The 72,089-nt window shown below is 39.2% G+C and overlaps 1 pseudogene; it reads left to right on the top strand.

Moving 5' to 3' along the window:
* Nucleotides 1-52,116: 52,116 nt before the first annotated feature.
* Nucleotides 52,117-61,385, top strand: LOC145014208 (lysine-specific demethylase JMJ26-like; annotated as a pseudogene).
* Nucleotides 61,386-72,089: the final 10,704 nt, after the last annotated feature.

Here is a 72,089-nt window from a genome sequence, read left to right as displayed (position 1 = left end):
AGTTTCTGAGGTTGTTCATACAACTCAGATCTTTCTTGATTCTCTCAAGGCTCATGCTGACTCTAATGCTTCCAAATTTCAAGCGTCAGTAGACTCGTTTTCAGCCACCCTTCAGGGAGAAACCAGGAAATTTGAGGCTCTGCGTGCTGACCTCAAAACTGAATCCACTTCTCTCCTCAAATCTTTGGATTCACGTTTTGCCTCTCTGGCAGCCGAGAGCACCCTGAAGGAAGAACTTATCAAACACCAAGCGACTATTGACTTACAGAAGGTTCAACTAGCCCAGGCACAACAAGAAATCACTCTGCTTCAAACTCAGCGGGCAGTTCTTCAAAGTTGCGCTGGTGACGTTAAAAATATGTTAACAGGCGTTCTTGATTCCCATGATCCCTTCCTAACCCTCACTATTCGTTAGCATCTCCAGGCAAAACTCCTTCCTGCAATTACAATCTTAAGTGAAATGAAGGGTGTCTCGGAGAAGCTTGTTCTTCCGAGACAAGGGGGAGAGGAAGGTGTGTTCAAAACAGAACCGAAGGGTAATGTAGCTTCGCGTTCTGGTAAACAAGTCCTTGTTGAGAGCAAATCAGAATCAGATGAAACCATTACTGAAGCTCTTCAACGCAAGAAAAGGGACAGAGAGCTTGATGAAACCTTGAAAATAGCTCGTGAGGCAGAGGCCAGAGAAAGGAAAATCCGGGAGGATGAGGAGGCTATTCAAGCTAAAAAGACTCTGTTCCCAGATTGGGACAGAGACACACTCATCACTCAAGCGATTGAGTTTCCTTCTATTTACTGGTTGGAACCGATTGCATCTTTTGAGTGTGAAAATTCTAGAGACTCGCAGTTCGACATGCCCATTACGCGTAAAGCCTTCACATTTCACTGCTTTGATGTCACTGCTAATGTCCCTCATCCAAACCCGAAGGTTGACAGAGAGCTCATCGATTTCTATCTGAAATTAGGTCAACCACAGTACTTGACTTGGAGTGCCCAGAAAATTATTAAAGTCAAGGTACTGAAACCAACCCAGGCTGGGAGATTTGTGAACGTCAATTTCAAAATCAACAGAGGAACGGCCAACTCCGAACATCTTATTTCTCTGGCAGATCTTCCCAGTCTGAACCCACACGATTGGATCTTGCTATACAACATTCTTCTCTCCAACCAGAGAGAATATGAACCAATTCTTTCTCATCTTAAAAGAATGTTGGCTTCCTACGTCCATGAGCTCGCCACTATGGATCAGGAAATAGCAAAAGTGATGAACAAGAAACCAACTGTCAAGCCCACTTCCAAGACTGGAGATGTTCACAAAATGAAGTTGGGGCAGATCGATTCTTCCAATCTGACGGTTATGTTCACCAGGGGCGACAAGCACAAGTTTCTGTTTGCTTTGGTAGACAAGCATCTGTTCTCTATAGAGTGTCTGGAGCACATCATCAATATCATTCAACGATGCAAACAGAACTCAACAGCAGATAAAAAGAACTTTACAGATATGCTTCGTTGGTATATTACCTTCAGGCATCATATTCTGGCTTTGATACCGAAAATTTTTGAAACGGTTAAGAAGTCATCTGCTTTGAAAAGAGAGTGAAGGTCTCGCCCCAAATTGACGCAAAGGGGGAGATTGTTGGGCTTTGAAGATTGCGTCTTTTGGGCTCATCTGTTTATGCTTTCATTTATATTCCGGTTTGGGCCTGTCCAACCGTGAGTCTTTTATGCTTTGTATATAAGCTAATGCTTGCATGCATATTAGGTTAAGGTTTTAGAGATCTGAGTATACGATTTTTTCCAGACGACAAAAGGTTTCTTTGATCGTTCTTGTAACCTTCCAATCCTCTACAGTTGATGTTCTTAATCGAGCTCTTCTGAGGATTTTGTTTTAATCATTCGACACGTTTGATTCAATCTTGTTCTGTTCTTTTATTTGTGTTCATATCATCATTATTTACATACTTCTTCAAGATCTAATCGATCTTCATAGATTAAAAGAAAGCTTAATCTCATCAAGTTCTAAACCTTTTCCCTTCTTAATGCCCCAGACATTTAGAAACTTTTAGAAAGGATGAATATAACACATGTAATCAATCCTATATCCGAAGCATATGGGACACGATTCATGATGTCTCACATAAAGACTAAACCATTCTTTTGCTATAGCATTTCCATTTCTATTTGCCAAGTTCTCATAATTCAGATTATGAAAAGGGATGCCGTAATCATAATCGAATTTTAGAACGCAAATAATGGACCCATATATAGAATTTCCTTATGTTGAGCCATTCCAACATGAGATTCATATATATTTCCTTTACTAAATGATTAAAACCTCACGATCTAAGCTTATAGATTTGAGATGAAGTATAATTTCCTCTCCCTTAATTATAGCAAAACAACTCTTTCCCAGTTAAAACTTTTGTTTTCTATAATTAACCTCACGATCATAATTATCATGCTCCCACTAACATGATGATTATTAGCATAACACTTATGCTCCCACTAGCTTTGACATGTACTCAGAAAGCTCGACTTCTAGAAATCAATACTTTATTGACTTTCTTACCAAAGTTCAGATTTCTGATACTAGATTGTTTTGATAAGACTTTATCAAAAACATACACCTTCCCTTAGATAGCACACTTGTGTGTCTAAACAATTATGAAGAGGGATGCCGTAATCATAATGCTTAGACCTTTTTGCCACTTCTCACAAGTGCAGGTTAGTGTGCCGGTAAACCACACACACTCGACTAACGACTTTAAGAATGCAAACATCACAATTGCTATCTAGCTAAAATCTACTTAGTCAAAGTGTTTCCTCACCATCATTTTCATGAATCAGAGAGAAACCTTATGACACTTAGATTTATATGGTGTATGTGTTCTTATCCATGTGAATTGTCAAAATCACAGTCACAAGACAAGGATAATGACAAATCTAAACTCATATGGACTGAACTCAATCTTAATTTCTTGCCACCTGGCAGCTCAAGGGTCTGCCATTGCTTCCAAGTTGTTATGCAACCAATTGAGAACTCTAAGAACTCATATGCGAAGCCAAATTTAATTGGAATGGGCACAGAATATGTCAACACGATAGGTTATAAACCTTAAGTCGTGTGCTAGAGAAGAACTCTAGGTTCTATTCTTGATTAGTTCTTTAGACTTTCAATACCTTTAAGACTCCCACTATCCTCTTGACCTATAAGACTTCCTTGTCAAGTATTCAAGGGATAGTGTGGATTCTAATCAAGACAAACACTTCACACAACTGGACTAAGTTGGTCTTAGTTTTATCCAAAACATCACAACTTACCAATTTCAAATGTACAAGAGTAGAAAACTTTTACTCTTACATTTGACAAGTGTTTTAAACCTTCTTAAAGACCTGTCACTAAAATTACAATCTTGGAGTATGACTCTAAGACTTCTATTGGAATGAAGTATGACTCATCTTCTTGATTTAACCATTTAAACAATTCAAGATCCCTTCTTCTTAGTCATAAGAATGTACTAAGACTTCCTTAGAGAACTAATTTTGATATGGTTTCTTAATCATTAAGATGATCACAAAACTGATACTAAAGTACTCTCCCTTCTTTTCAAATTTGAGAAACTTTTATCCTTCTGCCTAATTTGATTCTTCTTATTCGCTCTGTCATACATTGGAACCTTTTTCCAATGTCTCAGAATTACACTTAAGCTTGTAAGTATAATCATATTTACTGAGCTTTAGTAAACTATGACAAATAGTCTTATCGATCATTTGTGGTGGACTTGACCAGTGCACAAGAATGTGTACTCGATCCCTTAGTCCTTTACTTGACTTACACATTCATGTGAACAAGTAATTAGTCTTAATTTTCCAATACTTGAAAGTTCTCATTCATCATGCTATACAACTTGCATGATTCCAAGTTCCGGTCCAATTGAGACTTGGGTGATGAGAATATTTCCTTATTTGGTAAATTTACACATTACCACAAATGAAAGAATCAATTTCATATTTCCACTCTTGCTATTAATGGAATCATATAAGCAACATTTTTTCCTCAAATGCCATTGTAAGGATGTTTTAAAATAACTAAAATCAAAAATTTTCTTTTATTTTAAAACTATGCAGAAAAACTTATCCTTACAATCCATATGAAAACTTGTTGTTATCTATTCCTAAGCAATACCTCATAACTCCTAAGAAATAGCTCAAGAATCCGATCTTCAAACTACGCGATAGAAATCCATTTATGCGATCAGATTCAGCATATTCTTTCTTTAAGTTCCTTCACTTTTCTTTGATTCTTAAAACATTACCATGTGACCCAGTCACATCATGTATCAGGAATCTCAGAATAGAAACTTAACAGAGCTAGAATAGTGGATTTTACCTGAAGTAGAGTCAACCTTATTGACTTTAACATCCTTAGGTAAATTTGGCAGCTTCGCAACTAATGACCCTTCCTTTGGAAATATAAACATATGGACCCTTTGATAATGGTACACGGGACTATTACAGACTTAGCCTTTTCTCTTTACCATTTAGTCAACCTAGTTGACTATGGTCAATCCCTTTCCATTGGGAAGAGAATGCTTTTCTGTATTTCCTATGTCACTATTGTCAATGTCCATCAAGTTTTGAGGAAGTTGATCTTAACAAATAGATAAGATCATTAAGGGTCTTGTCATAGTCTGTTTCATAGGTGTTCCAAAAGAACTCGCTATGTGACTTAGAAAGTGATTGAACCACCAACTTTCTCAAGACTTTGACACCCAACTCTCCCGACTTGTCAATATGTGACTACATCTCCAAGATGTGATCACACCTAGACCTTGCCTTGCCAATAGGGATCGAGTGACCTTAAACTTTTCAAGAACTTGTGGGGTAGGGAGAATAATTGGAGGAGGTGAAAGAAGTATGATTTCCATTGGAACATCATCTTCATTTAGGAAAGCTTGTTTCAAGAGATTTGGGAAGATCATAAATTTCTAAACCAGACATGTTTTGGGAGATATTCAAGATAGTTGATCTTAAAGTCCTTAATATGACACCCAATATGAAATATTAAGGCTAGGACCCAACAAAGTATTTTATAACTCAGAAGAGGGATGCCGTAATCCAAGCTATAAAATATATGAAGGTAGGTGAATCACGATTCACCAATTTCCACCAAAATAAACGAAATGTATTATTAGGTTCTAATTGGATTTGAAACTCCTAGATCTTTTGAGATTCATTGAACTGTTCAATGGCATGTTTCAATCTCGAGTGTGCCCTTCAGGTTTTGTGACTGGGATGCCGAGGATCACAAAACAAGGTGTGAGTGACAATGCAAATTACTTGGTACCCTTAAGTGTTTATCCCTCAATCGATGTGCCAGTTAACCACACACGCTCCATCGATACTATGATAAACATTAAGTTACCCTTCGCCTACCTTGTTAAATACGAGTTAGTGTGCCGGTTAACCACACACGCTCCACTAACCGACTTAAACAAAGTGCAAAGTGTAATTTCATGGATTAGCACCTTATTCACATTTTCCTAAGTAACTAAGATTTGGGAATTATTAAGAGTTTAGTTACTTAGTATTTATCATTAATACTTTTAATGAAGGGAGAATTACAGTCTTGTCAAACCCGTTCGGCTAACGACCCTCCACCAGTCAAGCAAGCGGTGGGTGAGAGTGGACACCTATTAAGTTGCCATTTTATAGGCAACAACCTTATACCCACCTTATAGACTGGCTTCGTGAATGAGGCGTACTAGTGGTAAGACCGACTTTACTCTTATACATATATATATTATTAACTTATAATATTATAAAGTATAAGGGTTGAATTTTAACTTTTAAAATTCTAAGGGCTAACCTGTAATTAAAGTATTCATAAGAGAAAACTTTACAAATTCCAAAACTTAAGGGCGAGTTTTGAAACTATTCAAAACTAATTAATTCCATAACTTATGTGTTTAAAGTAGTTTTAATCCAAAAAACTCTTCAAGTTCCATAACTTATGGAAGACTTTAAACTAATAAAAGAATTATCTTTTCTTTATTTTTATAACTTATGGAATTAATTAAGGTTACAATTTTACTCTTTAATGAAGTGACTCTTGAACTTCCATAACTTGAGGACAAGTTATGGAGTCATAAAAAAAACATTCAATGACACAAGACTCTTCATTTTGTAACCATTACCAAATTTTATGAGTTTTATGAGTCTTTAATGTGACTCTTCATGTAACTTGAGGACAAGTTACACAAACTCATTTTATACTCAACACTTAGATTAAAATGGATTGAAAGCAACTATTTCAATTAACTTTTCTATTAATCTAAGCAACTCATAAGAACAAGATAATTAAAATCAAACTTTTTCATGTAATTATTCTAAACCTTAAACTAATACAAAACATGAATCTATTGACAATTATCTTTGAAAATGGATTAGCATGAACATTACCACATTAAAAACAAGTTTATAAGTTGAAAAACAACTTAGGGTAATGTTCCTAGTCCATTTCTAGCCAAAAACCTCGAAAATATGCTGTCTGGGGGTCCAAATCGTCGAGTGAATGAACCAACTCGGCGAGTTGGATCGAATTGATCACATTTTAGGCATGGACTCGCCGAGTCTCCTGATGGACTCGCCGAGTCTGATGATCAGACAGCAACAAATTCGTTTTTTCAGCTTCTATTGTAGGTATAACAAGAAAACAAACCTAGGCTCTGATACCAATGTTTGATTATGAGCATTCTAACACTCCTAAGTGTACATGCAACTCTAAATACCTTGGATCTATGTTTTCTCTATTATACATGCAAATATGAACATCCAAGGTATTATCCTAATCTAGCATACACAACTATCAATATCACAAGGTAGAATACATACATGAAGCTTGAGTGCCTAGTGCCCCAAGTGTGACACCTCAAATCGTTCACACAACACCATAAGCACTTAGAATAACTTAGAGAGAATTCTACACTTCATGAAATCGGCTAGCCCTCTCTAAAATCATACTAGTGTCCGATTTTTATCAAGAATAAGATGTGTATATAGTGTTACAATTAGGGCAAACCTCAATTGTCATGACCTTCCATTTCCTTGGATCCATGGGTTCAAATACACCATGGAGCATCCATGGAGCATCATATGGGTTTTGGCCCAACTAGATAATCCATGGAGCATTAGCCCACTATACAAGTATGGATGATTTACACAATCAACCCATATATTTAATCACTTCATTAATCTTATTATTCTTATTATTAATATACTAGAACTTATAATATATTAATAACCATAAGTGTCTTATTTCTCTCATTTTAGTCTATCCAAGTGCATGATGCCATGCAACCCAAATGGACCATACCGGCTCGGGTCAAGTGTTATCAATTATAGTTATGGACTTAGACATTAATCCAACAGAAACATGGTGCAAATTCATTTCTAAGGTGTTAGAAAGCCATCCAACACCACCAAAAGCCTTGGAATAAATCATAGTACCAACCAAAAATAGTTTAAGGGCCTTAAACACATCAAAACCCTTTCATTTAAGAGTTTATGGCCATAGCATGTGTTCCATGGCTGTAAACTCCAAAAAGTGTGTCATAATGTGTCCCAAACTCATTTCAAGGCTTTAAGGGAATTTTAGATGGCCTTACATGCAAGTTTTTAGCCTTAAAACATATGGATTTAATCTCTAAGAGAGTTTACGGCCATGAGAGGGGTCTCATTGGCCGTAAACTCCAAAAATCCCTTCAAAACTCCAAGTAAATGCATGTAAGGCCTTGAAACAATTTTAGCAATCACATGTGATTAGTTTGGAATCCAAAAACACAACTTTTCATGGGTTTATAGGAGTTTAAGGCCATGAGACCATGCTAGGCTGTAAACTCGCTAAAATGTATCATTTTGGTGTTTTAAAATTATTCCAAACCCTTAAACCAAACCTAGAAAAATTCCCCTAAGTGTTTGAAGTCATTTTTGCCCATGATTGACCCCACCATGAGTTTACGGCCGTAAACTCATGGGGAATGGGTCTTGTGGCCGTAAACTCCCTAAGGAGTTTTGCTTTGATGTCCCAATTCAATATCCTAACTATATGTGTCCCTAAATGTCACCCGGGTCCCTCCAAACACTTGTATTGAGGTGTTTTCGCGACTAGAAACAATTGTCCCTATAAAATAATCAATCTAAGTCCTAATTAGATAAAAATGTGTATCTTTACATTATACTTAGGAACCTCATGTGTTTACAAGCCCCAGATCAACTCTTAGCATCCAAATCGTCACATTTCTCGTTCGGTGAGTTCATACCCCTACGCCCTTTTTCGTGTTTTTCAATGTTTTCAGGGGGGGGGATACAAGCAAACTATAACTGTTTTCAAATCATGACATTGATATGTTTCAAATATATCTGACAAACTTATAAACTCTTTTACTCCTTATGTATTATGGTGAGCATAAGGAATGATTTATAAATTACAACTAAATGTCTTTTAGTTAAGGAAATAACCAAACTAATCAAATTATTATGGGAATAATTTGGGATTCTTTACTGTTCGTTTTATCATGTACTGATATCTATATAAAGTTATTAGATAAACTATGTCTGATTTAGTTTATCTGTAACAACGCAAATTTTCGAATAAATTTTTCATTTAAAATAAAGTGATTTCATTCAATTAAAAGTATTTATTCCATGTTCCATATCAAATACATATATAAAAATCCCCAAGATCTCAAACAGCAGCAGTGTGTATGCATCATGCCGGCGCCTTCCCACGGTCCTCGCTAGTACCTGAAACACATACATAACAACTTGTAAGCATAAATGCTTAGTGAGTTCCCCAGTATACAACTTACACATATACGCCTTTCCAGGCCCTGACCTTCCGGTCTACAACACTTTGCCTTCCGACCCGTAACATAATCGCCTTCCGGCCCATAACATATTGCCTTCCGGCCCTTATCATATTGCCTTCCGGCCCATAACATTTACAACATATAATACATTTCATATAACACACATAACACATATACCATACATCATAACTGACCTTACTGTCACATAACATATCATGCATAGCAACTACCTTTCTATTTATAGCATAAATATCACCTATCATATACGACCTTCCGGTCTCACAGTCAAACCCTTCCGGGTGAAGTATAGTGAGAAGACTCACCTCGTAGTGTGTAAACTATAAGCTCTTGAAACCACTTGTACTCAGTCCGCCAATCTGCAGTGTCCCTATAATACCATATACCCTTATTACTAATCTTATCGAACAAGACAACTGACCCTACAAAATTACATGCAGGTCAACTCTGGTCAACGGTCAACTTGACCGGACTCGTCGAGTACAAAGGCGACTCGACGAGTCTAGACGTCCTCCCCAACTTTCCCTGTTTCTTCCCTTTCTACTCATCGAGTATCCCCCTTTGTACTCGACGAGGTTCTCGTGGAAGAATCGCGGGGCTACCCCAACTCCACTCGCCGAGTCTAAGGAACGACTCGGCGAGTCCCAGTGAATCTTTAAGCTACTCGCCGAGTCTGAAGAACAACTCGGCGAGTCCCAGTGAACCTTCAAGCTACTCGCCGAGTCTGAAGAACAACTCGGCGAGTCCATGCCATGCAGTCGATCAACTGCCTCCTGCAATCCGCATGGTTCCGCAATATATATAAACGTGGGACTTCCTGGGCCTCTAAGCATACTACTACAGGGATTTAAACGCTTGGTAACAACATTATGATCTATCTAATCACTAAATGGGTTTCATAAACCCTAGATTCGTGTACAACACCAAAACGACAGAAATGATCCGAGTATTACCTGGAAACGTGTTCTTTGTGTCCCCAACCTTCAGAGCCCAATCCCCTTGATCCTCCTTGACCACAACCTTGCCTCTTCTTGTCTAACAAATCCTTCAAACTTCCACTAGCCCTCACTCCTGCTCCAGATGCCCACAGACGTTTTAGGTTCCCTTCAATCGGCTAAAAGACAAGCAAGGACGGCCCTAAAGACATTATATACGATCCAGAATGAAACGGCTAGGGTTTCTGCTGAACAGCGTCGACTCGCCGAGTCCATATCTGGACTCGTCGAGTCCAGTCGCGAACCCGCGATCAAGCCTGTGGTCCTACTCGGCGAGTCAGGCACCAACTCGCCGAGTCCCCTCCTAAAAATGTCCCCATAAATAGTTTTAAAGCAATACCTGAAATTCCGGGCTGTTACAACTCTCCCCCACTAGAACTAGACTTCGCCCTCGAAGTCTCACTCTGCGAATAACTCCGGATGTTGCTCCTGCATTTCACGCTCCGGCTCCCAAGTCATCTCCGATCCCTTCCGGTGTTGCCACTGAACCAACACCAGAGGTACCTCCTTGTTCCACAGAACCTTGATCTTCCGATCCCTGATAGCTACTGGTCTCTCGGCGTAATTCAGGCTTGCATCCACCTGAATATCCTCTAACGGAACCACTGTCGATTCATCGGCTATACACTTCCTCAACTGTGATACGTGAAAGGTGTTGTGAATCTGACCCAACTCTGCTGGCAACTCCAACCGATAAGCTACCCAACCTACCCTTGCGATTACACGAAATGGACCTATGAACCGGGGCCCCAATTTGCCCCTCTTTCTGAACCGGATCACTCCCTTCCAAGGAGAAACCTTCAGAAGAACGAAGTCGCCAACCTGAAATTCAAGCTCGGACCGGCGTCTGTCTGCATAAATCTTCTGTCGGCTTTGGGCGATCAATAATCTCTGCCTAACTTGCTGAATCTGCTCTGTCGTCTGGAGCACGATCTCTGTACTGCCCATCACTCTCTGTCCCACCTCTCCCCAGCAAATGGGAGTCCGACACCTCCTACCATACAACAACTCAAAAGGTGGCATACCAATGCTCGAATGATGGCTGTTGTTGTAGGAAAACTCAGCCAAAGGCAAATGCGCATCCTAGCTACCCCCGAAGTCTAACACACACGCTCTAAGCATGTCTTCCAATGTCTGAATTGTCCGCTCACTCTGACCGTCTGTCTGGGGATGGTATGCGGTACTAAAATGCAGTTTAGTACCCAGCTCCTCATGGAACTTCGTCCAGAACCTGGAAGTGAAGCGTACATCACGGTCTGAAACAATCGAGATCGGCACTCCATGCCGAGATCTATCTCTCTCACGTATAACTCTGCCAACTTCTCCGCTGATGAACTCTCGCTAATGGCAAGAAAGTGTGCACTCTTCGTCAACCTATCCACAATCACCCAAATTGCATCGACTCCTCTGGCAGTTCTCGGCAATTTGGTGATGAAATCCATCGTAATCTGTTCCCACTTCCACTCAGGAATCTCCAAGGGCTGCAACTTACCATGCGGTCTCTGGTGCTCGGCCTTAACCCTACGGCAGGTCAAACACCTTTCGACGAACCAAGCGACGTCTCTCTTCATGCAAGGCCACCAATATTCCTTCCTCAAGTCTAAATACATCTTCGTAGCACCAGGATGGATCGAAAATTTCGATCTATGAGCCTCCTCCATCAAAGTAGCACGCGTACCGCCCACAAATGGTACCCAAATCCGACCCTGGAACGTCAGAAGTCCTCGTCCATCCTTAACGAACTCCGAAATTAGCCCGACGACCCGCTCCTTCTTCTGTATCTCGGATTTCACAACCTCGGCCTGTGCCCCACGAATAGCATCTAATACCGGTGTCATTACCGTCAACCTCAGACATACGTCCCGCAATGGAGTGCTCTCCGCCCTACGACTCAACGCATCGGCTACCACATTAGCCTTGCCTGGGTGGTATAGGATCTCGCAGTCATAATCCTTAACCACGTCCAACCATCTCCTCTGACGCATATTTAGGTTGGGTTGATCCATCAAATATTTCAAACTCTTATGGTCCGTGTATATAGTACAACGAACCCCGTACAGGTAGTGACGCCAAATTTTGAGAGCGAACACCACTGCCCCCAACTCTAAGTCATGAGTGGGATACCTCGCCTCGTGAGGCTTCAGCTGCCTCGATGCATAAGCTATCACATGGCCCCTCTGCATCAACACTGCACCCAGTCCCGAAATCGATGCGTCGCAATAAACGACAAAGTCCTCCATCCCTTCCGGGAGAGCTAATACCGGGGCTTCGCACAGTCTCTGACGAAGTGTCTCGAAGGAAGTCTGCTGCTCGGGTCCCCATGAGAATGAAATACCCTTCCGGGTCAATCTGGTGAGCGGTACATTGATCTTGGAGAAATCCCTAATAAACCTCCGATAGTACCCCGCCAACCCAAGGAAACTCCTGATCTCGGAAGGTGACTTCGGTGCCTCCCAACTCATTACTGCTTCCACCTTGGCCGGATCGACCAATATCCCTGCCTGATTAACAACATGTCCCAGAAATTGGACCTCCCGCAACCAGAAGTCACATTTGGAGAATTTCGCATATAACTTCTCCGACCTCAGTACCTCAAGGACCTCCCTCAAATGTCCCTCATGCTTCTCTCTAGACCGAGAATACACCAGGATGTCGTCAATAAATACAATCACAAACCGATCCAGCATCGGCCTGCATACCCTGTTCATGAGGTCCATGAACACTGCCGGGGCATTGGTGAGCCCAAAAGGCATCACCACGAACTCGTAATGCCCATATCGCGTCCTAAATGCTGTCTTCTGGATGTCCTCATCCCACACTCTTACCTGATGGTACCCTGATCTCAAATCGATCTTGGAAAACCAAGATGCCCCTTGCAACTGATCGAATAGATCATCGATCCTTGGTAACGGATAGCGGTTCTTGACCGTCACCTTGTTCAACTCCCGGTAATCAATACACATCCGGTGTGAACCATCCTTCTTCTTGACGAATAGAATCGGTGCTCCCCACGGCGAGCTACTCGGCCGAATAAATCCCTTCCCTAGCAACTCCTGGAGTTGCGAGGACAACTCTTGCATCTCTGGAGGTGCAAGACGATAAGGCACCTTCGTAGTGGGCGCAGCCCCCAGAATCAGATCGATACCAAACTCCACTTGCCTCGCAGGAGGTACTCCCGGCAAATCCTCGGGAAAGACATCTGGAAACTCGCACACCACTGGTACCTCCTCCACTGTTCTCGGTCTCTCGGAAACCTCCCGCGTATCCATCACATACGCTACAAAACCTTTACATCCCTGCTGTAGACACTGCCTCGCCCTAGCGGCCGAACAAAAAGCTGATCCCGAACGGGTACCCTCGCCGTACACCGTAAGAACTCCCCCACTAGGGTCTCGTACAGTCACCAGCTGGCGCTCACAGTCGATGACAACGCTGAATCGGCTCAACCAGTCCATGCCCACGATGACACAGACATCACCCATCGCAATAGGAATTAGGTCAATCGGAAACGCAACCCCAAAAATCTCCAGTACGCATCCCCAAAAAACCTCAGTAGCACAAACCACCTTCTCGGCCGCTATAGAAACGCTCATAGGCCGACTTAACGACTCACGACTAATGTGGATATGCTGACTAACGGCTAACGATACAAAAGATCTACTCGCACCCGAGTCAAATAACACTAGTGCAGGCATAGAGTTCACAAGAAAAGTACCTACACATACATTAACATAAGCATAGCATTTCGACTTAAAGTAAATACGTGAATGATAACATACCTGCCACAACATCGGGCGCAGCGCGGACCTCCTCCGCAGTCAGCTGAAAGGCTCTCCCGCGAGCCCTCGGGGCATCGACCTTCGCCGGTCGGGTCTCAGTAGTCCTGGTAGTAGGTGTAGCTCCATGTCGAAGCTTCGGACACTCGGACTTCCGATGGCCTGTCTGGTTGCAGTGAAAGCAAACCATAAACCCCTTAGGGCAATCCCGGGGAATGTGCCCCTCCTTGCCACACTTGTAGCAACCACCAGCTCGACACGCCCCCTCGTGACCCTTGCCGCACTTCGCGCAAGTGCGGCCCTTCGGACCTCCCATCCTCGAATCAGCGGGCTTGATCCGCTTAGCTGCCGGCTGAGACTGAGCCGGCCACCGATCCACCTGCCGAGACTCGGTCTCCTCCCTCGCTTAAGTCTCCAACTCGATCTCGCGCTTTCTGGCGTTCGCCTGAAGCTCAGTGAAAGTACGATAGGTGGAGTTTGACACAAACTCCCGGATATCCCTCCTCAGAACGCCCAAATACCGGCTCATCCGTGACTGCTCTGTAGATACCAGCTCAGGGCAGAACATCGCCCTCTCATGAAACTTCCGCGTGATCACTGCCACGGAATCAGTACCCTGCTTGAGGGTCAAGAACTGCTGAATCAATCGCTCCCTCTCCACCGGGGGAACGTACTCGTCCCTGAACATCTCAGTGAACCTCTCGCACATCACCGTTGTAATCTCCGCCAGAGTGAAGTTCGCCATCACGAACTTCCACCAATCCTTCGCTCCCAGTCGGAGCTGGTTCAAAGCGAACCATACCCTCAGGTGCTCCGGGCATGAGCAAGTATAGAAGCACCCCTCAACATCGGCGATCCACCTCATCGCAACAATCGGATCCTGCGTTCCATCGAACTCAGGGGGTTTCGTGTTGCTGAATTCCCGAAACAGCAACGAATCGCCCCCTTGCGGCCTAGCAGCAGCCACAACTGCAGTAGCGGCAGCGACTGCAGCTTCAGTCAGTGCGGCATATCGCTCCTCGAACTCCTCCATCAGGGTGGTCTTAATGGACCCAAACATTTCCGAGATTTCAGCCCGAACCGCCGCAGCTAGCTCCTCCTGGATCATCCGACGAATCTCCTCGTCACTTGCCCCGCTCGAACTCGCTCCGTGGCGTGTCGTAACCATAATGTCTCTGAAATACAACATAAAATTGTCAGAGACTCCATCAAGTACATTTGTACTCGATAACGCAACCCTACTCAGTCTCCGATACCCAGGGATTCTTACTTGGGTCTTCCACCGACCCGGTGTCTTCGGTAGTACGGGCCCAATACCACCGACCACACCGTGTCAGTATTCGTCCCAAATCTTCCTCCCCAAACCCCGAATAGTGAGTACTCTACTTCTCGTATGCACTATCTATCTGCACGCTATCGAATATCTCATACAAGCAACCTCCCTAGACTAAGGCATCACAAAACAGGCCATTCTATTCCTATCATGTATACCTAGTCTTCTAGCATGCATAACAATTCATAATTCAGTGCATAACATAACATTGTAAGGTATTCTGGGGATCTTTACCGTTCGGGCGCTGGCTGACCGTACACACTGCGTCTTTCTTGTTTACCGCTTTACCATTTATAAAAGTTTAGGTATTTATTATTTTTAAAAGATTTTTCCTCAAGTCCTCGGTTTGAGTTCAGTTACACCCGAAGGTACACCCGAATCCCTCAAACCAAGGCTCTGATACCAATTGTAACAACGCAAATTTTCGAATAAATTTTTCATTTAAAATAAAGTGATTTCATTCAATTAAAAGTATTTATTCCATGTTCCATATCAAATACATATATAAAAATCCCCAAGATCCCAAACAGCAGCAGTGTGTATGCATCATGCCGGCGCCTTCCCACGGTCCTCGCTAGTACCTGAAACACATACATAACAACTTGTAAGCATAAATGCTTAGTGAGTTCCCCAGTATACAACTTACACATATACGCCTTTCCAGGCCCTGACCTTCCGGTCTACAACACTTTGCCTTCCGGCCCGTAACATAATTGTAGCAATGCAAATTTTCGAATAAATTTTTCATTTAAAATAAAGTGATTTCATTCAATTAAAAGTATTTATTCCATGTTCCATATCAAATACATATATAAAAATCCCCAAGATCTCAAACAGCAGCAGTGTGTATGCATCATGTCGGCGCCTTCCCACGGTCCTCGCTAGTACCTGAAACACATACATAACAACTTGTAAGCATAAATGCTTAGTGAGTTCCCCAGTATACAACTTACACATATACGCCTTTCCAGGCCCTGACCTTCCGGTCTACAACACTTTGCCTTCCGGCCCGTAACATAATCGCCTTCCGGCCCATAAAATATTGCCTTCCGGCCCTTATCATATTGCCTTCCGGCCCTTATCATATTGCCTTCCGGCCCATAACATTTACAACATATAATACATTTCATATAACACACATAGTACATATAGCATACATCATAACTGACCTTACTATCACATAACATATCATGCATAGCAACTACCTTTCTATTTATAGCATAAATATCACCTATCATATACGACCTTCCGGTCTCACAGTCAAACCCTTCCGGGTGAAGTATAGTGATAAGACTCAACTCGTAGTGTGTAAACTATAAGCTCTTGAAACCACTTGTACTCGGTCCGCCAATCTGCAGTGTCCCTATAATACCATATACCCTTATTACTAATCTTATCGAACAAGACAACTGACCCTACAAAATTACATGCAGGTCAACTCTGGTCAACGGTCAACTTGACCGGACTCGTCGAGTACAAAGGCGACTCGACGAGTCTAGACGTCCTCCCCAACTTTCCCTGTTGCTTCCCTTTCTACTCGTCGAGTATCCCCCTTTGTACTCGACGAGGTTCTCGTGGAAGAATCGCAGGGCTACCCCGACTCCACTCGCCGAGTCTAAGGAACGACTCGGCGAGTTCCAGTGAATCTTTAAGCTACTCGCCGAGTCTGAAGAACAACTCGACGAGTCCCAGTGAATCTTCAAGCTACTCGCCGAGTCTGAAGAACAACTCGGCGAGTCCATGCCATGCAGTCGATCAACTGCCTCCTGCAATCCGCATGGTTCCGCAATATATATAAACGTGGGACTTCCTGGGCCTCTAAGCATACTACTACAGGGATTTAAACGCTTGGTAACAACATTATGATCTATCTAATCACTAAATGGGTTTCATAAACCCTAGATTCGTGTACAACACCAAAACGACAGAAATGATCCGAGTATTACCTGGAAACGTGTTCTATGTGTCCCCAACCTTCAGAGCCCAATCCCCTTGATCCTCCTTGACCACAACCTTGTCTCTTCTTGTCTAACAAAGCCTTCAAACTTCCACTAGCCCTCACTCCTGCTCCAGATGCCCACAGACGTTTTAGGTTCCCTTCAATCGGCCAAAAGACGAGCAAGGACGGCCCTAAAGACATTATATACGATCCAGAATGAAACGGCTAGGGTTTCTGCTGAACAGCATCGACTCGCCGAGTCCATATCTGGACTCGTCGAGTCCAGTCGCGAACCCGCGATCAAGCCTGTGGTCCTACTCGGCGAGTCAGGCACCAACTCGCCGAGTCCCCTCCTAAAAATGTCCCCATAAATAGTTTTAAAGCAATACCTGAAATTCCGGGCTGTTACATTATCTTCGTATCATTTGAATGTATTGTCAGATAATTTCATTGTATGTATCTATATTCGCTGTATTATGTTTCATAATCTTCTGTATGTCGATATCGTATGAGAACCATGTGAATAGTTTAGTACTAGTTTGTGAGATAGTCACTACCCTTTATGGATGATCAGTAAATCCTCCCCGGAAGTGTAACCAGAGTCTCCTGGAGGGAGAGCGTGGAATTTGTGAATAGATCTATTCGGGACTGACAATCGCACACCTTAACTGCTAGCTACAGTTAGGCGAGCACACCTGGGGTGACAAATTTCTGGATATTGTTTCGACGTCTGAAAAACGTCAAGGAGGTCTCGTTATCGTATTAGCATGGTTACCCGACTCACAACATGTATTAATATTAGTTAATTCACAGCTTGGGTATTAGAAGCTATGTCTCGTTCGGGATAGTGATCCCATGGTTTATCAAACTATTTTGTATCTAGTCCGGGATAGTGATCCCATGGTTTTCAACTATATTTCTTAGTATATCAAACTATCTTGTATTTAGTTCGGGATGTTAGTCCCAAGGTTATCAAACTACTCCCTATCTGCAATTCGTATATATTATGATATTTCATATCTAATTCGGGATGTTTGCCCCATGATCTTTAACTATATCTTATACGGGATAGTAATCCCATGGTTTTGAATCTATAACTATTACGGGATAGAAATCCCATGGTTTACACTGATATCTTGTCCGGGATAGTGATCCCATGGTTTTTATTCTATATCTATTACGGGATAGTAATCCCATGATTTCAATCTATATCAATTACATGATGATAATCCCATGATCTTTAATCTGTATTTTGATATGTGTCAAACTATCTTATATCTCTTTCCGGATAGTGATCCCAAGATTTTCAATATATAGTTGTGTATTAAGCTATACTTTGTGATATACAACTGGTCTTACAATTAGGAAAATATGGGATTTTCCTGGGGTAAAATACAACACGTAATCGAATTGGTAACAAATGATAACTAAACTAACTTTACATAAGAAAATATGGGATTTTCTTGGATAACAATCCTTTTCAGAAAACTAAAGGAAACCGATACATTTTCATAAAACAAAATCGCTTATGAACTCACCAGCTTTATGTTGATTTTCAAACCGCTTGTATTCTCAGGTCCAAGTTAGATAGGTACCCGGTGATCTCTTTTGGTGAAGATGGAGTTCTCAGAAGACTCGTCTCAACTTTTGTTAATCTGATGCATATGTATATCTTGTATAACTTTACATTTGAAACAAATGTAAACTTTCATATATATATATATATATATATATATATATATATATATATATATATATATATATATATATATATATGTGTGTGTGTGTGTGTAATGTAATGGTTGTTTACTGTGATTACTATGTACATTGGATTTGATACACAACGTGAAGTCCACCCGGAAATGTTTTCGCCTTTGATTTTCGGGGTGTGACAGTTGATAAGCGTACTTTGTTTGTGAAAATGTTCAACTTTCCTTTCTGTTTCTGAAATGTTATGCACACCAAGAAAATCCCGTATTTTCTTAAAAAGGTTGGTTATCGTTTGTCAACATGTAAAGTAAGGTCGTACACTGAAAACATGTTTTATATAGTGTGAATGTAGAGTTAAGTTATCTGGTTTGACATTTTGTTCTGGTTATGTACCAATGTATTCCCAGGAAAGTCCCATACTTTCCTAATTATGTTACCAATTGTGAAAGATGTAAAGTTATCCGGTTTGTTATCCTTTCTGGTTATATAAACGTTTCCCCAGGAAAGTCCCATACTTTCCTGAATGTTTGTTACCGTATGTAGAAGATGTATTCCTGTTAGACCTTGTTATGTACAAGGTTTCCCAGGAAAGTTCCATACTTTCCTGAATGTTGGTTACCGATGTGAAAGCTGTATACCGAAACCTGGTTATCTTGTGAATAGCATAAAGTTGTTCATTATTACCATAAGTAAATCTCTGTTATCCTAATTGCAAGTTCCATAACCATACAATGGACTAAACCTGTGGCAATAAGTAGTCCACATCCTTATGACTTTCGTCACCCTTGAACCATTTCGGTTCGGCTGTAGCTTGCAGCCAGGTGTGGGGTAGTCAACCCCGTATAGATCTATACACTCAAGTCATGCTCTCTAGATCCCAGAGATTTTGGTTAAAGGTGTAGTCCTCCACTCGCGTTTCTCTGTGGAGTGTTCGTTGAGGACGTGTCTCAAATCATACAGGATTAACAAATTTACTAGTAATAATATGATAGTCCTCCACTCGCGTATATATGTGGAGTGTTACCGAGGACAAAACACTGTACAAGTTTGATATTCAAATGTCTAATGTCATGCTTTTAACTGATAAAATGTGGAAAACCATTTGTGAAATATATATGTAAAACATAACAGTTTAAAATCCATTTCACAAATATATGTTTACGTGATCTGCATGTTCAAACGGTTATCAGTTGTAATAATCAGTGTTAAAAGCATATAAAATGTGAAACACACATATGAAAACATGTTTGTAGTACAAGTAATCCCTTGTACTTTGCTTGTGTTCTCCCTGAAAACAGTGAAAACAGTGAAAAAGGGTAGGGGTGTGAACTCACCAAACTCGGAATTGCAACGGTTTCGGACACTAGACATTGGTTCGGGGCTTGATTACTCACGATATCCCTATGTAAAATGTAATAATGTCCATATATATCTAATTAGATTTATAATTACTAATTATATGGAACATTACACTCCATCGATGTTAAACACCTCAAAACGAGCGTTTGGAGTGACCCGGGTGACATCTTCGGACGTGAAATGGCACTAGGGACTTGGGATTTGAGTTTACTCCTCAAGAGTGAACATTTAAGGGAGTTTACAGCCACAAAACACACACATACATGAGTTTACGGCTGTAAACTCATGTTGGTGTGATTTTTAGTGTTTAATGGCTTGTTTGGAAATGGGGATTGTTGGAACGAATTTCTAAAATGCCTTGGAATGGATTAATGGAACTTATACCACTTATAATGGAGTTCACGGCTATAAACTTGGAGTTTATAGCGGTAAAATCTACCATGGTCAAAGATAATTATTTTGAGGCACAAGGAACAATCACATTTGATTCTAGTTAATTTTCCAAGCCTTGTTATGAATTTAGGGCACCATTTAACACACTTATAGGAGTTTACGGCCTTGGATCATGTTCTATGGCAGTAAACTCTTATTTGTGGTGTTTTGATATGTTTAAGGCTCCCAAACTATTTTTAGATGTTTCTAGGATTTACCACAAGGCTATTGGTTAAGTTTCAAGGCATTCTAACATGTAAAAATGAGTTTATCCCCCATGTTTGAGGAGTTTATAGCCCAAGCACATTCCTTGGCCATAAACTCTCTTTCTTCCCTCAAAATGCAAGTTTAGGGTGTTCCAAGTCCAGGTTTGTAAGCCTCAAGGTCGTATCTAAGTTCCAACTATGATTTGGAAGGGTTAAATGGCTCAAAAACCCCATTTTTGTGTGTTTACGGCCCAAGCTTACTCCTTGGCCGTAAACACATGTTCCAAGTCCTATTTCACATTTTGAACACAGATTTGAAGGCCTAAGAGGTTGAATAACAAGCTAGGAAGGTTACCTCTAAGATTTGGAGCCTTAAATCTTTGATTTTGGACCTTAATCTAGAGTGAGGAGAGAGGTTAGAGAGAGAGTAGTGAGATGAAGCCAAAAGCTTCAAATGAAGGCTTAGAACACTTTATATAGTGTCTAAGTTTTGGACACGGTGGAATTCTACCCGATACCGGTGTTAGGCGAGGCTTTTGGTCGTACCCGATTAGGTTGTCGTAACCCGATACGGTAAATTCTAAAAATGTTCCGATTACTAGAATGGGGTGTTAGAATGATTCCTAATAGTATTAAGAAACCCATTAAGTCATTTTCAAATCGATACAAATTAATGACTTAATTAAACGGCAAAAATCGGAATCGGATTTGAAAACTACGATTGGTTGCTTGAATTGAACTACGAAAAGAGTTACATGAAGTGGTACGGAATTTCGGGTTGTTACACTCCCTTTGCTTGATCCTTCCATACATCAAAATGTATTAAGAAACTTCAAATAAGAACTTAAGAGAGTTAGATAGTGCACTTACCTGAATCAGAGTAAAACTCTTTGACTTGACCTCCTCTCAAATCTTTCAGTTATTTAGGGAAGCTTCACAACCAATGGCCCTTCTTTTTGGCAATAGAAATATATGGACTCTTTGGTAATGGTACATGGGACAATCTCGAACTTAGCATTTCTGTTTACCATTTGGTCAACCAAGTTGAATATAACCGATCCCTTTCTTTTGGGAAGAGAAAGCTTTTCTGGATTTCCAATGTTACCATTGTCAATGTCCATGGAAGTTTGGGAAGTTGATCATTTAATCAAATTTGCTTTACCAGTCCTCCAAATCATTTCTAATTCGACATCACCAAGCAAATAGATAAGATCATTAAGGGTCATGTCATAGTCTGTTTCATAGTAGTCCCAAACGAACTCACTATGTGACTTAGAAAGTGATTGAACATCCAACTTTCTCATGACTTTGACAACCAACTCTCACTACTTCTCAATATGTGACATCATCTCTAAGATGTGATCACACATAGACCTTGCTTGCCAATAAGGCTTGAGTGACCTTGAACTATTCAAGTCTTCAAGCTTGTGGGATAGGGAGAATAAGTGGAAGAAGTGGAGAAAGAAAAGTATGATTTCCATGAACGAATCGTGAAAAGACATCTTCATTAGGAACGCTTGTTCCAAGAGATTTGTGAAGATCATTGTTGTCTGAACCAGACATATACAATGGGAGAAATTCAAGTTATTTCATTTGAGGTCCTAAATATAACACCCAATATGAAATATTAAGGCTAGGACCCAACATAATATTTTATAACTTGGAAGAGGGATATCGTAATCCAAGCTATAAAAAATTTGAAGGTAGGTGAATGAAGATTCACCAATTGCCACCATGAAAAACGAAATAATTTATTAGATTTTAATTGGATTTTCAACTCCTAGATCTTTTGAGATTCATTGAACTTTTCAATGGCATGTTTCAATCTCGATTGTTCCCTCTCAAGTTTTGTGACTGGGATGCCGAGGATAAAAAAACAAGGTGTGTATAACCATGCAAATTGACTTGGTACCCTTAATATTGATCACCTAATCAATGTGTCAGTTACCCACACGCGCTCCACCAATCTATGATAAACATTAAGTCACCCTTTTCCACTCTTACTAGTCCATGTTAGTGTTCCGGTTACCCATACACGCTCCACCAACGACTTGGTAAGGTACAAAGTGTAATTTCATGGGTTAGCACCAATTTCACAATTTCCTAAGTAACTAAGATTGGGAATTTAATAAATTTTAGTTACTTAGTATTTATCATTATAATTTTAATGAAGGGAAAATTAGAGTCCTATCAAACCCGTTTGGCTAATGACCCTCCACCAGTGAAGGAAGCGGTGGGTGAGAGTAGACCCCCCATTAAACTGCCATTTTATTGGTAGTAAGCTTATACCCCCCCCCCCCCTTATAGATAGACTTCGTGAATGAAGCCTACTAACGGTAAGATTGACTTTGTTCTTCTACATATATATAGCTATTATCTATTAATTTTTTAATACTTTAATTGTTGAATTTTATCTTTTAAAACTCTAAGGGCTTAACATGGAATTAAAGTATTTATGGAGAAATTTTACAAATTCCAAAACTTAAGGGCAAGTTTTGAACATTTCAAAAAAACTCAATAACTTATGTGTTTAAAGTAGTTTTAATGAAAAACTCTTCAAGTTCCATAACTTGAGGACAACTTATGGAAGACTTTAAAACATTTAAAAATAAATGGGACTCTCCATTTTTCATAACTTATGGAAATCTTATGAGTTTTAAACATCATAAATGTGAGTTTTCATATAACTTGAGGAAAAGTTACAAAAACACATTTTATGAATAACTTTTAGATTAATTTTGGATTGAAACACACATTGTCACATAACTTTTCTATTAATCTAAGCAAAGTCACAAGAATAAGGTAATTCATATCAAACATTTTAATGTAATTAGCCTAACCATTAAACTAATACAAAACATGAATCCATTGACAATTATCTTTGAAATTGGATTAGAATGAGCATTACCACATGAAAAACAGGTTTATAGGTTGAAAAACAGCTTTAGGTAATGATTCTAGTCCAATTCCAGCCTGAAAAGTCAAAAATATGCTGTCAAGGGTTCCTACTCGTCGAGTGTATCAACCTACTCGACGAGTAGGATGAGTTTCTTCATGGACTCGGCGAGTCCAATGTCCAAACAGCCAGAAAATCGATTTTTTCAGCAATTTACATCAAGTATAATTGAAAACAACCCTAGGCTGTGATACCACTGAAGGGTTATGAGCATTCTAACACTTCTAAGGTGTACATGCAACCCTAAATACCTTGGATCTACGTTTTCTCTATAATACATGCAAACTTGAACTTTCCAAGGTATTGCCCTAACTAGCATACAATCATAAGTACAAGTATAACAAAACTATATAGAATACATACTTTTTTTTTATGTTTCTTGATTCCATGGAGCTCAAGAGTCTAGTGCCCCAAATGTGACCCCTCAAATGGTTCACACAACATCTCCAACATTTGGAATAACCATGAGAAGAGATACATGGACTCTAGATATAAGCTTGCCCTATAGTCGATACACTAGTGCCAATTTCACCAACCAATGGGGTTTTTATATAGTGTGGCTATTAGGGTTACACCATGTAACTCATGACTTTACCCATTCCTTATGCTCCATCAGTTTTAACCTCCATGGAGTATCCATGGGTCACCACATGGGTTAAACCCAACATAAGGAATCATGGATCATAAGCCCACATATAAAAGAATGATTGATTTACGCAATCAATCCCCATATATTTAATTAGTCTCTTTTGATCACTAATTTAATTCCAAATTAATTCTTGATCAATACTAATTAAAAAATATGATTTCATATTAGTATATTAGAACTTATAATACATTAATATGTCACAAATATCCTCTTCTCACAAAAGGTTTACCTAACTGTTCCGATGCCATGCAACCCAAATGGACCAAACCTGGACTTCGAAACTAATCCAACAATAGCTTCGAAACTAATACATTAATATGTCACAAATATCCTCTTCTCAAGTATATACCAATTATAGTGATCGACTTCGAAACTAATCCAACAATAGCTTCAAAACCACTACCTTCAATAGCACAAAACATTCGGAATGACAAATCATTGACCATGGAGTCCGTTAGAGAACAATAACAGCCACTCCTGAACAACCGAAGGAAAGTGACATCCAAAAATGGCCTTGGAATGAGAGGAAAAGCAAAACAACAAAGGAAAACTCCAAAAGACAACAAGTGGTGGTAGGTCACGTGGCTACTGTCCCAGCAACCCCAACACCAACAAAAACAATATGCTAGAAATATACCAAAATGCAACAACTGTAACTACTACCATGTTTATGCATGCTAGGAAATGTATTGCACAAAGTGAAATAAGAAAGGACACACAATCCATTTCTGCAAAGAGCCAACACAACAAGCTTCCCCAAGCATGAGAATAAGAGCAAGGTGCACTGGATATGGATGCAGAGAAATAGGGCATATCAAGAGGGATTTCCTGAGAAAAAGGAATGCAGGGGGAGTAGGAAAAGTACTGGTGATGAGGCAAGAGGAGGCGATAGCAGACCCAACCGTGGTCATGGGTACGTTTCTCCTCAATGAATCTTATGCATGCATGCTATTTGATAGTGGAGCGAAGAGGAGTTTCGTGAGCCACGAGTTTAAACATTTATTCAATCAAACACAAAAATTATTAAAAAAAACATTCACCGCCGAAATGGCAAATGGAAAGACGGAAAACACTAACGACATATACATAGACTGTACGCTCACTCTAAACAATCATTCTTTTCAAATCAACCTCATGTTATTTCTAAAAAAAGCTTCGATGTTATCATTGGAATGGATTGTTTATGTACCCATCATGCTGATATTCTCTTCTACGAAAAAGTTGTTTGCCTTAATCTGCCAAATGGCGAAACCCCCAAAATTGATGGCGATAAACCTAATACGGATCTTCGCATCATTTTTGCATCAAAGGTCGGAAATACCTACGCAAAGAATACCATGTATTCTTGGCACTTGTATTGAATGAAAAGCAAGATGTAAAAGACCTCAAGAGCATTTCTGAAATCTGTAATTTTCCTGACGTATTACCTGAGGATATTCTAGGAATACCTCCTAAATGACAGGTCAAGTTTCGAATAAACCTTACTCCTGGAGCTACCTAGTAGCCAAATCACCATATTGTCTAGCCCCAACAGAGATGCAGGAGTTACCCATCGAACTAAACAAACTACTCAGTAAAGTATTCATCAGACCGAGCTTCTCACCCTAGGGAGCACTGGTCCAGTTCATAAAGAAGAAGGATGATTCACTCTACCAAGAATAGACAACTGATAACTCCAGGGAATGAACTACTTGTCAAAGATCGACCTGAGATCTGGATATCATAATTTACGAGTCCAGCAAAGTGATGTTCCCAAAACTGCATTCCGTCATTTCTTAGACAATTCTGTAATTGTGTTCATAGATGACATACTCATTTACTCGCGAGGAAAGGAAGAGCATAGTCAACACCTTCGACAGGTCTTGGAAACACTGCGAGAGGAAAAGCTTTATGCGGAGTGCTCAAAATGCAAATTTTGGATTCGGAAAGTAGATTTACTAGGTCACGTAGTCAGCGAAGAAAGAATACACATGGACCCCTCCAAACTTAAATCAATCAAGAACTGGTCAGCACCAAAAATTCCAACGGAAATCTGTCAATTTTTAGGCCTTGCTGGCTATTACCACAGATTCATACATAACACCTCAATGATCGCTAAACTACTTACTACCTTGACTCAGAAGGGTGTAACTTTCAATTGGGGAGTGAAAGAAGACGCTGCGTTCCAAAATCTAAAGCAAGCCCTATTCAACGCACCTATTTTTTCTCTTTCAGAAGGTACAGAAGACTTCGTTGTATACTATGATGCATCCAATCAAGGATTGAGATGTGTACTTATGCATCAAGGAAAGGTTATCTCCTCTGCCTCAGGGAAACTAAAGACACATGAGGTCAACTGCACTACTGATGACCTTGATATGGGAGCAGTAATGTTTGCTTTGAATATCTGGAGATATTACCTCTATGGTTCAAAGTGCACCATCTTTACAGACCACAAAAGTCTTCCGCACATATTCGATCAGAAGGAGCTGAATATGAGACAACAACGATGGGCTGAACTACTCAATGATTATGAATGCGAAACCGATTATCATCTTGGCAAAGCCAATGGAGTAGCAGATGCTCTCAGTCGTATAGAGTACTCAGGTCACAAAATAAAAGCACTAACCATGCTATCCATTCCCATCTTTCAATACAAATCAAAGAAGGCCAATTTCAAGTCCTAAAACCAAAAAACATGAACAGTGAAACTCTATGAGGTATGCATAAAAACATAAAAATCAAGGGTGATGGAGTTTGTTATCTCATGAATCGAATATGGACACCGAAGTTTGGTTGATTCAGAGAAGTTTTCATGAACGAAGCACAAAAGACTCGATACTCTGTTCATCCAGGTTCAGACAGGATGTATCTGGACCTCAAGCAATTGTATTGGTGGCCGAACATGAAAACATAAATTGCTAACTACATCGGCAAGTGTCTGACTTGCACCAAAGTAAAGGTAGAATACCAAAAGACCTCAGGTTTGCTGCATCATCCAAAGATACCTGAGTGGTAGTGGAAGCGGATTACAATGGACTTCATAACAAAATTTCTTAGGACAACATGTGGTATTGATACAATATTGGTGATTGTCGACTGGTTAACCAAGTCCGCACACTTCCTACCAATCAAAGAAACAAACAATATGTAAAAACTGACCAGAACCTACATCATTGAAATAGTATGATTACATGGAATACCAATATCTATTATCTCTGACAAAGATAGTCTATTTACCTCTCGGTTCTGTTAGTCACTTAAAAAATCCCTGGGAACTAGGTTGGACATGAGTACATCCTACCACCCACAAACAGGCAGACAGAGTGAGAGACGTATCCAGACACTAGAAGACATGCTAAGAGCTTGTGTGACCAACTTTAGTAAAGCATGAGATACCCATTTACCACTTTTTGAGTTCTCATATAACGATAGTTATGACACCAACATCAAGGCTGCTCCATTTGGAGCCCTCTATGGCTGCAAGTGTAGATCACCTCTGTGCTGGGCGGAAGTGGGTGATAAAAAGTTAGCTAAAGGACTAATTCTTGACAACACTCTCACTGGTCCGCAGACCATTCGAGAAACCACAAAAAAGATTGTCCAAATTCGGGAACGATTGAAAGCTTCTAGAGATAGAAAAAAAAAAGAGTTATACGGACAAACGACGTAAACCCTTGGAAGTCCAGGTTGGTGGCCATGTCTTGTTAAAGGTCTCACACTGGAAAAGAATGATACGTTTCGGAAAATGTGGAAAACTACATCCAAGGTACATCTAGCCATTTGAAATCCTCGCAAAGGATTGGTCCAGTAGCTGATAAACTCCAACTACCCCATGAACTTAACAACATACACCATGTCTTCCACGTATCAAATATAAAGAAGTATCTATTTGACGAGAGTCTTGTTATTCCACGCGATGAAATCAAGATAAACGATAATCTTGACGTTGTGGAAAAACCATTGGAAATCATTGATAGGGAAGTCAAACAAATGAAGCAAAGTCGCATACCAATAGCGAACATTCATTGGAATTCCAAACAGGGACCTGAATTCACTTGGGAGCGAGAATACCAGATCCAACAAAAGAACCAAAATCTTATAGCTAGTGCATGATTGTACTCACTTTAAAAACAATTTCAGGATAAAATTTCCTCTAACCGGGGGATGATGTAACAACCTGTTTTCAGTTAATAAAAGTCTAAATTACAACCTAATACAAGTGAAACTACATTGCAATCCTTGGTGTATGGTATTATATATATCCTTAGACCTTGTTTAAATAACTAAAAAAGAAGTTTTGATTGAAACCTAAGCTAAAATAGAGGGTTACAAATAAAAATAATTTGAAAGACTAAGGGTTTAAAGCATAAATAAACCATATATATTCAAAGTGGTTTACGGAATGTAAATGACACCAAAAGGGTTCACAGTATACATAGAACTGAAAACCCCTCTGTGAAATAACCAAGATCCGAAAATACCCCTTCTAGAAGATCATTGGTCGTAACAAATTCATGGTTGGGGAGTAAGCTGATTATTTTAGGAGTAAGCACATCATGATTGGACGAAAACCTTATTCACCTTAGCCCTAAATCCGAAAACACTTTTCCTCATTGACTTTAGGAACGAAAACTCATTACTAGAGGCTATTAAATATGAAAACTCTCTTTAATATATATTTTTTCATCTGAAAACACCACTAAATATCTTATATCTTATGCTAACTTAGCCTCCCAATGAGATTTGATTTAGTTGCCAACGTAAACATCAAGTCAACCTCTAATCTATTCCTTCCTATATAAGTCATAACTTACCCTCAATTCTCATTCTTACAATCAGTAAATGAAAACATCTCATTAAACTCTCTCAAATCTCAAACCTCTTTTATTCTCAACTCAAGTAATTAGCAAGCACATTCCCAGGAGATTTTCTTTTGATCAATAACACTTCTTAGCAATGGGGTAAGTTTTATTCATAAAACTTGTATTATGAAACACTTATTCTACCTTTATCATTATAATCAAACATTATTATATGTTTAAAACCATTAGGTTTATGATACCATTCCCGTAATCTAGCCAAAGGTCACCCTTTCTTTCCTGTTATCAACCCCGTTATCATACTCGAGGTGAGTTCCTACCCCCACATTTTCTTAGTTTTTCCATGTATTAGGGAGAATACAAGTATCTTTATGTAGAAATATCAAACATACGGAACAACGTTATTACCAAATTTACAAATGGTTTCATGCAAAAATCCATTAAAACAAAACAATTATCATTTTCAACGCAACAATGCTTTAAACGATAATAGTTATACTTTGGGTTACATTTTCATTATTTTAGCCTTTTTGGGCAAGGAAACGATTATATAAAAATATGATTATTTATATATATTACAAACATAACAAATGGCGTAACACATTCATGTACGAACATTTTTCATTACAAAACATGTATCTTGTTGGAAAATTGTGACCCATTCATCTTCATTGTACCTACCAAAGGTATCCATGGACGTCCTATTTTATAACCAGAATCTCCTCCCAGAGATAGTGATACTTATGTATAAATCTCTACGGGTCTGATCATCCTGCACCCTAACTACTAGTTATAGTAAGAGCGGCATGTTATGGGTGACAAATGTCATATTATTTTGACACCTAAAGAACATTGAGGCAGGAAATTCATTAATATCATTGTTATGAAAACTCACATGATAAACGACAATATGTTATTTTTACGTGAAATCGATGTTATAATTATTTTACGTAATTACACAGCTCTTCAAATGGTTGTATTTTTGAATAAAACTACATGTTACAAAACTTAGTATGGCATATATACTTGTACTTTTCAGTCTTGGAATATATAAGAGTGCAATTCATTGTTTATGGAAAATATAGGATTTTTCAGGATAGATATGATTACTTTACAAATAAACAGTTTACAATTTAGTTTTATGGAAAATATAGTATTTTCCGGGATAAATGCAATTACTTTACAATCAGACAGTTTACAATTCATTTTATAGAAAATATCGGGTTTTCTGGAAATAAACATGAATTCAACTCATTGAATGGCATAAATTTTCATATAAATGCTTATGAACTCACCAAATTAAGTGTTGACACTTTTTCTCAAATAACTTGTATTCTCAGAAAATCAATAAGAAAGGTTATCATCGACTTCTGAATATTTGACGCTAGGGCGTTAAAGGAAACTTTTGACATCATATTGTAATTAGCTTTTGAAACATGTAAACGCTTACAATGATGTAACTTTTTCAATAATGTATATGATGTTTGCATTTACTTTATTTACTATTCAATTTTTATGATGCTGCACATCACGTCCTCCGCCCTCGAATGCTTCCGCCATTTGGGTTTGGGGGTGTGATAGGTCCAATGTCGGGCAAGGCCCGATGTAGGTTTATATGTTTCTAGATTTTGGTCAAATGCCAGGGAAAGCCTGAAGAATGTTTGTATGTTTGATGTCTTCATGATTCTTGCATGTTCTTGTTTTATACGTTTCGGACTTCGGTCCATTGTCGGGGATATCCCAAGGAATGTTTGTATGTTTTTGGATTTCGGTCCGATGATGGGCGGGGCCCGAGGAATGTTTTATGTTTATGTTATGTGATTTTGTTTATATTTATTTGTTTATATGTTTATATGTATACTGAGCTTTGCTTGATGTTGGGCAAGGACCGATGTCGGATCTCGGTCTGATGCCGAGCAGGGCCTGATGTCGGGTGGGGCCCGATGCCAGACTTCGGTACGATGTTGGGCGGGGCACGATGTAGCGAGCAATGACCAATGGTACGTTATTATGTGATTAGGTGAACATGTGTATGGTATCTGGTAGTTTGGGGAGACTCACTAAGCTTAGTGCTTTCAGTTTTCAGTTTTGGTTTCAGGTACTTCCGGAAGCAAGGGGAAAAGCTCGGGATGACTGTTGTGCACAGACCATGATTTTATTCTGGTTTGCTTTTACTTTGATATGTTTTAATATATGTTTATGATGTTTTGAGAAACAATAACTTATTATTTTCATATGATGTTTGATAGCTATGGTTTTATTAATAATTAAAAATGAAATTTTTGGACAGTATTTTTGGGTTGTTTCAAGTTGGTATCAGAGCCTTGGTTTGAGGGATTCAGGCACACTCTCGGGTGTGTCTGCACTCAAACTGAGGACTTGGTATAAATTTTTTAAAAGAAAGACCATTTATACAAAAAGGATTTCGAAAATAGAAAAATAATGTGGTGCATGCAATCAGCCGAGCTTAAGTAAGTACTCCCAAATTACCTACACAAGTTTATGTTATGATATGATTATGAGAAATGCATGCTAGATTATGGCTAAGTATCTAGGAATGATGCCTTGTGTGCTTATTATATGTGTATGAAAATTGCATGCTACTTTAGGGCTAATGATCTAGGAAGGATACCCTATATGCCTGCTATATAAGCTTGTTGAACTATAAGCTAGTACTGATTAGTCAGTAATATGATGGCCTGCGTAGCATCTGCTTGATTAGGTTACTCAATGCTTGAATAATGCTTGCTTTGTGCTTTTAGGAGTCCTAGTTATCGTTGACTAACTAGTAGACAAATATGTTAAGTTACATATTACGAGGACTAAATAATTTTATAAGGTTAGGTTTAACTCTATTTCCCAGCTCTTGTTTGAGTCCAACCATTGTAGGGTAGGACCTCCCATTCAAAGAATTATCTCGCCTTAGTGATATGTAATAGTATAAGTTCTAGTTAGGGAAATAGCAGGAACTTCTTATGTAGCTGATGGTGGAGAGTGGGTCAGAGGTTACCTTAGGGCAATCCTAGGATGAGATTAGCGTGTGAAGCAGTAGTAGTAGAAGGGACTTGATGGATTCGAGGCAGTTCTTGTGGAAAGTACGAATAGATGTGGAAGGTAGTATGGGCACGTACTACCGAAAGTAGAGGATACATACTTAAATCAAGGAAGGCTAAAATGAACCTAAGGAACTTGTAGTATGTGAGAGCCCTAGAGTTATGATGAGTATACTTATGTTTGTTATGGTGTATTTTCAGTATGGTGACACTACACACTAAACCAATTGGCAGTTCAGGTGCTGATGAGGGATAACGCTTGGGGTCTAGAGTCAGGAAGCTCGATGAGCAGATAAGAGAGTTCGTTTCATCTGAGGTTACGCATAATATTTTAAACCAGACTCCTGTGATCCTTGGTACGCTAAAGGAGGGTATCTTGGAGATACTTGATGAGAGGTTGGGAGCATTCTGCACCGAGATGAAGGTCATGATAAGGGCACGCACGATGACTTTTAGGGAGTTCCGAGCTTGTGGAACTCCAGAATAGCATGGGGCTCAGGACCCCATTGCTAGAAGCATGTGGTTAGATGATGTCGCCAATGCCCTCCGTACGAGCCAATGTCCTAAGGGGCACAAGGACTGACTTTCTTCCTATATTCTGAAGGCTAGAGCACATGACTGGTGGGAGGATGTTGAACATTCCATTAGAGAAGATGCAACTTTAGATGCGATGACCTGGAGTGACTTTTCGGCCAAATTCAAGGCTGAGTTTACACCTTTGATTGAGGTACAACAGCTTGCTAGGGAGTTCCAGTACCACCAGTAGACGATTAAGACGATGACTGAGATCACCGCCATGTTTAGGGACAGGGCCCTTCTCGTTCCGCAATACGTGGCGGACGAGGAGATGAAAATGGCCCGATACCATGAGATGTTGCGGAGTGGTATCAACCAGTTTGTGAGCAGATCCAGCTGTAAGATGCTGGAGGATATGATTGTGAGGGAAAGAGAGAGAAAGAGAGAGAGAGAGAGAGAGAGAGAGAGAGAGAGAGAGAGATTTGGATTTGGAGATGGAGAAGACTAGGAAACCAGAGGGGGTTCTGTCAGGGATGGCGATGAAAAATCCCAAGGTATGAAATCATTGATCGAGGAGCCATCATTGTCGCAACCACTGTGGCAAGTGCAGCAAGCTGCATAAGGGGACGTGCAGGGTGGGTAGTTCGGGATGCTTCATGTGAGGCTAAACAGGTCATGTTAGTAGGTATTGTATTTCTACCACCACCACCATGACAATATCAAAATCTAATTTTCTTCCAGTGCAATTAGAGGGGACACAAGCAGTCCTAGTGCCCGATTTTTGCAGCAGAAGGACAGGTGGCGGCATCTACTCCAGCTACATTGAGGATTACGGCTGGCGTTAGGTCCGGTCAGAGGAGCCAGTGGTGAAGAGCACAGCTTTCCTATTGAAAGTAGAGGAGGCACCTGCAACTCCCAATGTGGTATTATTTGACTCGGGGCGACCTGATTTTTTGTGTCACTCGCGCCTAGAAAGTGGTTTGTGGGAGCTCCAGGGTAGTTGGATTTTCTAGTAGATGAGGAGATAGCATATGATAGGACCGTTCGGGTTGTGAGGTTTCGTCGGGGATGTACACTACTGTTATTTGATGAGAAGTTTGCTCTAGATTTAGACCCTATTCCCCTGCGAGGGAATAAGGTTATAGTGTGTATGGACTGGTTAAGTACCAATGGGGTATTGATTGACTACAAGCAGCAGCTTCTGCGGGTTCGGTCCCCAAGTGGGGGAAGTTTGATGATCCAAGGCGACAGACTGTACGGTGGACTGAAGTTTTGTTCAGTAGCAAGGGCAAGACGCTACCTACAACAAGGTTGGATAGGTTATGTCGCTTATGTCAGGGACACCAAAGGTAAGGGTAAAGTTATAGTGGATGATGTACCGATCGTACGAGAATACCCGGACGTGTTCCCATAGGATTTTCCTGGGATACGTCCGGAGAGGCAGGTAGAGTTCAGGATTGACCTAGTCCCTGGTGCGGCTCCGATAGTCAAAGCACCATATCGGTTGGCTCCTCTCGAGACGCGGGAGTCGTCTACGTAGTTGCAAGAGCTGTTAGACAAGGGATTTATCCGGCTAAGCAGTTTGCCATGGTGAGCCCTAATCCTATTTGCGAAGAGGAAGGACAGATCACATTGTATGTGTATAGATTACCGGGAGCTGAGAAAGGTAACCGTCAAAAACTGATATCCCCTCTTGAGGGTTGATGAATTATTTGACCATCTTTAGGGTGCATCTTGGTTCTCCAACATTGATCTGTGATCGGGTTATCGCCTGATGCGATTTAGGGATGGCGATGTTCCGAAGACAACCTTTCGGGCTCGCTATGGCCACTAAGAGTTCGTGGTGATGTTGTTTGGGCTCACCAATGCTCCTATCGCATTCATCAATCTCATGTCAATCACGGGTATGGGTGCAGCATTGATGCAGCGGGGTAACGCGATAGCATACGCTTCGAGGCAGTTGAAGCCTCAGGAGGTGAACTACCCGAAGCATGATTGGAGCTAGGGGCTATAGTTTTCGCCCTCAACATTTTGCGGCATTACCTATATGGGGTTCATTAAACCATTCACACAAGCCACAAGAGTTTGAGGTACTTGATGGATGAGTTGAATATCAACATGAGGCAACGTCGGTGGTTAGATGTAGTGAAGGATTACGACTATGAGATCCTTTATCACCCATGAAAGGGAAATATGATGGCTAATGCTTTTAGCTGCAAGGCAGATGAGGCTCTGATTCGAGACATATTTCTAAGGATGACAGTGGTTACTCCGTTGCTAGAGCGGATCATAGAGGCACATGTCGAGGGTATGAACGACAAGCGTTGGATGTGTGAGCAGGTCACAGACAAGGTGGCCTCATTTGATTATGACGGCCACATGTTGGTGACCCTACATAGGAGGGTCTGGGTTCTATACTAGGGCAGTAAACGACAGTTTCTGATAGCTGAGGCCCACAAGTTGAGGGTGTCCATCCATCCCGGGGCGACGAAGATGTATCGGGATCTTCACCCTTATTACCGATGGCCTTGCATGAAGATATTACTATGGATTTCATAACAAAGATTCCCAGCACCTCACATAGAGTAAATTCGATATGGGTCATCGTGGATCGGTGAACCAAGAGTGTTCATTTCATCCTGATCTAAGACAGTATATCAGCTAAGAAGCTAGCCAGGATCTACGTACGTGAGTTGGTAGCACGACATGGAGTGCCAGTTGCGGTTGTGTCAGACCGAGATGTTCGTTTCACTTCTAGATGTTGGAATTGATTTCATGACAAGATCAGTACTTGTCTTCACTTCAGTACAGATTTCCACCCTCAGAATGATGGGCAGAGTGAGAGGACATATCTTCTATTAGTGGAATTTTCGTTTAACAACAATTATCACACTATCATAGATTGACCTCCCTTTGAGACGTTTTATGAGAGGAAGTGTAAGACCCCAATCTGTTGGGGCGAGGTTCATCAGATAGTCACAGTCAGCAGAAAAGCTATGCCGACAAGCATCGTTTAGACTTGGAGTTTCAGGTGGACAACATGGTTCTCCTAAACGTGTCACCTTGGAAAGGTGTCATCAAGTTCAGGAAGCGGGGCAAGCTGAGCCCCAACTACATCAGTTCGTTCAAGGGTTTTGTCTAGATTGGGTCAGGTTGTTTACCATTTGGATCTTCTAGCAGAGCTAATCTAGATCCACAACACTTTTCATGTCTCCCTACTGTGGAAGTGTTTAGTGGATGACTCCGTAGTTGTGCCTTTAGAGGTAATGGAGGTTGACGATAGCCTGAACTACATTGAGAGAGTAGTAGACATTCTTGACAAGAAGACAAAAGAGCTGAGGAATAAGAGGGTAGAGCTAGTGAAGGTGAAGTGGCAGCACCACAAGGGCTCGGAGTTGTAAGATCCTGAGTTTAGGTATACCTTGAAACCCTTGATCTTTTGAGTACTTGTCCATTTTGGTCCTTTATTTAGAAAAGTTGGTAAATTAGTATGTTGGGCGTACGCGAGTGTAAGCTGCAGTTACTCATGAAATGGTTTTAAGCATCCTAACAATCCTATGGTGTACATGCAACCCTAGAAACTTTGGATCTATGTTTGACTAAGATACTTCCAAATAATTATTTTTCCAAGGTTCTTATCCTATGTAGCATGGCATGGGGAACTTGAATCAAATAAGCTAGTAGAATTAGTTACCTTGTAGTTGTAGTTGATTGCTTCGAGTTTGAGAGCCTAGCACCAATAGTGTGGATGCCTCAAATGGAAATAACAAATTACTACAAACTTTGGATCCTTGAGAGAATAGTCACAACCTTCTTGAAATCGGCCCTCTTAGTATACTCACCACAACTTGTGTGATTTCAAGAACCAAAGCCTCCTTTATATAGTGTGGTGCATTAGGGTTACATCCATGTAAACCCTAATACCCATGTCTTTTCATTTCCATTAGATCCATGCGTTAAAGCTCCATGGAGTATCCATGGACTTTCCATGCAAGCCTAGCCCATTCCAAATAAGCATTAGCCCACACTATATAAATACAACAGCCCATATTTAATTAGTCATACTTTTGATCTCTAAATTAATTCTTGATTAATTATAGATCAATATGATTTTATATTAATATATTATAACTTATAATACATTAATAAAGCATAACTTATACTATTATCAAAATATTATCCATAAATTGTTTGGGTGAAGTGCAACCCAAATGGACCATCTCGGGTCGGGTCAAGTACATACCAAATATAGTTATGGACTTAGACACTATATCCAACAACTCATAAGGGTGTATTTGAAGTGCAAGCCACCCAGTATGCTAGGCATACCAGAGGGTACACTGGGCATACTAAGAGTGAAAACACTAATTTAGGGTGAGTACCCTATATAAAGGATATAGTTGCCTCATTCCTAGAGATTGTGAGTGCATTTGAGAGCCTTTGAAGGTCTTCGTGTGTTCTTTAAGTGAAGGAGAATCTTTAGGAAAGAAGGAGTGAGAGTCCAGGCCCTTAGATGTAAGCATATATGCGTTGAGAGATTCACATAGAGGTATAAAGCTTCATCGTTTCTTACTCTTTTGTTTTGTGCATCGTAGTAGAGTATTTTAGGGTTTTTGTCCCAAAATTTGGAGAATTTATGAGATATTGAGCTCCAGAGACTTTGATCAAACCCTTTGAATGTATTTAGTGGTAAAATGTCATAAAAATCCAACATTGGACGTTGGAATCAAGCCATGCATCAGTTATGAGCTTTTTGAGACAAGAGAGTGAGTGTTTTGTTTGTCTGTGACCATATCAGCCATGCAAAGGCTTAAATTCGCTGACTTTATGGAGTAAGAACTGTTAGAGACTCCATATATTTGATATGAGCCAACGTCTTAACTAATTAATACCAAATGAATGAGAAGAGTGGAACTAGGGCGTACGATAGGCGCAATCCCAATACGTGCAGCTTAGGGGTCGAGCATCCCTGATGCCGGCATCACAGCTGAGTATGCCCAGCATAGAGAGCTGGTACACGTAGCGCACTCCCTGCCATTGAATTTTGGTTTTCTTTTCGGGTTGGTCCAGATTGTGGACTTTTAAGCCCGTCGAGGGGTAAAATGGTCTTTAACGTTTCTGCGACTTATAGAGGGGTTAGTATAGCTTCATGAGATCTCTTATTAATTAGGGATAATTATTTTATGTGTTAGGCAGGATCTAGAAAAGGTGATTTGAGTTGAGGGTATTCGAGTTCTTACGAGGTGAGTCTTCTCGCTATACATTACCTCGAGTGGTAATATACTGTGTGGCCGGAGAGTCTTATGTGCTTTTTAAGTTATGTGATATTATGCTTGTTGCCTGTGTGATATATATGTTATATTTGTGTTTACTGAGATCGGACCGGAGGGTCCAACCCGAGATGTGGGACTGGAGGGTTCCCACCAACACAGGACCAGAGGGTCCAAACCAAGCTGTGAGACCGGAGGTTCTCACTGGGACACATCGACTAGAGAGTGTTACTGAGTTATAGCCTCGAGTGATTAATGAGCTATGTGTGGTATTTTAGAGAACTCACTAAGCTTCGTGCTTATCGTGTTATGTGTTATGTGTTTCAGGTACTTCCTAGGATCGCGGGATGGCATCTGCTTGATTGTACACACACTTGAGCTAGGGTTATATTTTTGGTTGTTCCTGGATTCGTGATAAACAATTTTTGAAATATGTATTGATATTTGATACTTGATATTTTTGATAAAATGTGACATGTGTTTTATTGTGTTTAAAAATGAAAATTTTGGTTTGAAAATTTACGGTGTTACAAGTTAGTATCAGAGCCGTGGTTTGAGGGATCCGGAAGCACCTCTGGGTGTATTTGGACTCGAAATGAGGATTTGAGAAAAAGATTGAAAAAGGCTATTTTTTTAAAAATGAGAAAAGTGATTACGAGAAAACGAGTCGGAGCACTGTGGACAATCAACCAGAGCCCGGACGATGATTTCCCAAAATACCCTTATTTTTGTATTATGAGATATTTATGAGATATTTTATTACAAATGCATGCTAGAGAGTGTTGGATTAGTGTCTAAGTCCATAACTATAATTGGTATATACTTGACCTGACCCGACATGGTCCATTTGGGTTGCATGACATCAGAACATTTGGGTAGACCTTTTCTAAGAAGAGGATATTAGTGACATATTAATATATTATAAGTTCTAATATATTAATATCAAATCATATTATTTAATTAGTATTGATCAAGAATTAGTTTAGTGATCAAAAGAGACTAATTAAATATATGGGGATTGATTGTGTAAATCATTCATTCTTATATATGTGGGCTTATGATCCATGATTCCTTATGTTGGGTTAAACCCATGTGGTGACCCATGGATACTCCCTGGAGGTTAAAACTCATGGAGCATAAGGGATGGGTAAAGTTATGAGTTACATGATGTAACCCTAATAGCCACACTAAATAAAGACCCCATTGGTTGGTGAAATTGGCACTAGTGTATACACAAGAGGGCAAGCTGATTTCTAGAGTCCATGTTGAAGGGTTTTCAGCATTCTAACACTCCTAAAGTGTACATGCAACCTTAAATACCTTGGATATATGTTTTCTCTATTATACATGCAAATACAATTCTCCAAGGTATTATCCTAACTAGCATATTATGAAGTACAAGTACTATAAAATTTAGTAGATAAGGGATCATATATTCCTCCATTCTTGATATCATGCAAATACAATTCTAACACTCCTAAAGTGTACAATTTTCCAAGGTATTATCAATGATGCGCCCATTAGATAAGGGATGATATATTCCTCCATTCTATAAATCATATGGACTCAGATATTGATTATAATCCTTCTCTTTGACCATCTGTTGTTTCCCGATTTCCAGTTTATGACAACCGACAAATTGAACAAAGAAAATCAGTTGAGGCTTGACCAAGCACTTAGGGGTGTCATCACTAAATCATCGAGGGGCCCACTGATATCACTTTTATCCCTTTAAGAGTAAAAGGAATGGTTAAACTTCTATTCATATTCTTGTTCCACTACTTGTTGAATCATACACGAAAGAAAATTTATAACATCGAGTTACCAATGCATTTTCGTACAATTAATGTATAACCAACTCATAGGAAACAACTCATATCTCTAGGTTTGAAGAATATAACATATTATCGTCTCATGATCACTCGTGATAAAATCCATCAAGTGATTCAAATGAGTGTGGGTTAGATCCAATACTCATAACTTCTAAGTACCCATGAATGTTGTAGCAACTCTTAATATTTCTAACATCTTAGACATCTACAAACCCGATTCATGACAGTCTTAATTCATACCTACTTCCAACATATGACTGACTGTCGAGGGTTTGAATAACTTAATCATTCAGGAAGAATGACCTAGTTATTCTGGAACTCAAAACATGCAAAGTGAAACACAATACTAATCGAATCCAAATTGATTACACATTATGTTATTCACCATATTGATTACACATTATGTTTTCTAAACATTAGTTGTCTCATGCTCCAAGCATGTACACTATGTTTTCTAAACAATAATTATGCCATACACCAAGTATGCACACTATGTTTGTCTATGATCTTTACGTTGTGAAATACATCGATTGAACATAATTCCAATGATTCTCATTTCACAATCCCAAATCCTTATTGTAAATATAAGAATTCCAAGTTCCTACCATTTACATAAATCTATTAGATTTTAAACTTATATGCACCGATCCTCTCGTATTGATTATGCACAAAGTCACAAAGACTTGTCAACAGTTATTACAGAGTATTCCAATGGAAATTAACTCTATGGAAATGAAGTCTCATATTCAAAGTACATTGCTCTGACCATCCTTCTTGCATTAAGTTTTCTAATCTTACACAGATTGAATAACTTCCACATATGGGAATATTTCCAAGTTCTCATTTTGACTATCCCTTCTGAACAACAGTTTTCTCTTTTTAGAATATGTGAATATGGTCCTTCCAAAATTAACAATTCTCAACTGTCCCTGAACAACCAATCTTCGGTAAAAATTAGATTGTCCTCGACAATTGCTTAATCATTTTAGTCATATCCAATTCTAGACCTTTCCCCTTTTAAGGCCCTGAGCATTTGGAAAATTTAGAAACGATGAATATTATAGCACATGCAATCGATCCATGATGTCTCATACAAAGATATCATATGGGACACGATTCATGATGTCTCACACAAATATATCATATTAGACTAGACAATCTTATAATATTTCTATTTCTACTTGCCATGTTCTCATAATTCAAATTATGAAACGGGACGCCGTAATCATAATCGAATTTTAGAATGCAAATAATGTGCCCATATATAGAATTTCCTTATGTTGAGCCATTCCAACATGAAATTCATATATATATATATATATATATATATATATATATATATATATATATATATATATATATATATATATATATATATCCTTGACTAAAGATGATTAAAACCTCAATCTAAGCTTTTAGAATTGAAATGAAGTACAACTTCCTCCCCCTTAATTATAGCAAAATAACTTTTCTCAATTGAACTTTTGTTTTTCTATAATTAACATTGCTAACTTCCAACACTTATCATAATTATCATGCTCCTGCTAACGTTTTAGTTGTTAGCATAACACTTATGCTCCCACTAGCTTTGACATGTACTCAGAAATCAGCTACACTTCTAGAAATCAATACTTTATTAACTTTGTTAAAATTTATCAAAATCGTACACCTTTCCATAGATAGCTCACATTTGTGTCTAAACAAATTTAAAATATGAAAAGGGATGTCGTAATCACAGTCTAACCTGTTTAGATCTTTGCCATTCCACACAAGTCCATGTTAGTGTGCCGGTTAAGCACACAGGCTCCACTAACGACTTTGAGAATGCAAATATCACAATTGCTATCTACTTAAAATCTACTTAGTGAAAGCATTTCCTCACCATCATTTTCATGAATCGGAGAGAAACCTTATGAAACTTAGATTTTATGGTGTACATGTTCATATCAATGTGAATTTGTCAAAACCATAATCACAAGACAAGGTTAGTGACAAATCCAAACTCATATGGACCAAACTCGTGCAATCTTAACTTATTGCCACTTGGCAGCACAAGGCCTAACATTGCTTCCAGGTTGTTGTACAAAAAATTAAGAACTTTTAGAACTCATATGCATAGTCAACTCACTACTAGAAAAATAGCCTTTTACGACGCGCAATTCATGATTCGCATCGATTTACGATACGCAAAAGTGGGTGACCTAAAAATAATTTCATCTCTCTATAAATTTTAAAGATCTAGGACGCGCATTTTTGCGTGCCCTTAAATTAGTGTCTAAACAAAAATTAAAAAAAAAAACACGGAGGACGCATATAATAAGAAGTGTGTCGTATTAAGATGTCACTTTATAAATTTTAATGGGAACGCGTGTTCCATCTTTTAATAGTTATGTGTGTGTGTGTGGGGGGGGGGGGAATGAAATCCTAAAAAAATTAAATACCCCGCCTTCCTGTTTCTTCCTTTCCCTCTAGCCCTAATTATCAACGCCCCTTCCTTCCCCTCCCGACATTGATTGCAGCCACCTACTTCTTCCTTCGCACTTCGACCATCATTACTTGCCATTCCTGATCGTCGACGTCGATCAACGAAAGCACGCCACCAGCTGAAAACCTTCACTATCTCCTTCCCCTTTTCTCTGTAAACCCTAATCTGCCTCCACCACTACCGAATCTACCTCAACTCACCTCTGGCCTCGGCTCATCTCTTTCCGCCGACGACCTCAGGCTCACCTCACCTCACCAGAGACTACAACGATTGCTCAAGTTTCCAAGCCCTAGGATAGATTAATATTGAAGTTAAGTATGATTCTAATGAGATGATCGGTTTCCCTAGTTGCGTTTTCATGAAGAAATTTCCCACATGCACACCAGATCTTCGAATTGTTGTAGAAAGGGATGACGAACGTGTGATTTACGCTAAAAAACTTAACTTTTGTAGGTGTCTCAACCTCCCTATGTTTGAAATAGATGGTGAAACATGCTTGGGCGTTGTTGAGGTGGTGATGACTTCCCAGAAAGTCAACCTCTAGGATGAACTCGAAAACATATGTAAAGCACTAGAGGTCTCTTACTATCTTCTTTTATGTTAAGGTTTCTGCATTTCTGGCTCGATCGTGTTAGGTTCAGTCATTTACATCATGTTTTTAACTTTCTATGGCTCAAAACTGATGGCTTTGAGCCATAAGAACTTTCCTATGGGAACATGCAAACCCTAATGATTGGATCTTGGTTTCTCTAATTTAACATGCATTGAATCCAAGACTTACAATACTAGGTCTAATGTAAACAAATGAATCAAATCCTACGTAATTGGATCTAGAACAATACCTTAGATTACTTGCTTGACACTTCTTCTCCTTAGAGCTTAGAGTCACAATTGTCACTCCTCTAATGGCTTACAAACACCAACTAGCAAGAGGATGATATTGAGAGAGAGGGGATAGGGTGAGAAATCGGCCCTAGGGTTCCTTGCCTTGCATGAGTGCCGATTTCCCTCACCCTAGCGGTCTATTTATACTATGGGATACTAGGGTTTCACCTTTAACCCTAATTGAATAACTTAGGCCCTAAGCAATCCAAGATCCTTCTAGATACTAGGCTTGGACGAATTTAAGTTTCCCTAACCCTAGATTTCGTCTACCCCATTACCCATAAGGATACATAGCCCAAAACACAACTATCACACTTTTGATAGTTTATGCCCCTTTATTCAATAAACCTCTTTAAGTTATCAAATTAATTCTTGATTAATATATAACTTATATTAATAAAATAATATTATTATCCCTTCAAAATATTATTCTCATAATATATTAACAAGAATATTTCTTCTCTCTTAACAATTCATCCTGTGAAGTTGCTATGGTGAAGGCAACCCAAAAGGACCATGCACAACCTGGTCAAGTACTTACCAAATATAGTTACAGCCTTACACACTAATCCAACAGTCTCCCACTTGGATAAGTCTAGTAACTATATATCGAAACACAAACCGATTAGCAATCGTAGCTCTCAAAGACGCTGTCAACTATGATCTTATCAATCTATTGTCCTTTAGATAAGGAATCCTACAGTCCTCTGTTTAGATATTATGCGGACAATCTTATGGAACTTATTGTCCAGAATTTAGTTTCTCGATCTAAGATTCATTTGACATAGAACTTAGTTGAACACATCAATTCAGTCCTGACCGGGCCTGGCACATAAGTCAAAACAAAATCATCGAGCGTCCGTGATATCGCTTTTATTTTCTTAGGATAAAAGTAATGGATAAACTTAGACTTATATGCATTTATTACTTACTAATCAATCATACACAAGAATGCGTTTTATGACATCAATTTACTGATGTGGTTTCGCGTTATCAATGCACAACCAATTAATAAACAATAAACCATATATCTTGGTTTTAAGACTATATGATACTATCGTCTTGTGATCACTTATGTCTCATTCCATGAAGTGATTCCAGCAAGCGCGGGTTTATTCCAATGCTCAAAACTTATTCATAAGCACTCATGAACGTTGTAGCAAACCTTTGCTATGTGTAATACTCTTTTAGATAATCTACACACCAATTCATGACAATTTTCATTCATACCTACTTCCAACATATGAACGATTGTGGACCATTCAAATAATTCGATTATTCTTAATAACTCAATTATTCAGGAAGTCAAAACATGCAAAGTGAAACAATAGTTAAGCAATTAACATAAGACAGTAACTTTACTTATAAATAATACTCTTTTATTTAATCATCAAATGTCAATTACATTTATCTATTACATGTTTCAAAACTATCTAATCTAAACTAATATCGTCTTTCAACCCAATGCTCCTAGCGTGCTGCAAATGCTTAACCCTACTTAGTCCCTTCGTAAGCGGATCCGCTGGGTTATCCTCTGATGATACCCTCTTCACTATGAGGTGTCCTTCTTTTACTCGATGTCTAATAAAGTGATGTTTTCTGTCGATATGTCGAGATCTACCATGATCCCACGCGTCCTTGGTCAAGGCAACCACTCCCTTATTATCACAGAAAATTTCCATAGGCTCTTTATAGCAGGCACAACTCCAAGGTCACCAATGAAGTTCTTCAAACACATCACCTCCTTTGACGCTTCACTCGGTGCAATGTATTCTGATTCGCACGTTGAATCAGATACAGTCTCTTGTTTGGAACTTTTCCAAGTCACTGCTCCTCCATTAAGGGTGAAGACCCAGCCCGACTCCGAACGGTAGTTGTCCCTATCGGCCTGGAAGCTGGTGTCACTATACCCTCGAACCTTTAAGTCATCACTCCCTCCAAGGACTAAGAACCATTACTTGGTCCTCCAAAGGTACTTAAGAATATTCTTGACTACAATCCAATGAGCTCTGCCAGGGTTCCCTTGATATCTACTGACCATGGTCAAAGCAAAAGCCACATCAGGGCGAGTACAAGTCATAGCATACATGATTGAGCTAACTGCGAAGCGTACGGTACTCGGATCATCTCAGTTATCTCGGCTTCGGTACTCGGACTTTGAGTCTTACTCAACTTGGCATTACTTTGTATCGGTAGTTCTCCCTTCTTCGAGTTTTCCATACTAAAACGTTTTAGTACATTATCCAAGTAAGTATTATGACTAAGTCCTATTAGTCTCTTACTTCATTCTCTCACTATCCTTATTCCCAAAGTATAGGAAGCCTCTCCGAGGTCCTTCATAGCGAAGCACTTCCCGAGCCAAGAATTTACCTCCTGCAGAGTCGGGACGTCGTTTCCTATGAGCAGTATGTCATCGACATACAAAACGAGGAAGCTAACTATACTCCCACTGGCTTTGACATATACACACGATTCATTTTCGCTTCATACAAATCCAAACTTTTTGACTTTCTCATCAAATCAAAGATTCCATCTGCAAGACACTTGCTTAAGTCCATAAATGGACTTCTCAAGCTTGCACTCTCTATTGGGATGCTTCGGATCGACAAAACCCTCTTGCTGAGCCATGTAAACATCCTCAGTCAACTTCCCATTCAGGAAGGTGGTCTTGACATCCATTTGCATATCTCATAATCATGAAATGCGGCAATAGCTAGCATCACCCTAATATATTTTATCTTCGCAACTGGTGAGAAGGTCTCATCATAGTCAACTCCGGGAGTTTGCGTAAAGCCCTTCGCTACCAATCGCGCCTTGTACGTGTTCACATTCCCATCCATGTCGGTCTTCTTCTTGAAGATCCATTTGCACCCAACCGTCTTACATCCGGGCACATTGTTAACCAAATTCCAAACTTAGTTGTCATAGATGGATTGAATCTTGCTGTCCATTGCCTCTTTCCATTTTATAGACTCCGGGCCTCCCATGGCTTCCTTATAGAAATTATGTTCATCTAGATTTATTAGTGTACTATCACTAATATACGTGTCCCCTTCGGAATGTCTAAGAGGTAGGGATTGGTCAATCGGTTCAACCGGAGTTTCCTCCTCAGATTGATCGCCAACGGTGAAGGTTCCTTCATCACTCGACTCTTGAATCTCTTCAAGATTGATTTTCCTCCTACTGTCTCCTTGACTTATGAGTTCTCGCTCTCAGAAAACCCCTCTCCTTGCAACAAAGACAACATTGCCACTTAGTTTATAGAAGAGATATCCAAAGGATTTCTGCGGGTAGCCAATGAAAATACATCGCTCACTATGAGGTTTGAGCTTGTCGTGAGTCTCTCGTCTTACGAAAACTTCACAACCCCAAACCTTGATATGTGCCAATGAGGGAGCTTTCCCTATCCACATCTTGTGAGGCGTTTTGGCAACCTTCTTTATAGGGACTCAGTTAACGATATGGGCGGCAGTCTCTAAGGCATACCCCCAGAATGAGATAGGTAGTGAAGCATGACTCATCATAGAACGAACCATGTCTAACAGGGTGGGATTACGCCTTTCTGCCACACCATTCAACTGCGGTGTCCTAAGTTGCAAAACTATTCCGGATTCCTTAAGATAGTTGTGGAATTCAATACTTAGGTACTCTCCTCCTGGATTGGATCGATGCATCTTGATTTTCCTGACCAATCGATTCTTCACTTCATGTTTGAATTCTTTAAACTTTTCAAACGTTTCTGACTTGTGTTTGATTAAGTAGATATACCCATATCTACTATAATCATCGGTAAAAGTCACATAGAAGCGGTTCCCATCCTTTGTGGTAGATCTAAAGGGTCCACATACATCGGTATGTATGAGATCCAATAAACCCTCACCCCTTTCACATGTCCTAGTGAAGGGTGATATGGTCATCTTTCCAAGTAAACAAGATTCGCACGTATCATCTTCCCTAAGGTCGAATGACTCCAACACTCCATCCTTTTGGAGTTGGGCTATGCGCTTCTTGTTGACATGTCCAAGACGACAATGCCACAAGGATGATTTATCCATACTATTGGAAGAATCCACACACAACACATCATTTCCTAGGTTATCTACAACTATAATAGTTTCATAAATTCCATTACAAGGCATTGCTTCAATGTATAAAACACCATTTAGATAAGCATAAATAGAACCATTCATATTATTAAACGAATATCTAAATCCTTGTTTAAACAAACCATGGAAAGAAATGATGTTTCTTGCCATATCTGGCGAGTAGTAGCAATTATTTAAATCTAAATTCAATAAATTACTATGCACTAAAGAATACACTCCAATCTTGGTAACAGGTGACGATCTTCTATTCCCCATGATTAGATTTATTCTTTCGAGCTCCACATCTCTACTTCGTCCTAGTCCCTGCAAATCAGAACAAATGTGGTAACCACATCCTGTGTCAAGAACCCAAGAAATAGTATGGGATGAATTACTAGATTTAATTGTGTATATACCTGCAAAAGATGGCTTGATCTTTCAATCCTTAATGGCTTGCAGATATTCCGGGCAACTTCTCTTCCAATGCCCTATTTTGTGTCAATGATGGCACTCTACCTCCTTTTGTTTAGGGTTGGGCTTAGCAGGATCAACCTTGGGCACACTATAAGTGGAACCATATTGGGAATTTCCCTTGCGATGGTTCTTTCAACAAGCCTTCCTCTTCTTACCCCTTCCCTGCCCAATTTCCAAAACAGGAGCAACAGGCGGATTGGGAGATGGTACAACAGACTTGTCCTTAAGATTGCTCTCAGTAGTCCTTAGAAGCCCTTGGAGTTTGCTTAGGGTGACCTCTTCCTTGTTCATGTGGTAGGTCATCCTAAATTGGTTGTAGCATCAGGGCAAGGAGTGAAGAACAATGTCGATAGCCAAATCTTCCCCAAAGTTGACATTCAACTTGCGAAGACGATCGACATACCTTTTCATCTTTTGCAAGTGCACGGTAAGAGATTCTCCACTTCCCATTTTAGCATTTATCATATTCGTTATGATCTCATAGCGCTCTTGCCTCGCGCTTTGGTGGTATCGCTCCATCAAGTCAAGATGCATCTCATAAGGATACATGTCCTCATAGGAATTTTGGAATTCGGAGTTCATGGTGGCTATCATGATGCAATGGACTTTCGTTGCATCACGCTCATGTGTTTCAAACACAGCCATTTCTTCGGGAGTGGCAGTTTCTTGATTGATCTTCTCGAGCTTCTCATCGAGAACATACTCCTTGTCCTCGTAACGTGCGATCGTGCGAATGTATCTTATCCATTCGCTAAAGTTCAATCCATCGAAAGTCACCTTTTGACAAAGACTTATTAGCGTGAATGAGCTAGCAGTAGCGTTGTTTACATTAGACATCTACAAATAGAAAGGAACAAAGTTGATTAGAATTAAATCCCTAATTAACACCCAAAATGAAAATTTACGGCTAGGACCCAACAATATTATTTACATATTAGAAAAGGGATGTCGTAATCCAACATGCAAACAATTTGGAGGTAAGTGAATGACGATTCACTAATTCTTCACCATGAAAAGTATAAGCTTTAAGTTTTAAATGTCTTGAGAATTCCTAGATTTTTGAGATTCATTGAAATTTTCAATGGCATGTTTAAATCTCGATATGCCCCTCTAGTTTGTGACTGGGATACCTAGGATCACAAAGCGGGTATGAATAACCATGCAAATCAACATGGTGCCTTCATTATTATAATCACTTATTCGATGTACCAGTAAACCACACACGCTCCATCAAATTATGATAAACAAGGAATCACCCTTTGCCACCTTTTCTTGGACCCAATTAGTTTGTCGGTTAACCACACACGCTCCACTAACATCTAAACAAGGGTGAAAAGTGTAATTTCATGGGATTGCATCAAATCACTTTTCCTAAAGTAAATAAGATTGGGAATTTTATAAAATAGTTTAGTTACTTTATAGACTCATTATACTTATTAATGAGAAGAGGTTTGCCCTATCCTACCCATTCGGCTAACGACCCTCAACCAATCAAGAAAGCAGTAGGTGTGAGTGTACACCCATTAAGCGCCATTTTATAGGCAGCAACCTTATACCCACCTTATAGACCGACTTCGTGAATGAGGCCTACTAACGGTAAGACTGGCATATTTTAACTCATACATATATATATATATATATATATATATATATATATATATATATATATATATATATATATATATTAAGCTTGTAATCATATAATATTATAGGGTTGAATTTTAAACTTGTAAAATTGTAGGGTTTGAAATTTAAATTATCTAAATTAAACATTTAATCACAAAACTTAAATTTTAAAACTTGAGGACAAGTTTTAAAGTTTTCAAAACATAAGGATCAAATAGAAAATAATGTATATCAACAATTAGATTATCTTAATTTCATCTAATTCATTATTAATTGCAAAACAATTCACCAATTCAATTCAAATAATCAATTATTATCACATAAGGAAATTATTATTCAATTAATTGGTAATTATCTTTTGTTTTGTCAAGAATATACTCATATATATAGTTAAAATCGGATTTTAATGACCGAAAATAGTTAAGGCAAGTTTCCTCAAGAAAAACAGCAAGAAATCCCGATAGTTCCTCTTTCTGACGCACGAACTCGCTGAGTACCCACTATGGACTCACCGAGTTGGAGCTACTCGCCGAGTCCATAGTGGAACTCGCCGAGTTCCTCAGGCAGAAGATAAAAAATAGAATTTTTGCAAGCAACGAGCAATTAACCAATGCATCATTTCAATAGAAATCAATCAAGGCTCTGATACCATTGATGGGTTTGAGCCGTAAGAACTTTCCTATGCGCACATGAAAACCCTAATGCTTGGATCTAAGTTTCTCTAATTGAACATGCATTGTCTAAGACTTACAATACTAGATCTAATGTAAACAATTGAATGAAATAAGATGTAATTAGATCAAGAACAATACCTTAGATTACTTGCTTGATACTTCTTCTCCTTAGAGCTTAGAGTCACAATTGTCACTCCTCTAATGGCTTACAAACACCAACTAGAAAGAGGATGATATTCAAAGAGAGAGAGGGGAGACAGTGAGAAATCGGCCCTACGGTTCCTTGCCTTGCATGATTGCCGATTTCCCTCAACCTAGGGGTCTATTTATACTATGGGATACTAGGGTTTTCACCTTTAACCTTAATTGAATAACTTAGGCCCTATGCAATCCAAGATCCTTCTAGATACTAGGCTTAGATGAATTTAAGGTTCCCTAACCCTAAATTCCGTGCACCCCACTACCCATAAGGATACATAGCCCAAAACACAACTTTCACACTTTTGACAGTTTATGCCCCTTTATTTAATTAACCTCTTTAAGTTATCAAATTAATTCTTAATTAATATATAACTTATATTAATCAAATAATAATATTATCCCTTTAATATATTATTCTCATAATATATTAACAATAATATTTCTTCTCTCTTAACAATTCATCCTGTCAAGTTGCTATGGTGAAGGCAACCCAAATATAGTTACAGCCTTAGACATTAATCCAACAAGAACATCCTGTAGTTGACCATCGTGGTGAAAATTCTTTTTATTTTTTTGTTTATTTTTCATTTGTTAAATGAGTTGATTTCTTGGTTCAATATTTTCTTAATCGACTTTTGGTTTCAGGTTGTTGATCTAAGGAGTTCGAAGTTCTTGGTCCATCCAAAGCAAAAGGTAGGAATGCTGTAACAAACTCAACAATGAAAGTACACTAAATTCAACCCTTTTTTAATATCCTATGTATGTTTCTGTTTATCAGGATTTTAGTGAACCATATGATGTTGTACATCACGCTACATGGCAATTTTAAGTGCATTTAAGGTATTATACTACTTATGTATTCACAGTATAGGTTGAAACCTGTAACTTTACTTGAAAGAGTTTTCTTACAAACACACAAAAGAGCTTTGTTACACGCATACACCTCTCAGTTAAAGTTGCAACAAATATATCTACCTCTCTCTCTCTCTCTCTTTCTCTTTCTCTCTCTTATCCACACACAAATGGTTTAATAGGTACCAGAGTGTGGACTTTTAATGCAGTGTGTGGAAGAACTAGCAACAATGAAGGTCAGTTTTATAACACATGTAAATAAAGGTCAGTTTTATAACATATTTTCTTTATTTCAGCTTTTATGATTGACTTCATTTCATTATCTTTTAATCATTTGTTATTAGTTTTCAGATATCTAATACACCTGAATTTGTAACATATTGTTGTTATATATGTGGTCAAAGATGTGGTCAAATCAAAGATGTAATGGAGGTTAGGACTATGAATATAATAACCTTTGGCTAATGCTCTGGTTTCTACGATAATCTACTTTCATGTGTTTGAATATAGGTGTTCACTAACCCAGTGAGGGCACATTTCTTAGAAGATTATGGTCAAGAAAACCTATGGAAAACACCTCCTTTTGTTCAGGAAGTATTCCATGACGAAGAAGAACCTGAAATCAATGACACGAATGCTCCAACTGTTACTGGGGTAAAAGTGGAAATTCCTGCGAGTTCTATTATGCCCATTAACATTAAGCAGGAGGTTGTTAAGACTGAGAAAGAGGTAGAGGTGGTCCAGGAAAGTACATCACTTCCTGCAGAACGTCCAAGAAAGTACATCACTTCCTGCACAACCTTCTACTGGAACCGAGTCCGGGACGCCAAAAATAAAGGGTGTTTACACCAGAGCAGGTTCGTGAGCATATAACAGGTCTCAGGCAGTGGGTTGGCCAGGTTAGAATCTGCATTTTACTTTATGGAGCTGTGTTTGTTTTGTGTTTTTTTGTGTTTGTTTTTCAATCTTTCATTTTATACAGAGCAAAGCAAAGGTAGAAAAGAATCAAGCTCTGGAACACTCGATGAGTGAGAACTCGTGTCAACTATGTGCAGTTGAAAAGCTCAGTTTTGAACCCCCACCTATATATTTCACACCTTGTGGCGCTCGCATCAACAGAAATGCTATGTTCTACACTGTTGGAACGGGTGATACCCGACACTACTTTTGCATTCCATGCTATAGTGATTCCCGTGGAGACACTATCAATGTTGATGGAACTAATGTTTTGGAAAGCTAGATTTGAGAAAAATAAAAACGATGAGGAGACCGAAGAATGGGTATGTATGTTATGTTTATATAATCTAAGTATATATCTATTTATCTATATTCTAATTTCTTGTGGGGTTGTGCACTGCAGTGGGTTCAATGCGACAGGTGTGAAGCCTGGCAGCATCAAATATGTACGTTATTTAATGGTCGAAGAAATGATGGGGGCAAGCAGATTATACTTGTCCAAATTGTTATATGGAACAAGTTTAAAGAGGAGAGAAGATGCCTCTACCACAGAGTGTTGTACTTGGAGCAAAAGATTTACCTCTAACCATACTCAGTAATCACATAGACAACAGGTTCTATGGGAAAACTTATGATGAGGTGATGTCATAACCCCCCCCCCCCACCCCCACCAAAAAAAGAAAAAAAAAAGACAACTCCATACCATACATTGTGAATGAACAATAAGGTATGTATCTTAAATTTTCCTTAGTATCAGGTTCTTGGAGCAGAAGAACTTGTTTTCATAAAGGTCTCTTCTGTGGACAAGAAGTTGGAAGTCTAGCAACGATTTCTTGAGATCTTTCAAGAGCAAAATTACCCTATCGAGTTTGGGTATAAGTCTAAGGTATTTCAAGCGTACTAATTTCGTTGATTTGTTGATTATAACATCTTTGCCTACATTTCTTCCTATACAATATATTATACTCTAAAAAATCTACCCAATGCCTTATATGCGCTGGCACTATCTTGTGGTTCTGGTATGTGAATCCCTAAAGTAGCCTTTCTTGTTTTAGGTAGTTCTGTTGTTTCAGAAAATTAAAGGTGTAGAAGTGTGTCTTTTTGGTATGTATGTAAGAGAATTTGGAGCAGAGTGTCCGCAGCCAAACCATCGGTGTGTTTATCTTTCTTATCTGGATTCAGTTAAGTACTTCAGGCCTGAGATTAAGGCTGTGATATGGGAGTCTCTTCGTACATTTGTATATCATGAAATTATGGTAAGTGACTTCTCTATCGTGTTAGATCATGCATAGCAGTTGCCTTTATTCTTGTTAGGATGATTAAAAAAATAACCAATTCTATTTTCCAGATAGGTTACCTAGAATATTGCAAATTACGTGGTTTCACAAGTTGCTATATTTGGGCATGCCCTCCATTCAAGGGGGAAGATTATATCTTGTATTACCATCCTGAAATCCAGAAGACACCAAAATCTGATAAACTAAGAGAATGGTGAGTACTTTCTTTTGGTATGATGGTGTTGGGAAAGGAATCGAATGCTTCATTTCTTTGGAAGTCTGATGGAATGGATCACTTTTTTCAGCAAATGTGATTCCTTCCATTTCTACTTTCATATTCATTAAAAATTTTGCAATTTTATTTTTTTAAACACAAATAGAATATGTATTTTCTATTACAATCGTATTAGGGTTGTAAACAGAAAAAATTTGTGCCCTTTTCCTATTTATGTAAGAGAATATCTTTTCATAAAATAATTAAAGTTATTATTTATGTAAGAGAATATCTTTTTATAAAATAATTAAAATTATTATTATAATCTTATTTTAGTTTTAATGAGCTTTCAGTGTCTTACTTGTACTTTTAATTAAATTACAATTTTATTTTCTAAAAATAACTAGAAAATACATTTTTTTTTATTAATCTTGTTTTGATTTTAGTGAGCTTTTAGTATGTTTAATTTTTTAGTTTGTAAATAAAAGTTCCATTAATTATAGTTACATAATTAATGAAATTACATCACTTGTTACTCCCACGCAAAAGCAAAAATGAAATTACATCACTTGTTGAGGTAATCTTTATCTAGATTATGTTAAAATTAAGTCAACTCTAATTTAACTTTTGATTCTAATGACTAAAACAAGTTTAAATTTCGATATGAATATGTTAGGATGCATCTATTTAATCTAACTTTGAGAATTATAGCTCAAAAGCTCGTGATTCTCTAAGTAAGTTACCTTTTTACCATTTGATGCCTTGAAAAACACTCCTTGTTTGTTGCCTTCATGCATATCACAAGCATCTGCTCGCCAAGTAAGTTACCTTTTTACCCTTTGACTTTATTGGTCAAGGTAGTTGACTAATTTCTATGTTGCTTTTTTTGTTGGTTTAGAGAAGCGGTAGGGTAGGGTATGTGCAACTGGGGGAATGTTTCTAGAGCCATTAGCTGTAAGTTGACTAATTTCTACGTTGCTTTACCCTCAATGTGTTTATGATGATTTTTTTGAATATCAACTACCCGAGCTTTTAAGAACTCCTTTAAATTCTCTTTGTTTGCAAATAATAAGTTGGGAAGTTGCAAGTATTGGAGAGTTTTTATCAGCTGCTTTGCAGCCTCCAGAGCCATTAGCTGTAACTGTTAACTGTTCTTGATGACTTGAGTCTTAATGAATGATTCAAATTGCAAAATGATAGAAATTTAATTTGTTCTAGGTCCAAAATACTTCCATTGGATCCGAAATTAGGGAAAATGCCGATAATGGGTGCTTTTTTTCGTTGCTTTGATCCTATTCTTACAATTGGTGCTGGACTTGGTGTCAGGGATCCTTTTATTTTGCCTCAAGAGAAGAAAGATGCGAGTAATCCAACTACTTCACACAAGGGCATTTTGGTCTTTTCCTGATATCTTTTATATGTCTATTTCAGCAAGCTAGTACAACAAAATCTTTTGTATGTCTATTTCAGCAAGCTAGATAAGTCCAAATGTTACACAATTTTGTTCTTTTTTATTTTTAATATGTGCAGCATAGCGAGACATCAATGTCCTTCAAAACTATGGATGATGGCTAAGTCTTACTCTATGCAGTAAGTATTAAAGAAATAGCCATTCACTTTCATTCATTTGTTTCATATTTTTTGTCATAGTTCTCTAGGTATATTTTTCCTTGTGTCATAGAATGATTGGCTCCTATCTTGTTTTTTGTTATTTATACGCATTTTTTAAACATATTTCTTTATTGTATTTCATGTTAAGTTACCGAGTATAAAAAAGCTTGCTGATCATGTAGGTGTTCAAAACAATAGAAAATTTTTGAACATATTTTTTTTATTGTATTGCATGTTAAGTTACCGATTTGCCATGTGTAGGTTCTGACAGCTCTAGCAACCTCCACTACAAGAAAAAGAGCCTTTTACGACGCGCAAACCATGAAACTCGTTGATTTATGTTACGCAAAAGAGAGTGACATTAAAAAAGTGTCATCTCTTTAAAAAAATAAAGGATTTAGGTCACGCATTATTGCGTGCCCTTAAATTAGTGTCTAATGTAAACAATAAAATGCACGGAGGGCACAAGTGCATCCTCTGTGAATGTCGTTTTATATTTTTTTTGTGAAACGCGGTTCTCCTTGAAGGGAAAATAAAATCCCAAATTTTTTGAAACCCGCACTTACTTTTCCCTCATCTCCACCCCGACCCTCACCTACATCCACCGCCGCCAATCATCGTTGCATCATCTAGCCTCAGACTGCGCGTACTGTTCATCTCATAACAAAATTGTAAGGGGTCTAGGGTTTTTTCAAAAGGATTCTCTCTGAAAAGTTCGTTACATCTCCTCACTTCCGCTCACCTCTCACCTCCGGAGACCTCCGCTCTACTCTTCCCACTGACGACCTTGAGCTCAACTCACCTCACCGAGACTGCGACAACTGTTCAATTTTACAAGCCTTCGTTTAAGGGCCAACCATTTATGACTCCTCACGCTGACAATAATATGATTTAGGGATCATTACATTATGCCTATGTCAAACTTACAAGGAGATTAAGGGCTTTGCAACTTATCCATTTCGCCATCTATGAACTAGTGAAGCCCTATATAGGTCCGATTCAAGCATCATTTAAGGTATAGGTAGCCTTTCCTCCTCCACAAATCAACGTGCAAGTTGTCTTCATTGCTCCTCCCATCAGGTAAGTTGATGGTCACTCATTCTCAACTATCTGTATTTTCTCTCTCTCTCTCTCTCTCTCGATATTTCATCCCCATTCTCCCTTTTCTATTGAATAACGTTTCTCTGTTGAGAAAACTTCAATCAATGTCCATTGATTCCAAAAGCTACCCCAAGTTTGTCCGAGAAGTAGAAAAACATTTGATATTGCCCCTTACTCTTCCGCAATCCGTCTCCTCGTCCTCCCACCCCTACTGCCAGGTAAATCGAACCCTAAATCTTCAATCAATCATCCTACATTTAATGCTCATCCAGACCCTCTGCTATGACTTTTTCTTTTCTATCCTAGCTAGGGTTCTTCAATGCCATGTCATTTCTATACGCGTGCATAGTTGTAAATGTAATATATGTTGAACTACGAAAAAAAACCCTAGTCTGTAGCGTTTAAAGTTGAAAAAATTATGTCACTTCAACATACAGGGAATTTGGGATCTAGAGGTATAATAATTAGGCTAAGTGTGTTGACTTTGTCTGATTAAGAAGGAACATGAGAGGAAGATTGAAGTTATGGAAATAACGATACTGTGGTGGACATGCTGTGTGGGACAAGATACTGAATGCAATAATAAAAAATATTAGGGAGTGATTTTCCTCATTACTGTTGTCCCATTATTTTCATTCAACTTTATTGCTTTGTATGTGTTTTTTCTTTCTCCCCTCTATTCATCCTCGTGAGCTCACGTTTAATATGCCAGAGGTCATTTGTGAAAGCATTCTATCTACCCTTGGGCGAAAACAGGACTGTATAAATCTTACCTCCCTCTTACCCCATTTATATAGGATTTGGGATTCCTTGTTGTTTGCCTTTAAGTTAATACTACATTGAGATATATTACATGCCTAATCAACTTTTCTCATGACATGCAGGTTGATGTTAACCTTCAAAAAAAAATTACATGGTATACGGACGGTATATATGACACTGAAGGGTAGCCTCAGATCCTAAAGTTGAAAGACTGGCCTCCATCAAATTCATTTTAAGAACGGTTGCCATGTCATGGTGTTGAATTCATCACTTCCTTGCCCTTTAAAGAATATACACATCCTTGTGATGGCTACCTTAATCTTGCTGTCAAGTTGCCTGAAAAAACATTGAAGCCAGACATGGGTCCTAAAACATAGATAGGTTATGGTGTTTCTAAAGAATTAGGACGTGGAGATTGTGTAACTAAACTTCAGTGTTGGCATCAACGTTGCTACATTTTTTTGTTGGTGCAACAAGTAGCCATTATTGACCTTTGTAGAAGCATGCTTCCGTAACTTACTAACTTGATGCCGAATTGTAGAAAATTGTCTTTTAAGCAGACTGTAGTTAAATCACCGGCAGTTTTCATCTTTCTCTCTTTGTTTATTCTGTTTTGTAGGTACCCTAACATGATAGAGGAAATGTTTGATGAGTGTTGCGTTGTGTGCCAAGGGAACAATAACTCTATAAATTGCTTGCGAAATGAGTACAATATAGTTGGTTCCTGTAGCTCATCTTTTGTTATGGAACTTATTGATGTTCTTACTCTCAACCGGATAAGAAATTTAATACTGAATCTGTTGTTGGTTTTAGGTGAAACAGAAGATTGATTTCAAACCTAATGATGATCAGAAAGTTCAATATTCTATTTACATCCTACATGTGCTTTTTCTATTCTTGAAGCATGTAAATGAGCAGCACATGAAAGAGATAGCAATAGAGTCTAGAATTCAAGGTATTTTTTTGCTGTTTATCTCATTTTTCTTGATTTATTTAAAATGTGGACCTTCTAGTTCACATTGTAGCTAATCTAAATCAGCGATGCCATATATATGATTCTTGACTAATGTTGATGACTATTTCATTCTTATGGGAAAAGGTTTGAGTTAGATAAGTTCATTTTTGAGACTTCATGGAAATGCAAGGAAAGTCATTTCTTCTTCTTAGCTTCTCAACTTGAAGTCTCAAGTCTCGTCCTTCATCATTTTAACTTAATTTCTATAGATGATCTCATAATGGATGACACGAACTTGAATCTTTAACCTTGAACTCAATATGAATGGATAAATGGCAACCAACCATACTTTATGTAGGTTTTCTTGACTTTATTACTTGGGTAGGATCTTCTATATCGGTGGTACAGTTGAAGAAGGTAGAGTGAAACTTGGATAAGCAAATTCACTGGTATGTCATTTCAATGATTGTACAAGTCTTTGAGGATTTTGTTTCTTGGGTGATGTATTCCTGTTTTGATTGTTCTTTGGTATATGCAGTGACTGCAGTAAAACATCAATTTTTGACTTGCATAGAAGCTGCCCTTCTTGTCATTATAACCTTTGCCTTCAATGTTGTTGGGAATTGCGAGATGGCAACCCTCAAGGAAACAAAAGAAGAAGTTATCATTGAACCTAACGATCCAGGGCCTGAGTACTTACATGGCAACCCCAAGGGATTTAGGAATGCATGGAAAAAGACATGTTATGTTGAGAAGGCTGCTGAAGATCCTGCACCGAAGGAAAAGCAAACTCATGACTGGAATTCTTTGGTTGATGGCAGTATTCTTTGCCCTCCAAAAAAGCATGGGTGGTTGTGGTTGTGGGATTTTAGAGTTGATGCACATAAAGTCACTTGATAGTGTTTCAGAATTGCTAGACAAAGCATAAAAGCTCTTAAAGATGCACAAACTAGAGGAAGATATGAGGGATATTCCTGAGAAATGGTGCACATGTTCTTTAGATGGTGGTGCACATCAATTGCGAATATCTACTTCCCGAGAAAATTCTAGAGACAATTACTTGTATTGTCCACGTGCAATAGACATTCAACATGGATATTTGAAGCATTTCCAGTGGCATTAGTCAAAAGGGGAGCCTGAGATTGTTAGTAATGTTCTTGAAACTACACTTGGGTTGAGTTGGGAACCCATGGTCATGTGGCATGGTTTTTGTTGGGATCCAAATCCCAAAGAAAACAAGCTCTCAGATGAGGCTGCTATTAACTGTTTGGATTGGTGTGAGGTTGGATAAGTACTTTTATATTTTACATCTTTTGTTTACTTTTCTAGTCATCTATTGTTCTGAGGTGATTGGTGGATGTATACATTTCATACAAGCTTGGGAGAACCTTTTCTATTTGTATTGATATGAACTTCTCTCCAAGTATAGTATCATGAGGTTCCACCTCTTCAGATGCCTTATAGAGAAAATGTAGAGAAAGAAATAGGGATCTCTATATTTTGGTGTTTATCATCATGAAGGTGTATGATACTATACTAGAATAGACATTTTGAGGACCCTGAAGAGAAGGGTACTAGAGGGCAGGAGATGGAGATATCTACCATTTGAAACTGAGGGGAAGTATTATAGGGTGGCAGTTAGCCAAATGTGTTGACTTTGTCTGATTAAAAAGGAACATGAGAGGAAGATTGAACTTGGGGAAATAAGGGTAGTTTGGTGGCATGCTGTGTGGGACAAGATACTGAATGCAGTAATAAAAAATATTAGGGAGTGATTTCCCTCATTACTGTTGTCCGTTTTTTATTCAACTTTATTGCTTTGTATGTGTTTTTTTCTTTCTCCCCTCTATTCATCATTGTGAGCTCATGTTTCATATGCCAGAGGTCATCTATGAAAGCATTCTATCTACCCTTGGGTGAAAATACGATTGTATACATCTTAACTCCATCTTACCCCATTTATATAGGATTTGGGTTTGGTTGTTGTTTGAGTTCGATTTCATACTACATTGAGATATATTAAATGTCTAATCAAATTTTTTCATGATATGTAGGTTGATGTTAATCTTCAAAAGTTTTTTACTTGGTATACGGATGGTATATATGACACTAAAGGGTGGCCTCAAATCCTAAAGCTGAAAGACTGGCCTACATTAAATTCATTTGAAGAACGGTTGCCACATCGTGGTGTTGAATTCATCACTTGCTTACCCTTTAAAGATTACACACACCCACGTGATGGCTACCTTAATCTTGCAATCAAATTGCCTGAAAAATCTTTGAAGCCAGATATGGGTACTAAACATATATAGCTTATGGTGTTTCTGAAGAATTGGGACGTGGAGACTCTGTAACTAAACTTCATTGTCACAATTCTGATGTGGTATGTTTTTTTCTGTTTGGTTATGCCAAATTCTTCTGGTTGAAATTTTCTATTATGATTTTAGGCAAAGACATGATCACCAGTGTTGGATTTCATCTAGTATCATTGGAACTGAATTTCTCTCTTTAGGCATCATCACGCTTTTTTTTAACCTTTTAGTTATAGAAGTTTCCATTTCAATTTGTATGAGAAGGAATTGGTTTGCTGATGACTTCACTATCTTTAAAAGAAATATAACAGAAACTGTCATGAAAGTTCGTTTACTTGCATTTCACACTTGCAATTTATGAGAGTCTCATATATATTACATGGGGATTACATAAATTGCTGGAATGCAATCTTAATTTTTTTTAACCTTTCTTGATCTGTTGGAAGAAACCAACAACCCTCTTCTATTTCTCATCTTTTTTTCTGTTATTAAAGAATAAAAAGCAGTAACTGCAGTACTTCTTGGACTCACCATGGAAAAAAGAACCACTAATTAGAAAAGTAAAATGAAGTGAACTTTATGAAGTAGTTGAATATTTACTATCCGAGTTAAACATAAATTTGCAGTGCCTGTTTTGGATTTACAATATAAAATCATCTCTACCTTTATTTTAAGAAGACAAAACCCCGAACTAAACATTTTGGTATGTCAAAATAAAACCATTTTACAAAAATTGAACCTGTCATTTTAGCTTTTCTTGTGAAGAGTTATTTCGAAGAGATATATTCTCTGTTTTGCACACCCTATCTGTTCTGGATCTTATATCTTTTCATTCGTTAATATTTTTTCTAGTGACATGCAGGTGAATGTGCTAACTCATATTTCAACTGTGACCCTCGACTCTGAACATTGTAAAAGGATAAATGTATTAAAAAAGTTGCACAGTGCTTAGGATCAGAAGGAACTTTATGTTGATAACACAAAAGGTGCTACTTCTGAGCAAGTTGTTGGGTCGAAGAAACAAGAAGGGCATAAAACTACTATTAATCAATCAGACCAATATTTATTGAAGAAGGAAAGTTGTGAAGGAGTTGAGTTTGAAATTGATAAAAAAGATAAGAGCAAGAGAAAGGGTTCAAATAAAAGAGTTGAGGGTCAGATGGAAATAAACGAAAGAAAAAGAAGGGCAGGAAACAAGTGATATCTTCAGATAGTGAAGAAGGTGATAACCAGGATGATACTTCAGGTACTTGTGTGGTTGGATCTGATTTAGGATATGGATGTGCTTTGTTGGACATATTTAGGAGGGAAGATACTCCTAAACTCGAAGAATATCTCAAAAAACATTTCAGAGAGTTTAGACATTCCTTCTGTCTTCCACTGTAGCAGGTATTAATCCTTACTTTTAGTTGAAATTCTTTTATGTGTAGCATCACAATCCTACATAGTAAATTTTATAAACTTTTCAATTGTATTTTCTTTGGTCCACATTATACACCCAATTCATGATCAAACATTTTACTTAACCATGGAACATAAAAGGAAGCTCAAGGAACAGTTTGGTTAGTACGCATTTTCAAGGCGTGTTATGTATCACCTTTCTCATTGATATAAAATCTCTGAATGTGCTTTATTTTTTGTTGTGATTAGGGATTCAAGCATGGAGTTTTGTCCGAAAGCTTGGAGATCCTGTCTTAATACCTGCTGGATGTGCCCATCAAGTCAGAAATCTAAGGGTTGATAACTTGCCACTAGTTATTATACTCTTTCAAACGGCATTAGATTGCTTCATTTGGAAATAATAAGGATCATCAGGGCTTGATGTTGTGGGGATGAATTGCCATGTCACAAATGTACCCAAAGCTACAGGTATGGTATCTTTTCTTCTATTGTCATTATCATTATCATGTTTTCGGTTATGTTTGTATATTGTACTGAAAGTAGAAAGTATAATTCATTTGTTCCAGGAGATTAAAGAATTTGTGCAGTCAGATTGCAAGCATTTAAGCTAAGAATATCATAAAATTACTGAGTGTGTTTAAGGAAAGAATATCATAAAATTTCTCTTCTTTCCAGGGTTATATCATAAAAACCTAATTAATTAAAATTTTAATATTATTGGACCCTTACGGGGCGCGTTCTGAGATTTATGCCCAACATAAGTCTCAGTTTCATGCTCTTATTGATTTTTGGTCTTAAACAGTTAAGATAGAAGCTCAAATTCCAGATCTGACTATTCTAAGGCCACTTAATCCAGAAAGTCGAAACCTTTAAGCCTTTGCCTGGCTGTAAAGGTCTCTAATCACTCAAAACGCCTTACCTCTTTCTTCATTAAGCCTATATCTCATGCATTACTTAATATTCACATCCAAGATTGGTTTTTTATGAACCTACAACACATATTACACAGAAATAGGGAAAATCTAAGCTTATGGAGACCCTTTGCTCATAAAGTCTCCACCTTGGAATCAAAAACCCTTAAAATGGGTCCATAAAGCACAAATTAACAATAGCAAGGAAAGCTTTGAGCTTTTTACCTCCAAATGAAGCTCCAACCTCTATAGAACTCGGATCTAAGCTTGTCCTCCAACTTCTAGCTCCCACAATGGCATCCACTTCTCCTTCACCACCATAAAATGCTAGTTTCAAGCTTAAGAACACACAGACAACCTTATAACAGGTTTTTGCCCTCTTAGGGTTTCACTCACTACAATATCGTGGCTGGGGTAAGGGCCTTAGCATTCCTTTTATAGTCCTCAAGTCTGATTTAGGGTTTTGCATCTTAGCCATTTACGCCAAGTGTAAATTTGGTCCGCCCAGTGTACCTAATTGAGTCTGTGTCCAATATAAGCGCATGAGTATGCCAAGCGTACTCATTTGCAAAATTTTCCACTCAAGGGTTAAACTTGAAAACTTGGAAAAGAAGAAGGGTTATATACAAGTACCAGAATTTCGGGATGTTACAATTCTCCACCACTAGAACCAGACCTTGCCCTTGAAGTCTCATGTCGTAAATAACTATGGATCATGCGCCCGCATCTCTGAATCTGGCTCCCAAGTAAGTTCGGACCCTCTTCGATGTTGCCACTGGACCTGAACCAGGGGCACCTTCTTGTTACTCAAAACCTTGATCCTCCGATCCATAATTGCGACTGGTCTCTCAATGTAATTAACGTTCGCATCTATCTAAATATCCTCTACCGGCACTACTGCCATCTCATCGGCTATACACTTCCTCAACTGAGACACGTGGAAGGTATCATGTATCTGGCTTAATTCTGCAAGTATCTCTAAACGAAATGCTACCTTGCCCACTCTCGCGGTCACCCTAAATGGACCAATGTACTGGGGCCCCAGCTTGCCCCTCTTCTTGAATCAGATCACTCCTTTCCAAGGACATACACTCAGGAGTACGAAATCTCCAACTTAAAACTTAAGCTCGAATCGTCACCTATCCGTATATATCTTCTGGCGACTCTGAGCTATCAACAATCTCTTCCTGGCCTGTTGTATCAGTTCGGTCATCCGAAGCACTATCTCAGTGCTACCCATCACTCGTTACTCTACCTCTCCCTAGCAGATGGGATTCCGACATCTCCTCGCATACTAAAGCTCAAAGGGAGGCATACCATTGCTCGAATCGTGGCTATTCCTGTACGAAAAGTCAGCCAAGGGTAGGTATGTGTCCCAACTTCCTTCGAAGTCCAATACACATGCTCGAAGCATGTCCTCGAGCGTCTGAATTGTGCACTCACTCTGTCCGTCTGTGTGTGGGTGGTAAGTGGTGCTAAAGTGCAACCTCGTACCCAACTCCTCATGGAACTTCTTCCTGAACCTATAAGTGAAACATACTTCTCGATCTAACACACTCAATATTGGCACCCCATGCCTCGACACCACCTCCCTCACATATATCTCTGCCAGCCTCTCTAAGGAAGAGCTCTGACTAATAGCATGGAAGTGAGCGCTCTTTGTCAGCCGGTCAATGATCACCCAAATTGCATCGACACCCCCACATTCCTCGACAATTTGTTTATGAAATCGATAGAAATTTGTTCCCACTTCCACTGGGGAACTTAAATTGGCTGCAACTTTCCATGCAAATGCTAGTGCTTAGCCTTAAACCCTGAGACAGGTCAAGCACCTCTCAACAAACCATGACACATTCCTGTTCATACAGGGCCACCAATACTCTCTCTTCAGGTCCAAATACATCTTAGTGGCCCCAAGATGGATCGAGAACCTTGATCTGTTCGGCTCCTCCATTATTATGGTACGTGCCCCGCCTGAAAACGTGACCCAAATCCAACCCTGAAAGGTCAAAAGCCCTCGGCTATCTGTAACGAACATAGATACCTGCCCAATCACCTGCTCTCTCTTGCATTTCTCTGGTCTCATATCCTCGGCCTAGGCCTCTCGTATGGTATCCAACACCGGATTCATCACCGTCATCCTCATAAAAATAACTCGTATCGGGGCACTCTCTGCTTTGCAGCTCAGGGCATCGTCTACAACGCTAGCATTGCCCGGGTGGTACAGGATCTAGTAGTCATAATCCTTTGCCACATCCAACCATCTCCTTTGGTGTGTGTTCAAGTTGGGTTAATCCATCAAGTACTTCAAACTCTTGTGGTTCGTGTATATAGTACACCAAACCCCATACAAATAATGACACCATATCTTGAGGGTGAACACCACTGTTCCCAACTCTAAATCATGGGTGGGATACCTCGTCTCATGAGGCTTCAGCTGCCTTGATGCATATGCTATCACGTGCCCTCTCTGCATAAATACCACACCCAACCGCGATATCAATGCGTCACAATACACCACAAAATCCTCCATCCCTTCTGGAAGGGCTAACATCAGGGCTTCGCATAATCTCTGGCGAAGCGTCTCAAATGATCCCTACTGCTCTGGACCCCAACTAAAAGTCACGCCCTTCCGAGTCAACCTGGTGAGAGGAACTTAAATCTTGGAGAAATCCCTGATACATCTCCGATAGTAGCCGGCCAATCCCAGAAAACTCTTAATCTTGGTGGGGGATTTCGACACCTCCCATCTCACCATAGCCTCAATATTCGCCGGATAAGCCAATATCCCATTCTGATTGATGAGATGCCCTAAGAACTGGATCTCTCGTAAACATAAATCGCACTTAGAGAATTTGGCGTAAAGCTCTCCGATCTCAAAACTCCAAGAATCTCTCTCAAATGCTCTTCATGTTGATCTCTATATCTTGAGTACAATAGTATCTCGTCGATGAACATGATCACGGATCGATCTAACATCGGCCTACATACTCAGTTGATGAGATCCATGAACGTTGTAGGTGCATTGGTAAGCCCAAAAGGCATCACCACGAACTCGTAATGCCCATAACGAGTCCTAAACGCCGTCTTCTGGATATCCTCATTGCGCACTCTCGTCTGATGATATCCAGACCTCAAGTCAATCTTGGAGAAACAAGATGCTCCATGCAACTGATTGAACAGGGCGTCAATCCTCGGTAATCGATAACGGTTCTTAACTGTCAACTTATTCAACTCCCGGTAATTAATGCACATCCGGTGTGAACCATCCTTTTTCATGAAAAAAAGGAACGGTGCTCCCCATGGTGAGCTACTCGGACTGATTGATCATTTCCTCAATAGCTCATGAAGCTGTAAAGATAACTCCTATATCTCTGGTGGCGCAAGGCAATAGGGCGCCTTGCCAATAGGTGTTGCCCCATGAACCAAATCAATGTGGAACTCCACCTGCCTGTCGAGACGTACTCCCAGCAACTCCTCACGGAAAACATTCGGAACTAACGCACTATCGGTACATCATCGACTGAGCTAGGCCTCTCTGCGGCCACTTGTGTGTCCATCACATAGGCTATGAATCCTTTTACAGCCCTACAGTAAACTCTGTCTCGCTTTGGTTGCCGAACAAATAGCTGACCCCGATCAGGTACCCTCGCCATACACCGTAAGTACTCCCCAACTAGGGTCTCATATCGTCACTAGCTGGCGCTTGCAGTCTATAACAGCTCCAAATCGGCTCAACCAATCCATACCCACAATGAAAAAAATGTCCCCCATCGTGATCGGGACCAAATCTATCGGAAACTTAACACCGAAGATCTCGAGTATACATCCTCGAATGACATCGGTATCATATACCACTCCCTCGTCAGCTATAGAAACTCACAGAGGTCAACTCAATGCCTCTGGTCAGATACTGATGTGCTAACTAAATGCAAATGACATGAATGATCGTATCACACCCGAGTCAAATAACACCAAAGCAAGTACATAATTTACAAGAAAAGTACATAAGCACACCACAATATAAGCACAAAATCTCTAACTCGGCAATAAAAGATAAAAGAATACATACAAGCCACGACGACGAGCGCTGCGCGGACCTCCTCCGCTGTCAACTGGAAGGCTCAACGGCGAGCCTTCGATGCCTCGGGCTTCGCTAACCGAATCTCGTTAGCTCGTACGGCAGCATGGGCAGATCCCTGTGGTGCTCCCTGTGCCGACCCATGCAACTATGGACACTCAGCCTTCCGGTGGCCGGTCTCATTGCAGTGAAAGCAAACTGAAAATCCCTTGGCGCAATCCTTACCGATGTGCCCCTCCTTTCCACATTTGTAGCAAGACCATGCTCGACAAATCCCCTCACGACTCTTGCCAAACTAACCATAAGTGTGAGCCCTCTGGTTCCCTGGTCTCGAATTGGTGGGCTTTGCCCACTTGGCTGCCGGCTAGGATTGAGCCGGTCGTCGATCCCTCCCCTGAGACTCCGCCTCCTCCCTAACCTGAGTCTCGACCTCGATCTCCCTCTTTTAAGAATTTACATGGAGCTCAGCGAATGTTTGGTACGTTGAGTTCGCCATGAACTCCCGAACGTCCCTCCTCGGTATGCTCAGATATCGACTCATGCATGCTTGCTCAAAAGACACATGCTCAGGGCAAAACATCGTCCTCTCGTGAAACATCCTGGTAATCATATTAACAGACTCAGTACCCTGCTTTAGGGTCAAGAACTCCTGGGACAACCTTTCCCTTTCCACCGAGGTAATGTACTCATCACAAAATATAGTGGTGAACCTGTCCCATGTCACCGCGATATACTCTGCAGAAGTGAAATCCGCCATCACAAACGTGCACCAGTCCTTCGCTCCCAAGCAAAGTTGGTTCAACGTAAATTGTACCCTCAGATTCTCTCGACATTAACACATGTAGAAGCACCCCTCAATGTCAGAGATCCATCTCATCGTAGCTATCGAATCCTGAGTCCCATCAAACTCTGGTGGCTTCATGTTGTTGAACTCTCGGTACAACAACGAGTCACCCTCCTACGGCTTGGTAGCGGCGACGGCTGCGGTGGCCGCAGCAACAACAACATCAATAAGAGCAGTGTACCACTCATCAATGGTCTCAATCAGCATGGTCATGATAGCCCCAAACATCTCCAGTATCTCAGCTCGGATGGCCGCAGCCACCTCCTCATGAATCATCCTGCGAATCTCCTCATCGCTGACACCGCTGCTCTCTATAGTGTAGTGCGTACTCACCATGATGTCTCTGAAACACAACACAAAAAAATTCGAGACCCGCTTGAGTATCGTCGCACTCGATTAGTCAACCCTACCAGTTCCTTAGTACCCTAAGGATTCTTACTTGGACTACTCAATGATCTGGTCTTTCCAGTAGTACGGTCCCAATACTACCTTTTGCAACACATCAACATTCACCCCAAGTCCTCCTCCTAGGATCCCAGATCACAAGTACTTTATATCTCGCTATGCACAGGCTGCTCTCGAATAGGCCACTCATATGCTCCTCACTGCTACCTACTCGCTCTCGAAGTATCTCATAGTAGCATCAATCTCCTAGGCTAAGGCTGTTGGATATAGTGTCTAAGTTCATAACTATATTTGGTATGTACTTGACCCGACCCGGCATCGTCCATTTGGGTTGCAGTTCACCCAAAAATTTTATGGATAATATTTGAGAATAGTACAAGTTTTGATTTATTAATATATTATAAGTTCTAATATATTAATATAAGATCATATTATATAATTAGTAGTGATCTATAATTAATCTAGGATTAATTTAGAGATCAAAGATATTACTAATTAAATATGGGCTTCTATATTTATATAGTGTGGGCTAAAGCTTATTTGGAATGGGCTAGGCTTGCATGGAAAAGTCCATGGATACTCCATGGAGCTTTAACCCATGGATCTCATGGAAATGAAAAGACATGGGTTTTAGGGATGTAACCCTAATCCTCCACACTATATAAAGGTGGCTTTGGTTCTTGAAATGATACTAGTTGACACTTGTTGAGGTGAGGGCAAATTTCAAGAGAGTAGTGACTATTCTCTCAAAGTTCCAAGTTTGTGGTGATTTGTGATTTCCACTTGAGGCATCCACACTATTGGTGCTAGGTTCAAAAACTCCAAGCAATCAACTACAACTTCAAGGTAAGTATTTCTTCTAGCTTTATTTGATTCATGTTCCCCATGCCATGCTAGCTAGGATATAAACCTTGGCAAATTAATTATTTGCATGTATCTTAGACAAACATAGATCCAAGGTTTATTAGGGTTGCATGTGCACTTAGGAAGTGTTAGAATGCTCAAAACCCATCAGTGGTATCAGAGCATAGGCTTGCTTGTTTGATACTTGTTGCAATATTTTGGAAAAAGTCAAAAAACTTGTTGTCTGACTGCTGGACTCGGTGAGTCCATGGGGGGACTCATCGACTTCACTTGTATCTTCAACCTACTCGTCGAGTAGGTTCATGCACTCGGCGAGTAGGGTCGACATAATGCAAATTTTCGACTTTAGTTGCTGGAAATGGATTAGAAACATTACCCTAAACTGTTTTGGTACTTGAAAACTTGTTTTAGATGGTGTATTGTCATTGCTAATTCATTTATAACAACTAGTTATCAAAATTACAAAGTTTAAGTGTGATTTTGATTCATGAAAATGTTCATATTCATGTTCTTGTTCTTATGATGTTTAGATGATCATAGGAATTATTTGTAACCTATGTGGTAGATTAATTTTGATCATAATGTGTTTTAATGGAGTCCATAACTTGTCCTCAAGTTATGGAAAACCAAAAGTCACTTGGATTAAAAACCATTAAAAGAACACAAGAGTTAGAAAACTGAAGAGTCTTCATTTTATTACTCTATTAAACTTATAAGTTACAAGAAATCAAAAGCTTTGAAAGTTTACAAAACTTGCCCTCAAGTTTTGGGACAAGTAAAGTCAAGTTAATCTTTAGTTCCAACCCTTAGAATTTTAAAAGTTAAAATTCAACCCTTATACTTATATTATTATGATTTAATATATATATATATATATATATATATATATATATATATATATATATATATATATATATCTATAAGAACAAAGTCGTCTTACCGCTAGTACTCCTCATTCACAAAGCCGGTCTATAAGGTGGGTATAAGGTTGTTGCCTATAAAATGGCAACTTAATGGGTGTCCACTCTCACCCACCGCTTGCTTGACTGGTGGAGGGTCGTTAGCCGAACGGGTAAGACAAGGACTTATAAATTCTCATTTAAAGTATGATAAATATTATAAAGTAAGTAAATTTGTTATTAAATTCCCAATCTTAGTTACTTTAGGAAAAATGTGAATAAGGTGGTAATCCATGAAATTACACTTTACACTTTGTTTAAGTTGTTGGTGGAGCGTGTGTGGTTAACCGGCACACTAACTTGGACTTAACAAGGTTGGTAAAGGGTGACTTAAGGTTTATTATAGTATCGATGGAACGTGTGTGGTTTACCGACACATCGATTGAGTGATAAACTTTAAGGGTACCAAGTGATTTGTATGGTTACTTCACACCTCGTTTTGTGATCCTCGGCATCCCAGTAACAAAACTTGGAGGGCACACTCGAGATTGAAACATGCCTTTGAAAAGTTCATTGAATCTCAAAGAATCTAGGAATTTCTAAGAACCAATCAAAAACCTAATATTTAAATATTTCGGTTTTCGTGGTGGGAATTGGTGGATCGTCATTCACCTACCTTTCGAATATGTTATAGCTTGGATTACGGCATACCTCTTCTAAGTTATAATATATTGCGATTGGATCCTAACCTTAATATTTCATTTAGGTGTTTTATTAAAGACTCTCTTAATATCTAAACTAATCTTGTTCTCTTCTTTCAGATGTCTTCAAACAATGCTGCTTCTGGCTCTAATCCTAATGGCTCCTTTACCCTTATGAACTTGTGTAGGAAAGTCACTTTTGATGGATCCAACTTCAATGACTGGATCAGAAACATCAGGATGATTACCCGCTACGAGGACAAAAAATATGTCCTTGACAAGGAGCTTAAGGAGATTGATGAGACCACTGCAACTCCCCAGGAGATCGCTGACTTTCAGGCACATGAAAGGAATGCTACGAAAGTGGCTTGCATCATGATGGCCATGATGACAGCGGAACTCCAAAAGTCTTATGAGGATTTCTACCCTTATGAAATGCACCAAGATTTGATGAAAAGATACCATCAAAGTGCACGACAAGAGAGGTATGAAATCATCTGCTCCATGATAACAACCATAATGAAGGACGGGGAATCCATCACGAGCCACATGCAGAAAATGCAAAGGTATGTGGATCGATTGCTGAAGCTTAATGTGAACTTCCCTGAGGAGCTTGCAATAGATATCATTTTGCACTCCTTACCATCGTGCTATGATCAATTCCGCATGACATATCACATGAACAAGGAAGAGGTCACACTTAGAAAACTTCACGGACTTCTCAAGACAGCAGAAACAGGTCTTAAGCGGAAGTCGGTTGTTAACACTCCTACTCCAAACTCTACTCCGGTTTTGGCAATCGGGAAAAGTCGAGGGAAGAAAAGGAAGAGCTCTTCGAAGGGTACCAAGGCTCGGACCCTTGATGGCTCTTCTTCAAGTGGAACCAAGAAAGGTTTCATCACTCCTTCTTCTGACTCAAAAGAGGTTGAATGCTTCTATTGCCATGAAAAGGCTCATTGGAAGCGGAACTGCCCAAAGTACCAGCAGGATGTGAACGATGGGAAAGTTAAACCCAACCATGCAGGTATTTACACTATCATATCTAATAACTCACCACATTCTAAATCTTGGGTCCTTGATACCGGTTGTGGTATTCATATTTGTTGTGACTTGCAGGGACTAAGAAGAAGTGAGAATGTGGAGCAAGGAAGAATAAACTTGATCATGGGGAATAGGAAAGCTTCACCTGTCACCAAGATTGGAGTTTATACTTTATCGCTAAGTAGTGGGTTTAGTTTAGATTTGAATAAATGTTGTTATTCGCCAGGAATGGCAAGAAATATTACTTCCTTTCATGCATTGTACAAACAAGGGTTTACCTTTTCATTTAATAATGAAGTTGGTTCTATTGATGCTTTCTTTAATAATGTTTTTTATTTTAAAGCATTACCCTGTGATGGTGTGTATGAAGCTGTATCTGTTGTAGATAACTTAGGAAATAATGTTTTGTGTATTGATTCTACTAATAATAATAACTTGGAGAAAGCATCATTATGGCATTGTCATCTTGGACATATAAGCAAGAAACGCATAGGCCAACTCCAAACGGATGGAGTCTTGGAGTCGTTTGACCTAAAGTCAAATTATAGTTGCGAATCATGCTTACTTGGAAAAATGACAAAGTCACCCTTCACTGGTTCTTGTGAGAGAGGTGAAGGTTTGTTGGACCTTGTACACACGGATGTGTGTGGACCATTCAAACATGCCACAAGGGATGCTAATCGTTATTATTTGACGTTTACTGATGATTACAGTAGATATGGATATGTCTACTTAATCATGCATAAGCCAGAGACTTT

This window comes from Lactuca saligna, chromosome 1 (genome assembly GCF_052625555.1).
Source record: "Lactuca saligna cultivar CGN05327 chromosome 1, ASM5262555v1, whole genome shotgun sequence".
NCBI lineage: Eukaryota > Viridiplantae > Streptophyta > Magnoliopsida > Asterales > Asteraceae > Lactuca > Lactuca saligna.
This window is presented reverse-complemented; position numbering and strand designations above follow the sequence as displayed.